This window comes from Ictidomys tridecemlineatus, chromosome 1, assembly GCF_052094955.1.
Source record: "Ictidomys tridecemlineatus isolate mIctTri1 chromosome 1, mIctTri1.hap1, whole genome shotgun sequence".
Taxonomy (NCBI): Eukaryota; Metazoa; Chordata; class Mammalia; order Rodentia; family Sciuridae; genus Ictidomys; species Ictidomys tridecemlineatus.
Window position 1 is genome coordinate 150,414,932 of NC_135477.1, and position 69,433 is coordinate 150,484,364.

At 46.7% G+C, this 69,433-nt stretch overlaps 3 protein-coding genes, 2 long non-coding RNA genes and 1 pseudogene across 7 annotated transcripts in view; 4 read left to right on the top strand and 2 right to left on the bottom strand.

Annotated features, from left to right (window-relative positions):
- Positions 1–389: 389 nt before the first annotated feature.
- On the bottom strand, positions 390–15,938 carry Rgs14 (regulator of G protein signaling 14). 2 transcript variants are annotated; one of them, XM_078049137.1, is made up of 15 exons: positions 15,912–15,938; positions 15,562–15,787; positions 7,276–7,454; positions 6,831–6,923; positions 6,595–6,738; positions 6,035–6,178; positions 5,793–5,904; positions 5,246–5,358; positions 4,583–4,786; positions 2,276–2,352; positions 1,910–2,036; positions 1,741–1,822; positions 1,587–1,633; positions 1,391–1,505; positions 390–1,117 (listed from the first exon to the last, which is right to left on the bottom strand). In XM_078049137.1, the coding sequence occupies exons 1-15, from the start codon at positions 15,921–15,923 to the stop codon at positions 915–917; spliced, it is 1,878 nt and encodes a 625-aa protein (XP_077905263.1). In that variant the 5' UTR covers positions 15,924–15,938; the 3' UTR covers positions 390–914. The 2 variants fall into 2 exon arrangements, with proteins under 2 accessions (XP_077905263.1, XP_040128671.1); XM_040272737.2 differs by lacking the exon at positions 15,912–15,938 and adding an exon at positions 7,644–7,665 and having other exon boundaries at positions 15,562–15,752.
- LOC101966055 (transmembrane protein 126A pseudogene) lies at positions 10,044–10,547 on the top strand (annotated as a pseudogene).
- Positions 15,939–20,199: 4,261 nt separating the features above from the next.
- Positions 20,200–21,465, bottom strand: LOC120885309 (uncharacterized). 2 transcript variants are annotated; one of them, XR_005727830.2, is made up of 3 exons: positions 21,330–21,465; positions 20,713–20,794; positions 20,200–20,385 (listed from the first exon to the last, which is right to left on the bottom strand). It is a non-coding gene; the product is annotated as an uncharacterized LOC120885309 (long non-coding RNA). The 2 variants fall into 2 exon arrangements; XR_013438709.1 differs by lacking the exon at positions 21,330–21,465 and having other exon boundaries at positions 20,713–20,851.
- On the top strand, positions 20,791–39,925 carry Lman2 (lectin, mannose binding 2). The gene is made up of 8 exons (XM_005333170.5): positions 20,791–21,186; positions 21,358–21,476; positions 32,273–32,390; positions 32,935–33,014; positions 33,197–33,358; positions 33,473–33,587; positions 36,782–36,901; positions 39,246–39,925. Exons 1-8 carry the CDS (start codon positions 20,991–20,993, stop codon positions 39,404–39,406), a joined length of 1,071 nt encoding a protein of 356 aa, XP_005333227.1. The 5' UTR covers positions 20,791–20,990; the 3' UTR covers positions 39,407–39,925.
- Positions 39,926–49,933: 10,008 nt separating this feature from the next.
- On the top strand, positions 49,934–53,858 carry LOC144377701 (uncharacterized). The gene is made up of 3 exons (XR_013438711.1): positions 49,934–50,206; positions 50,661–50,739; positions 53,681–53,858. It is a non-coding gene; the product is annotated as an uncharacterized LOC144377701 (long non-coding RNA).
- Positions 53,859–65,740: 11,882 nt separating this feature from the next.
- The window catches only part of Mxd3 (MAX dimerization protein 3), a 4,650-nt gene continuing 957 nt past the window's right edge, over positions 65,741–69,433 (top strand). The window contains exons 1-4 of the mRNA XM_005333169.5: positions 65,741–66,292; positions 66,550–66,655; positions 67,239–67,268; positions 67,397–67,511. Coding sequence (XP_005333226.1) covers positions 66,223–66,292; positions 66,550–66,655; positions 67,239–67,268; positions 67,397–67,511 — 321 coding nt within the window. The 5' untranslated portion in view covers positions 65,741–66,222. The remainder of the gene's footprint in view (positions 66,293–66,549; positions 66,656–67,238; positions 67,269–67,396; positions 67,512–69,433) is intronic.

Sequence of the window (69,433 nt, forward strand, 5' to 3'; positions counted from 1 at the left end):
AGACAGGCCTTTGATGCACTTAAGGGAGCCCCCAGGTGCGTGCGTAGAAATACATTGTGTCCCAAATTGAAGCAGAGAACAGCAACCAGAATGACATATTCAGATCCACAGAGACCATGGAACAGCTGGATGATAGTCGAATCACAGCTGTGAAGGGAGGGATCTCTCTTTTATTTCTCTCTCTCTCACACACACACATGCACCCCCACCCCCATATTATTTGCAGTCAGGAAGAGAGATTCTGAAAACAGGAAGTCAGGAGGTACATCCTGAGTCCCCAAGAACTTCCTGGCACTGACCTTGGTAACAGAGGCATTGTGGTTAGTTGGGGGTGGTGGTGGGGTGTGTGTGCATAAGGCAGACTGGCACACAAGGAACACACCTCATGGTAGAATAATAATAATTATTATTATAATAACAATATCATACATCCAGGACAAACCCAGCTGCCCCAAGCCAACTGCAAAATCCATATGTACAGTAGAGTCTATGCAGGTGGAGGAAGGGGCTGCCCACCTGCACCCCCAGGCCTCACTTATACCAACTCCCTAAGAAGGGGCCAGCCCCTCCTTTTTCCCACTGCTGAAACTTGGCACAGGCTGGGGAGGCTGGCACTGCCAACGCCATCCCTCTGTGTTGGGCACAACCACACCAAGGGGCCATACCCACCTCCCCCCCAGTGACCTGGCTGCAAAAGATGGTTGAATGAGCCTGTGAGAGACCAGGTAATGGCAGCTGTGGGTATGGCTCCTCTGAGTCTCCTTTCTACCCACTCCTGGCTCTTCTTGCTTGGGCCTGCCCATAGCAGGAAGAGGCCAGGGACACCCATGGCACAGACAGGGCATGCAAAGCGGACTCATAACATGCTTGGCCCGCCAGGCGCCATGCAGCCAGCCTGGACTCTTACACAGGTGTCAGAGGGCTGGGTGGACAGTAGAGTCTGAGGGCCCCTCCTTGGGCTGGACAGATGATTCAGTTTGTGGTGGGGCCTTCTGGGAGCTGGGCCCTTGAACAGGCAGCTGCAGAAATTCTGGAAGCACTAGGTCTTCTTTTCGAAGAAGGCCCCTCTGGTCATGGGCCCCACTGCTCTGCACCCGGTTCAGCAGCTCCACCAGGCCTGGGAGCAGCCACAGTCAGCAGGCCCTCTTTCACAGAGCTGCTTATGTGAACCCACCTCAGTCCTGCTGTCTCACTGTGGCCACAGTCTCCCTAATCAGCACCAATGGCCCTGCTGGTCCCAACTCCTAGGCCCCCAGCCCTCCTGCTTCAACCTCAGTGGTACTCAGTCCCCTGTCTTAGCTCAGTCCTCTCTGATGCCACCCTTAATAGTCCCTAGCCCTACTTCTCTAGTCCCTCTGGTCTCCAGGTTCCTCCATTCCCCCCAAAGTACCTTCAATATCACAAGTTTGCCGTTTCCCAGTGGAACTACTAGGTGCCTCTGCCAGTGAACTGGGGGACGTTGGAGAGGGATGAGAAGCCTTTTCCTGGGCTCTAGGAGGACATCCCTACAAAAATGTGAGGTCAGAGCCACAACTTGGGAGACAAAAAGTAGCAGATGGAAGATGGCACCCTGGGTGTTTGCTCACCTGGCTGTGGCAGGGGGATGTGTTTCGGGTTTCACGGATCTTTCCACCTGTGACAGTGAGAGCCACTGTTGGAGTTTGCATCTCTACTAGACCCTCTTCCTTCTAGGCCGGAGCCATACCAGTTGATCAAGCCCCAGGGCCTTGGTCCCCTTACCTGGAGGAGCATCCAAAACCAGTCTCTGGGCCGCCACTGAGCTCACTAGCTTCCCCAGATCCATTGGCTGCTTCTCTCCTGCCTGTGGGGAGAGGTCAGCAGCTCCAGGGACAGGAAACTCGCTCCCCACAGTACTGCCCCCGCCCGGGTCACAGGCCCCACTGCTCACCCGGTGCAGTTCCACCTGTTCTAGGCTCAGGCCGTGCTTTGCCAGGATGGGGAGCAGCGCCTCCTCCAGCCGCTTGGTGGGCTTGGCTGAGATTCGCACCACGCGCTCTAGTGCTGCCAGCTCAAGCCTGCACAGGACCCTTGGCTGCAGAGGGCCGGGCAGCCAAACCCTCTCTCCCGTAGCCCTCCCGAAACTGGCCTCTTTGAATGGTCAGGGTAAAACTGGCTTGGGGTGGGGCTTTAGACAAGGGTGGGGCTTCTATCACAAGGGGGCGGAGCCCAAGAGAAGTCAGGGAGACCAATAGACCAGAACCAGGCTTGAAACGATGTTAGGACCAGAGACCTGGCCTGGGGGCTGGACACTCACTCGAAAGTGATCCTGTTCTCCAGCCGCACTTCCTGGTCCGCCAGCACAGTGCAATCCTGATCCAGGACGAGGGCCTTCTGCAGATGCCAGTCAGGTTCTAAGGGTCCCTCCCCCAACCCTGAGCCATCCCGGGGGGGTCTTGGGGAACCACCTTTATTTCCTCCTCTGACCTCACTGTGGCTCCCCAACGATAAGAGAGAAGGGCCCATAGGTAACAGAACTATATGGAGGCAGATGGAGTAACTTGGACAGGCTGGAGCTGGAGACTGATAAGGTCAAGGCCAAGGAGAAGAGTGGCAAGTATTCTGGAGGATGCTCAGAAAGGTTATGGGAAACAGGGATGCTGTGGACATTAAATAATAACCGAGATGCTTTGGTAAGAGGTAGACAGGTCCTGGATCACTAGTCTGCCCTTACTAGGGCAGGACAGGATCTGTCCCTTGGACAGCTGCCCCCTTGTCATGCAAAAGTCAACCAGAACAGCAGGATACCTTTCATCCCTCACCACACACCTTTGGTTAGCTTTGTCCCCTTTTAAACACTTGTTTGCTTGTCTCCATTCCCTCCTTACTAAGGGCATTTCTTGGGCTGGGGATAAAGCTCAGTTGTAGAGTGATAGCCTAGCATGTGTGGGGCCCTGAGTTTGATCCCTAGTATCACAAAACAAAAATATTAAGGATGGTTCTTGCCTCCTCACAAACAAACAAACAAACAAAAACCCCCTATCTCACAAAACTGCTATGAGACCAAAGATGTAAAGCATCTGGCACAGTGCCCAGCACACAGTAGGTACATAAATAGTAACTCTAGTGATTACCACACCCAGAGGCCTCACTGCCTATGCCAGCCCAGGGGTGGGGAGTGTGGGAGGGAGGGGGACAGCCTCTCCCAGACAGTAGGCCTGTGCTGTGTGGCAGGGACAGGTGGAGTGTGGGTGGCAAAGTTATATTTAGCTGGCATGAAAACCCATCTGGGCTACTGGCAGCTGCTCTGGTGGACTGAGATCAGAGTGGGCAGAGTGCCTCCTACTGTTGCCCTCAGAGCCCTGCACTCCAGGTTCCTGAAGGTGCCTGCAAGAATCGACCTCCAGACCTTTACTTAAGCTCTTTCATCTGCCTGGAAGGTCGTCCCTCACAGCTATCAGGCAAACTCTTCCCCATCCTCATCAATTGCTGCCTCTTCCATGAAGCCTCCCAGACCCTGGCCAGAAATACCAACTTGCCCCCAAGAGACTCCTTCTGGAGGTTTGATTCCTCCTCCTAGTCATCTCTGACCTGGCTCACCCCCCCGCCTGTGAGCCTGGAGGGCAGAACCTGGGTTTGGTCCCTCAGCTCCTCTACCTTACCAGGGCTTTTGGGACTTGGCTACTAGGTAAATTGATTGTCCCCTGGAATGCAGCATTGTTCCTTCTCCTCCCTCACTGGATATATATATATTTTTTTGCTTTTGTTTTGTTTTTGGTTCCAGGCAGGGATTGGATCCCCTGGCATTTGACCACTGAACCACATCCGAAGCGCTTTATTGTAATTTATTTAGAGACAGGGTCTCATTGAGTTGCTTAGGGCCTTGCTTTTGCTGAGGCTGGCTTTGAACTTGAGATCCTCCTGCCTTAGCTTCCGGAGCTGCTGGGATTACAGGCATGTACTACCAAGCCAAACCTGGGTGGTTTTGTTTAAAGCAAATTTTCCCCTAGGCTCCTCTTTAAAGCTTAATGCTAATTTGCACTTAAAGGAAAGTTGTTCAGGGCTGGGGTTGTGGCTCAGCGGTAGACTGCATGCCTAGCACGTGTGAGGCCCTGGGTTCGATCCTCAGCACCACATAAAAATGAGTAAGTAAAATAAAGGTATTGTGTCCAACCATAACTAAAAAATTAATATTCAAAAAAGAAGGAAAGTTGTTCAGAGGTTAGGTGCAATTGGATGCCCCAAGTGGCAGAGGAGGTGAGGCTTCTCCCCAACTGGCAATTTCAGAGGTGGGCCTGTGTGAATGACAGTCTGAATGGTGGGAGTCAAGCCAGGGGATCTCAGATCTAGCAGTGACTTCTCCGGGCTTTACCTCCCTGACCCATCACAGTAGTTGGAACCAGGATGGCATGGAGGGAAATAGGCTTTTTGTGGAACATGGGTGGATGTTCAAGTTTAAGTGAAATATTGGTACTGGGGTCAATTTGGAGTTGGCATGGGATAGGTAGGGTTGTGGTACAGGATGAAGTTAGAAAGAGCGTGGTGATAGGGAATGGGGTTAGAATTAGGGTTTGGTTTAGTGAATTGGGAATTGAGTTGGGGTCAGGCCAGATCAGGTTCACACCTGCTCGTTGCCCACCAGGTAGACCTTGATGTCAGGTAGAGAGAGGCCTCGTTTCTCACAGATGCCTGCCAGCATGTCGCGGATAGTGAGGCCAGGTCGGGCCAAGGTCAAGGATGCTGTGCCATCAGGCAGGTACACACAGCAGTACTTCCCTGGCCGGCTTTCACTGTCTCCCTCGGTGCTCCCAAGGCTCTTCCGGTGGCTCTGATTGTGGGCAGGAATTGGGGAAAGTTGTTTGTACACATGCAAGTTATGCAGACACAGAGACAGGTAAGCTCACCAGGGCATACACACAAGCCAGGACACACCTGGAGGCAGCTAAGAGGCATCCTCCTAAAGGAACAGAGGCATGCACACCCAAGCTTGTGGGCACTCAAAGACAGGTACACCCATTAACACAAATATATGCTGTGTTCACCTGGGCACCCACACATGCACACACATCTGCCAGCTGAGGATATGCACCCATGACAAGAATGGGGACCATGAAGACCTCTCCCGTGAGGACAGGGAGAAATGAAGGAGGAGGAGGGATTAGCTTTGCAGGGCAAGTCAGGAATGGAAGTGGGAACATTAACTGGGAACGACAGGAATCACATAAAGGACCTCTGCATAATGGTGCTAACCTGTACCGCACTCCACTTCCCCCAGCAGTCAACTTACCTCAGATTTGCTGCTGACAAAGGCAAGGAAGCCGAGGTCCAGACTGGCGGAGGAATTGAGGGAGCCCTGAGACTCTCGGCGTAAGGCTGAGTTTGCGACTCCTCCAGATAGCTCTAGGGGAATTGGAGCGATAAGCTGGAATAGCAGCCCTTCCCTTCATCCATTCCTCTGCTGAAGCCGCTTCCCCACTTGAGGACCTTGTTTGGAGCTATCTTGCAGGGGCCCAATGTGGTGTGGGTCGCTGGAATTATTGCTATGAAGGTCTCCCTAACTTCTGGGGATTAGTATGGGAACAAACCACCCGGGGAAAGAGGTGGTCTCAGGGACCTGCATCTCTTTCTTTTTCTTTTCTTTCCTTTTCTTTTTCTTTCTCCTTCCTTCCTTCCTTCCTTCCTTCCTCTTTTCTTTTCTTTTTTTTTTTAATTGTTATTTTGTTTCTTTGTTTCTGACTTACTGATTGTTAGTGGGCCAAGAAGGAGGAAGAGGACATTCCCAAAACTTGCCCAAACTCCCCCACCCCTTCTCTAGGACCCGCTCCTGCTCTCACCTTTACGGAAAGACTTGCGGAGCGGGCGGCCACCAGGACCCTCAGCTAGTGGCAGGTGCCCCAGCTCCTCCACGCCCAAAGGCAGCGACTTCCCAGGTTTCAATTTCGGCTTCTGCGGGTACAGGGAAGGCCCCAGCGCGCATCCAATTCACGGGCTCACACGCGCAGATCTGCTCTCAGCGGTGTTCCCTCTTGAAGAGAGTCCGCTGGGAACCCAGCCTCCCACCGCCCCTCATCCTCACCTTCCTCGTGGTGTCTGGGCTGCCGAGGCGCGAGGAGCCAGGGTCTCGCAGGGGGCGCCCCTCCGCCTCGGCCAGGAGGCACTCGCGGTATAGCGGAGATTTGACAAAGCGGGCGTAGCTGTCGAACTTCATCAAGTTGAAGATCTACCAGACAAACGTGCCGAAAGTAAGCACGGGGCTGGGTAGGTGGGTCTCCACGCCCCTCCTGGTCCCAGGTCCCGCTCTCAGGCAGGCTTCGCCCCCAACCGAGGAACAGAGGTATGCACACCCAAGCTTCTGGGCACTCAGACAGGTACACCCATTAACTCTTCCCAGCTTCTCAGTTCCAGAAGTCCACCTCCAGGGTCTGCCCCCCCCCCAACTCAGGTAGGCTCCGCCCTCAGCCGGTCCTTGGGTACCACTCGCAGACCCCTGCTTTTGGCTCTAGCTCCGCATCCAAGTTTGCCCCCTCCACACCGCGGCTTAGGCTCCTCCCCTGCATCTGACCTCGCCCCTCCCCATTTGTCTCCTTCCAAGGCCACGCCCTCTCAGCGCAGGCCGCGCCCCTTGACACCGCTCACCTGAAGCTGCTGTGCCCGAAACATATCCGGCCGGGGTTGGGCCAGCACCTCCTCGCCGAGCCAGGCCTGCCGGTCGATATTCACGGGACTCAATGCCTGGCTGGATAGAAACTCCTGGTAGATGTTGCGGGCTTCCTGGGCTAGCTGGGGGAGGAGGACAGGGGAAGAAGTTCAGGGGACAAGGCCCAGATCCGGGCCCCACCCCTCTGACCCAGCTCCCTTTTCCCCCAGCCCACCTGCTGGGTGTCGCTGGCTGGGATCTGCTGGAAGCGCTCGCAGGCCTTCCAGAAAGTCACGTTTTCCGCGCTGAACTCCTTCTTCAGGAACTCCTGGGAGGAGGAGAAAGGGGGAGGCAGTCAGGCACAGACTGGGAGATGTTGTTCAAAGTGACTAGGACAGACACAGGGCCAAGAGACCAGCCAGACAGATAGGGCCAGACAGACAGATGGCTGCAGATCCGGAGGCACACCGAGAAAATAAGAAGCAGAGATGAAAACAGAATTCCCAGCTGGGAGAGGAGGGAGGGTGCCAAAGAAAGGCTAGATGGTGGAGAGGAGAGAGAGGAGCCCCACTCTAACCAACCTAAAGTTCCATCCATGCCCTCTCCCACGATTCCTGCCCCTCCTCCTGCAGAAGCATCTGCCATCTGCCCTTCCCATCTCACCCCATCCCAGAACTTACCGTGAAGTAAGCCAGGCCCAGTGGGTCTTGCAGCAGCCGCTCGAAGGATAGGGCCCAGCTGGCCACAGGCTGCTCCTCAGTGGGGAAGGGGCTGCTGGGGCCACTGGGGAGGCTGTGGATGCTGAGGGAGCTGCCTCTGCCCTCACCCTGTCCCTGGGACCCCGCTGTGCTGCTCAGCTCTGCAGAGGGATAGACAAGTTGGGGTAAGGCCGGCTTCCTTCCCTGGTCCCAGGCCCCACCCCACCTCCAGGTAGGCATCTACTCAAGAGATACCTTCTTGGAAAAACCTCAAGTGGCAGAGTATCCCCACTCACTTCCACCTCCCTCCCCTCTGCCCCCTAGCCAGGTCTCCACAGTCTGTCACTTACCTCCATCTGAGACAGCCTGAACCTAGAAGAGACCCAAGGTAGAAAATCAGAGCAGAGCCCAATGAGGAATTCCAAGGGACAGTTCCGACCTCCTGGGAGATAGAACTGCGTTTTCCGCTACCTGGAGAGTCGTGCTGGGTGTCTCCAGCCAGTCACTGCTTGGTCAGGGTTTTGCTCAGTCTGCCCAGGTTTATTTTCCATCATGCGCCAAACACTGTATGCTGGGACTTATGCCAGTTAACTCTTGGTGGCCCCTGGTTCTATCTTCTCCCAGCCCTTGATGGATGAGCCCAAGTGTGCATAGCAACTTTAATCCTGTCTCTGCCACTTACTAGCTGTGTGACTTTGGGTGAATCAATTCACTTGTTGACCTCTATCTGTAAATAAGGGATGATGCTAAGAATAGTAACTTCCTTCCTGGGGCTGTTGTGAGCATCTGAATCAGTTTAATATATTTATGGCATATAGAACCACTAGTGGCAAGCACATGAAAGGCTTTATCAATACTTGCTGTTGTCTTGGAGGAAGGAGAGGTCTCTCTAGTCAATGATCTGTTATTACAACTGTTTCCTCTTGAGGTGCAGGGTCTACCACAGGTCCCATCCCACCTTGGGCAAGGCATGGGGTGCTATTTCTATAGATTAGAACATTGGATCTTAAACTTTAGCATAGAATGTCCAGGAGGTACCCGCTGTCAGAAGTTCAGTAGATCCAGGGTGGGGGCCTGAGGCTCTCCATTTCTAATTAGCTCCCGGATAATGCTAATGCCACTGGGTCACACTATAGCTAGCACTGCTGTACAGGCCAACTCCACCATCCCCCACAACACACATGAACTGACATCTCTGGGAATCCTAATCATTAGTGAAACAAAAAAATCTTCCTCTCAAAACTGTTAAGTTTCTTTTTTATATATAAATATTTATTTATTTATTTTTAGGTGTAGATGGACACAACACAATGCCTTTCATTTTTATGCGGTGCTGAGGATTGAACCCGGGTCCCGTCCGTGCTAGGCAAGCGCTCTACTGCTTAGCCACAATCCCAGCCCCACTGTTGAGTTTCTTTAGGTTCCTTTCCTACCTTCCTATCAGCTCCCTGGATTCCTCGTGATCTCCTATCCATATAGCGTGACCTCTACCCTTCTCTAGCTCTGTCCTGGCTCTTTGGCCACCCCAGCCTTCTCCCAGATCTCCAGCTCCAACCATATGTAGCTAACTTCCTGCTAACATTTCTACCAAGTGAGCCATTCAAACTCAGCCAATCCAAATGGAAGCCCCCCTGCTTCCACCAAAACAAAGTACTGAATCAGCTTCCCTACATTCCCTGTCTTTCTTTCCATCACCTGAGTCATCCCTAATTCCTCCCTCCTTCTCACCTCCTACATTTTTATTAGGACCTGTCACAAGAGCTTCCATCACCTATTTCTTATTTCCATTCCCATTGGAAACAGGCCTGGGGACATTTCCCCCAGGAAGTCTCCCCTGCCCTGTTTCCTTTATTGCTGGCTTCCACCACAATAACACCCAGGTCACTGAGTAGCCATCTGTAAGCCAAATCTTATTATTATACTGTTCCCAGAACTTTCTTTCTTTCTAAGTTTAAAGGATTTTTTCACACTTAAAAATTGAGAGATTTTATGTACAAACCCAACTTTCTGTCTTCTCTTAAGACCGTGATGTGCCAAGTGTTCCGAGTTTCTTCCCAGCACAGCAACTCTGACTGGCACTGAACTGCCACCATCTTCCCTAGAAGGAACTCACAGCACTCAGAGGCTTTTGGGCCAGTGTGATACATCTACATTGCTTTGAAAGCAATGGAAGGTAGACATTGCCCCAGTCAGCCTGAATTCAAATGTATGCTCTGTAACCTTGTTAAAAATAATAAATTGGGCTGGGGATGTGGCTCAAGTGGTGGTGCGCTCGCCTGGGCATGCGCGGGGCACTGGGTTCGATCCTCAGCACCACATAAATTAAAATAAAGATGTTGTGTCCACCGAAAACTGAAAAATAAATATTAAAATAATAATAATAATAATAATAATAAACCTCTGTGTGCCTTATTTTCTTCCTCTTTAAAAATGGGGTGACTTTAAAGGGTTGTTTCCATTTAATAAGTTAAATAGACATAAAGAGCTCAACAGATTATCTGGAAGGTAATAAATGTTCAAAGAACATTATAATTATTGTTGATGCCTGATGCTGCCCTTTTCTAGTTTTATGACTTTGAACTCCTCCCTGAGCCCCTTCTCCCATCTTATGCTTGGAGTAAGAAGTTGCTGGTGTCAGCCAAAGATGGCTGCACTGGGAGGAACAGAGTAAAGGTGGTAGCTTAAGCCCCAGCGAGTTAGAGGAAGAACTGTAAAAGCACCTGCTGTTGGAGGACAGCAACGGGGTTAAGATGGAAAACCATAAACCACATGATTCTCCCAAGGGAAACTCAAGTTTTGATATCATAGCCAGCAAAATTGAACAACTACCAGAAGCAGAAAGGAATCTACCTGAACATGGATCTCCAAATGTTGGACTTAATGCTGCTGCCTGTGGCTAATAGCAAGACAGACTTTTTTGACGGGACTTACATGGAACACAGGCCTGAATAGCGGCTGGTTTACCAATGGCAGTGCTCCCAGTTTTGGCAGGGAATGCATCTTTCAAAGGTTTTGTGATTTGAATTGTGAAACCTGTACCGTGACTTGGGGTTTGTTTTTTAGGAGGTCTGTACCCTGTTTTCCTGGCTATACCTGTAAATGGTGGCCCAGCAGCCAGGTATCAATCAGCCTTGCTACCAGAGAAAGGAAACACCTTAATTTACTGGATTAAAACTTCTAAGCCTGTCTTCAGAAAGATGTTATTTCCCATTTTACTTCAGACTATGTTTGCAGCATACCTTGATTCTAGATAAAGGCCCTTCAGTACCTGAACTTCACCTAGAAATCCACTGATTTTAGCAAATGTGCATTTAAAAATGAAATTGTAAAGAGTAAAAAAAAAAAAAAAGAAAGAAAATGGCAGAGTAATGCAAAAAATAATAAAAAAAAAAAGAAAGAAAGAAAGAAAGAAAAAAAGAAAAGAAGTTGCTGAGCAGGAGACAAAGTTTGCACAGAGCGTGGGACTCGCTCCTGGGCACACCACGCCCTGCAACCCTCCCCAGCCCCGCCCTCGCGTACCCTGCCTCTCCACTCCCCCAGGTGACCCGCATCATCAGAGTCATCTCCCGCAAAGAATGTCAGTGCTACCTACAGTTGGGGGAGAAAGCTCTAACTCCTGGGGACGGAAGGCAGGTGACAGCAGGGACACGTGGAAGCGCTTGCCCACCCCACTGCAAGGTCTCTTTCCAGCCTGCTTTTTGCCTTTCTGGCCGCTTCAACATCCCGCACCTGCCTTCTCTCTTCCTTCCCAGGGAGGCCGCCCTCCCCCAGTCCTCCTGGAGTCATCGCCCTCCCACTCCACTCCACCAGGGCTGCCTGGTCTTGCGCTTCTCGACACCCCCAGCCTCTATCCTGCTCCCCAACTTCTCAGCCTCTCCTTTGCGAGGAGCCCTCTCCTTTGCAAGGGCCAGGAATCACAGACTCAGCAAAAGGGGCAAAAGGTGTGAGTCCAGAGCAGCCCACGCTCCCTGGGTTCAGCTCTCAGAGGTTTCATTTCTACATTAAATTCAATAGATGGTCTGTGCCCTTAAGCGGAGCTCTCCAGGCCCCGCCCCTCCCCATGGTCCCATTCTGGGACCCGGCCCACCCTGACCCTCCTAAGTCTTGCAACAGGTGCCAAGGTACAGTTAAAACCCTACCTGGGCCTGACTAAGAACCCTCCAGCCTCCCTGTTTCCCTCCCCCTCACCTCCACCCTACACTTGATGAAACTTTTCTATTTTCTCCACACCCCTACCCACTCCTGCTTCCTACTTTGCTGTTTTCTCTGTCTGAGTAGCTGCTTCTCCACACGCCCCCAAATGTTCCTAGATCCCTGCCCATTGACCTCAGTCATCATTAAATACCAGTTCCTCAGAACTGACCTTCTGGCCTGGCCTTGGGCCCCTGTCCCCAGGTGTGGGTCTCTCTTCCCTGTGCATCTGATAGCTCCTGGGGGGTGGGCCTGGTTAAGGAGAGGGAACCCATCTGAACCCTCCTCTCCAAAGACACCCTCTTTGACAGAGTCCCAAGCAGCCCTTAGGGCTGTGGCCCAGGCATTTCCTTCATCCCACTTCATGCCAGTCACTGGAAGCCCCAGCATCCGCCTCTGCCCCCTGAAGTTCTTCATATGGAGCCCCTTTTGCCTCACTAGCTGTTGACAGCACAGTTGGGACTGAGCAGGTATAGGGACAGAAATCTAGAGCTGGGATGGAGTAGGGACAGAGTTCAATTCCAGCTTTGCCATGGCAGGGCAAGTACCAAGTAACTTCTCTTGCCTAACCCTCAGTTTCCTCCTGGGTAGCAGGGGGCTTGGCATTCCCAACTTCCCCAGGCTGCTGTGAAGGTTAAATGAGGCCCTGGATGTGAAATCAACAGGTGTGTTTTGGTAAAGTCGCATCCCGTGGCAAAGTGGGGTGCAAATTCCTCCAGGCCAGTGCTTTGAGCTGCACAGGCTAGTAGGCCTGGGGAAGTCTTGTTGAGCAGGGCTGGACTCCCTCACCGCTCACTGGCCTCTGCCTGCTGGAGGAGAAGTGGTGAGTGAATGGAAGAAAAGGGGAAGACAGGGTGAGGAAGGGTGTGGTGACCAGTGACACCCTTGACCACAGTTGGGCTGCAGTTTGCCGTACTTTGATCTTAGGAAGCAGGCCTCAGGGACCGGATGGCACCTGAGGGATACTAAAGTGAGGATGAGGTTCCAAATTTCCTGAGCTCCAACTGTGTGACAGGCACCCTTTGGCAGTTCACACCTGTGTTCTCACTCCATTCATGTAAGAATGTGTAAATTTATCTCTGCAGCAGGTATTGTTGCCCCCATTTTAAAGATGAGGAAACTGAGGACCAAAGAAATCAGAGGTGGGAAGAGGCAGAGCTGATATTAGATCCCAAGTTGTCTACCTCTGGAACCTGAGTTCTTTCCTACACTGCTTCCCTCTGTGAACAGGGGTGCTGGGAGGCTCAGGAGGGGTAAAGGCCCGTGGTTCCTCTTGACCTATGTATGACCTGTGAAGGGGTCAGATCTAAAAGGGAGGGTGATTTACTGACATCTTCTGTCCTAGACACCTCTACCATGGTCTCATTTCATCCTTGAGAAAACGGATGCTCTGAGAGTCTTTCTGGGGATGTCTACACACAACCCTGGTTGCCTGTTCCCTTTGTCCTAAGCCAGCCCTGTTAGCTGACCCCCAGCATTGGCCCCTCTCTACGGCCATCCTGCACTGGAGCACTTGTCCTTAGGCTGGACACCAGGAACACAGAAAGAGATGCATGAGATTTATGAGGTAAAATCTCCTTGGCAGGAGGGGAACGCTAACCAGGTCCCCCTGATGTGACAGAATGTGATAACTCCCCCTCGCCAGGCTTCACCTGAAGCCTCCCCTTGGTCCATGTCCATCTATGCCCACTCTGTTTGCCCGCATGCAGGCTTCTCTCTATGCCATTTCTCCTTCTGGCTTTGGGGACCATCTTCTCTCTGGCATGAAGTTAGTGGAGAAGTTCAGTTCTTCCTGCCAGGTCCCCCTCAGCCTTTCCCTATCCCTGACCTGCAGCTCGAACGCAAAGCTGAATTTTATTTCAGTATTGATTTACCCATGTCTTGGTGCCTTGCCAGACTGAGAGATGTTTGGGGCAGAACAAGGGCCCTTGGCTCCAGTCTTAAGTGCCTCGCAGAAGGGGCAGCGCACAGCAGACCCCGAGGAAGGTTGAGTGAGCAAGAGTTCCCAAATGAAGTGGCAGCTGGGGTGCATGGAGATATTCCTGGGAGGGGGCTAAGAGCCATCTCTAAGTGACAGTTTCATTGCAACTCCCTGACAAGCTGAGTGACAGAAAGACAAGGCTGAGAGCTGAAGCTGCATCAGCAGGGGATGACGAAGGATGGGGGTGGCGGCAGGCAGAGGGGAGGATCTGAGCCAGGCAATGTTGAGGGGACGGGTCCAGATCTGACCCTTCTACTCGACAGTTGACCTGGGCACATTTTTCATTCCTCTGAGCTTCCCTTGGGATGTAACTTTTGGAGGGAACCAGACGCCTGGCCAACAGGTGCCTCTCCATCCCCATCCCTGCCCAGTTGCCCATGCCTGTCCACCCCTCCCTCCCCCAGGCAAGCACAGCCTCAAAAAGCTGCCCAGTGGCCAGCCAGCAGCCAATCTGTGACCCTGGGGATTCCAAGAGCTGACAGAGGGAGTTCAGGAAGGATGAAGGTACCCTGTGTGTGACAGCCTCTACAAAGAGCCAGGATATTGACTGGACTGGGGACAGAGCTTGGGGACACCTCCCTATTCTGAATGACTTTTGGGTAGAGCAGCCATGCATGGCACTGGAGGGACAGAGGCTGGGTCTATCCTTGGGCCCCGCGTGCTGCCCTGCAGTTCTGGGCACTGTTCCAAAACATCAATCCAGCTGCCCTTCTGAGCTGGGCCTGGGACTGCTGCTCTGTGGTTTTGTAGCCTGGACACTGGGGGAAGGTTGAGCAAACCATCATGCCCCTGGGCTAGAAGTGCAAGGCCCCATGGTCCTTGAACTCTCACAAAGTTTGGGTGGTGGTAAAGATAGTGAAGTGCAGTCGAGCTAGCTTTGGAGGATTTTTCTGTCTCCCACCCAGCTAGCCTGGAGATAAACAAAAAAGGGATGCAGGAAGGAGAGATGGAGACAGATCTTAGAAACTGGAGGCAGGGGTGGAGCTTGGGAGGTGGTTCAGCTTGTTGATGAGGCAGGAGAGCCTTGAAGAGGGGCTAAAAATGTAGGGAGCATTGGATTGACATTTGCCCTGCTCTTGCAATGGATCAAGGACCTCATGTTCATCATTCTACTTAGTCATATCAACAAGACTGTGATACATTTCAGGCTCCTCATTTTACAGATAAGGAAACTGAGGGTCAGAGAGGACCTCTGCCAGTAAGGGGCAACAGAGCTAAAACTGAAACCCAGGTCATTCCAGATCTACTGAATTTGTCCTATTGTACTAAACTAGGGTCCAGTTTGGGGGTGCTGCACACTATCTGGCCTTCCTGGAGTTGTTGGGGGTAGGACTCTTTTAAGTTAGCCAGAATCAGGGGAGAAAAGGAGGTTCAAAGCAGCCTGCCCCCTCTGCTGAATGAATGAAAAGAGCCAGAACCTTTGAAGGCAATTCTGATGGGGTGAGCAGCTTGATAGAGGGTATAAGGGATGGGGCAGCTGCAGCCAGAGGCATCCTAATCCTCAGCTACCCCCACCCTTCCTGAAAGCCCCAGAACAGGACAGGCAGAAGCTGTCCAACCTGGCCTGACCTTGCAGACCCATCCGAGGCTGCCCCAAGAAAATTAGTTTGGGAAGAAAGCTTTCAGAGCAGGGGAAGTTGGAGAGCAGTGACCCAGTAGGGGCTGCCCCTAACCTGACCTTGGGTACCTGGGCATGGAGTGAGGAGGGGAGGGCAGGGACTGAGTGAGAAGTGGGGGCCACGGCAGAGGTGGGCAGTGGCCAGGGGCATGTCAGGTCTCTCTGCTAGCCTGAGGTGCAAGCTGCTCCTGGTGGGGCCACACCAGTAGCAGGTAAGGGAGCAGCACCCTGACCTGCATGCTGGACCAGAAGCCTTTGCCCACCCTGCCTTGGTCTCACACCAGGCTCCTAGCAGGGCCATCTAGAAGGGTCCCGGAGCAAGGGCACCAGGTCCACTGCCTGCAACTGTTTGTCCCAGCTTCGCCCACCTGCTGGTAGCCCATGGACTCTTACTTGGCCCTGTTGGGTGTGCCTCCTGGGCTCCACCCTGGGTGTGCCCACCCCCTCCTTGTGGCCCTGGCCCATAGCCGGCACTCACCATGCGCCCGTTGGGGACGCCCAGGTGCTTGGGCTTCCCTGGCATGCCGCTGCTGATCACAGGTCCCTGCTGCGGGGGCCGCCCACCATGGGGACTGTGGGCAGTGCCGGCCAGAGCTTGCACAGTGGCAGGCAGGCGTCAGAGAGAGCCCGGCTCTGTTCCTCCGGGCCCTCACATCCTGAAACACCAGCTCACTACCTCTTTTTTTCTGCCACAGGAAGTGTCTCTATAGAAACCAAACCACAGAGAGAAGCAAGGTCTAAGAGAGCGAACGCCTCTTCCTACACACACACACACACACACACACACACACACACACGTTCATGCACACACACACATTGCCAACACACCCTTGGCAGCATCCTACACAGGCACCAATACACAGCAGAGGCCTCCCAGTCCGGAACCCAAGGAGGAGCCCCGCCTGGTCTGGCTCAGCCCTGGGAGCTCCAAGATTCTGTGTGAGCACACAGAGTGCATGGTCACACATTTGGCACCTGTGTACCTGGCATGGGTTCCTGTGGACATGCTTACATGTGCCCTGGGTCCTGCATATCCACATGTGTACTTTGCTCAGCACACCCGTATATCATACCTACTGTGTGCCAGCAGTGTGCATGCACAGTATCCCTGCCCCGCTATGTGCACATGCAGATTTACCACTCCTCATTTCAGACACTTACAGGCTCTCATCTCATGCATGAGCCCAGTTGCGCAGACAGTAGACATCTTGTGTTCATGGTCATGCACACACAGACCACACAGGTGTACATATTATAAACACTTGGGCTTTCCCTAATAAATGACACCTGGGTGTTCAGTCATAGACACTCACTGTTCCTTGGATAGGCACATGGGACAGGCATTCCTGCATACAGGCCCATATATCACCAGTGACATATGTAACCAGGTATGTGCATCTCACCTACCTGGGTAAGAGAACAGAGCAGGTACATCTATGCTGAAGGCCATGTGCATTCATTTTCATTCGCATAGAAATCCTGTCTTGGTTGTAGGACTGTCTCATCTTAGGTTTCTGTAAGAAAAATACCATGGGCTGTGTGGCTTAAACAACAAACACTCATTTCTCACAATGCTGGAGGTTGGGATGGTCAAGATGCTGGCAGATCTGGTGTCTGATGAAGTCCCCTTTCCTGGTTTGCAGATGGCTGTCTTTTTGTTACGTCCTCAAGTGAAAGAACAGAGAAAAGGAAGCACGTTCTCTGCCGTCTCTTTTCACAGGGGTGCTAACACCATCATAAGAGATTCCTACTCACAGCTTAGTTACCTCGCAAGCCCTCATTTCCAACATCTCCAAATACCACTGCACTAGAGGTTATTGTTTTAACATATGAATATTGCAGGGGTGGGGAGACACAAACATTCAGTTCACAGCAAGTACTGGTGGCTGAAGGTGACCCCTACCCTCAGCCCTGACCCAGCCCCAGATAGATTCAGGTGCTTTAACCAGAGTCCTCAGTTTGCCTCCTACTTATACATGCATGTCCCCATTACTTGGACTTATATTTTACTCTAAGTGTGAGCTTACTTAGAGACCTCAAGTCACTTACCACTCTGGTTTGGGATATTTCTTTTATAGAGACAAGGCACATTCCCTGCTCCATAATCTATCTCTGCCCCACTGTCCCCTTCTAGGGCTGTCACCTGAACTCTGCTGTGACAGAAACTGAGTCACTTCTCACTACACATTCATGTCCTGTTCCTCCCTGGCACATGGCTAATCTCAACTTCCCAGGACCCCTTATAGGTACTTGTGACCATGTGACCAATTCCCACCAATTAAGGGAATGGAATGATATGTGCCATTTCTGGGCCAGGCTTTGAAGAAGTAGGTGTGTGCCCTCCATTCTCTTTCTCTTTTAACTGGGTGTATATAGACAATGAGGCTCTAGGGGATTGGGGAGTCAGAAGGAAGAAGTGATGTCTGTGCACTAGCTCATGAAGGATGCCATCCATCGACCTGGAATATCAGCTCTGGACAGCTATGACAGCTCTCCAGAAACAAACTTCCTTGACCATTGTACACATTAGGGTATGTTTGTTATAGCAACTAGCGTGACCCTAGTTAATACACTAGATTCTTTCCAAACATCTTGCTTCAGTTCATCCAGTCAGAGGGATTCAGTCAGACTTGGTTTGTGTAGGGGGTTGCTTTCAGACATAGGTCATTGTCAATGGTGGGTATTTTCCAAAGATGATTTTATTTACTCATTCATTCATTCATTCATTCATGTAGTACTGGGGATAGAACCAGGGCCTCATGCACGCTAGGCAAGTGCTCTATAACTGAGCCACAACCTCAGCTCAAGGGTGGTCTTCTCAATGGTGGTACCTATGAGGGGGTTTAGGATGTATGCCATAAATGAAGCCTGCCTATTTGCTGTGCTATAGATCCAAGCCTAAGCTCATAGGGTGTTTTATAGTTTATAGTGTCTTTTGACCAGAACTTCAATTGATCTTCACAACCATTTTGTGAGTAGTGTTCATTATTCCTATTTTATAGAACAGGAAACTGAGGCTCAGAGAGAAGTGAGTTGACCAAGACTGTATATATTATGTTAGAGACTTGCTAAATGGCAAATGCACCCTGGGTGCTGGGACCTGGGCTTGAACCTTCCACCAGCCCACGAGCAAATAGTTCATCTTCCTCCTGTCAAAGGCCCAGTCACAAGGATTTCCAATTAAGTTTGTCCATTCCTGCTGCTGCTGAAATGCCTCTCTCCAACCCTCCAACAGGGATGCCAGTTCTAACTCTGCCCACAGGGGCCCCAGCTAACCCTGGGATTTCTTATCTCTTAGCCCTCATCTAGTTTTCTCCACTCCATGGAATACTTTCACCCCACAGAACACTGACCTCAACTTCCCTCGCTCTGGTTTCCCATAGCAGAACAGTTACTAGAACCTAGTTTCTGATGGGACTTTTGATCCTTCTTCACTGTGGAGGCATCCTTGGCTTAGGTCTTACCCTTATTTGGTCATAATGAATTCAGTTTTCCTAACAGATCCAGTCTCTTCTCACTCCCACTAGAGAAATGCACACATCAGTCACTGCTGTACTTAAAACCATCTCATTGAGTTCTGCAAAATGGCTCCTTTGTGGGGAAATGAAGACTCTTTGAATTTTAGTCTCAGCCACTCCCCGTCTTCAGTCACATTCTTCCTATCTGTTCCAAATTGTTGTATTCCTAATGCTTCCAGGCACCCATCTTCCTTGACTTTGTATCTCATGTTGTCTCCACTGAGAATTCCATTTCCCTCCCTGGTAAATTCCTACTCATTCTTCATGACCCAATTCCAGGTTCTGGAACAAATAGTCATTCTTTCACCAATTAACCACCTCTTATGTGCACTAATCTAGATGCTGGGATTCAGTAGTGACTGTAGTTGACAAAAATCCCAGCCCTGATGGGAGTTCAGTGGAATGTACATGTCCTTGTTTGCACAGGTAGAGGTTAATCTCCAGAAGTGTAGACCCATTGGGAGAGGAGGCAGAAGACTTTTGCTGTACATATGTTTGTGATTTTTGTCCCTCCTTCTCTCTCTATATATGTATATATACAGATACATATATACGGCTGCCTCTGTATCTGCAGGATCCACATTCACCAAACCAACTGTGGATGGGAAATATTAGGGAAAATTTTCGAATCTGTACTGAGTATATACAGACTTTTCTTGTCATTATTCTCTAAATAATGCAATGTAACAACTATTTTCATTTCATTTACATTGTATTAGATATAAGTAACCTAAAGATGATTTAAAGAATATAAGAGAGAATGTGCATAGGTGCTTTACCACTGAGCTACATCCCCAGCCTTTTTATTTTTGGAGCCAGAGTCTCACTAAGTTGCTTAGGACCCTGCTAAGTTGCTGAAGGTAGCCTCAAACTTGTGATCTGCCTGCCTCAGCCTCTCAAGTCACTGGAATTATAGGCCTTTGCTAACACACACAGCCTCTATGCCATTTTATATAAGAGACTCAAGCATCCTCAGATTTTGATACTGGGAGGGTTCCCTGGAGCCAGCCCCCCTTAGGATACCCTGTGGTGTATATCAAGCACACCATAATAATGTATTGCTTTAATACAAAATAATAATTTAAAATGTATGACTCAGAGCTGGGCATGGGGGTGCATGACTATAATCCCAGCTACTTGGGAGTTGAAACAGAATTGAAAGTTCAAGGTTAGCCTTAATTTTTTTTTTTTTTTTTTTTTTTTTTTAAGGAATAGGATGTAGCTCAGTGGTAGAGTGCTCCTTGGTCCAATTCCCATTACCAGAAAAATAAAACAAATGACCCAGAAAAGAGGTCTCAGTACTAAACACTGAATAAGTTCATTCATTTAAGAGGGCAGGTTCTTAAAATAAAGGAGCGACCAAACAACATCACATCCTGTTTCTATAACAGGAATCATTAATTGAGACAATTGATGTACATCAGTGGCCAGCGGGAGGCTAGGTTGGAAGAGGGCTGCCTTTGTAGAGGCAGTCCTCATCAGCCCCAGTTTTCAGTCCTCTTGCAGGAATGTGGGTCTAAATTTTCCAATTTTTTTTTTCTTGAAAAAGTGGCAATCGGGATTTTCGATGTGAATTTAAGTACTCTGACTTAAAAATATTGGTAATTAAATCATTTATTGAACTGGTTTCAATCTCTTATCCACAGCCATTTTTGCCGAACTTTTCATGGATGCTTCTTCCAAGACAGGGCACCGTCCTGGTTTGGATTCAGACAGGTTCCAACCATCACTAGGGTCCCAGGCCAAGACCTGGGTCTGCTCCTCCTGCTTCAATCCGACTGGACCTGCGGAGTTGGGGACAGTGGAGGCCCTCAAATAGTGGGGAATTTTACGTCCCCAAACGCCTCGAACTAGCTGGGGCGGAGGCTACTCAGTGAGTCGAAGTCATCAAGCCTGCTACTTCAATTTAGAGGTCACCGCCCCCACCTCAAATTGGGAAAGATCTTTTTAGAGACCAGACCCGAAGCCAGAGGAGAAGGGCGTTGTAGTCCTGCGCATCCAGTCCGCGCAAGCAGCGGATAAAAACTACAAGTTCCACGGTGCTCCGCTCGGAGGACGGCGCTCGCATTTCCCGCGGTTCAGACCATTGCTCTGCTCATTGGCTTACATACCTAACGTGCTGCTCTGTGATTGGCTGAAACTCTGTGGCGCCTAAGAATCCATTGCTGAGCCCGGCTGGCAGGTGCCTGGAACCTACAAGGTGATGGAACGACCCTCAACCAGGACAGGGGGCTGCCCGTCTAGTAAAGCTGCCACCCCCTCGGCTGAGAGGCTTTGTTTTTTAACTCCCCGGTGACATTAGAGTTGGAGGGTTTCCGGCCGGAGGCCATTAGATAGGACATCCGGAAGGCGGAAGTCCTAGGGCGGAAGTGGCCGAGAGGAAAGGAGAATGGCGGAGGAGGGCTGGTTTTGGCGCTGGGGCTGGGGCCGGCGGTGCCCAGGGAGACCTGGGCTTCCTGGCCCCGGCCCTGGCCCCGTTACCCTTCTACATCTTCTTCTGTTGCTGGCGTCAGTGGCTGCGGATATAACCGACGGCAACAGTGAACACCTCAAGCGGGAGCATTCGCTTATCAAGCCCTACCAAGGTGAGGCCCGGGAAGGAATTGAGTGAAGGGTGAGGGCAAGGCTGAGCTGGGTTGGGGGAGGGCGTGCCCTTTCTCTCGAGGAGAGCAGCTCTGTGGGTTTCCTGCCCTTCTCAATACCAGTCCTGGCATGGCCTCTCACGCACCTGTTTATGTCCGTCACTCTGCCTACAGGCGTTGGTTCCAGCTCCATGCCTCTCTGGGACTTCCAAGGCAGCACAATGCTTACGAGTCAGTACGTGCGTCTGACCCCCGATGAGCGCAGCAAAGAGGGCTCTATTTGGAACCATCAGGTGAGTGGTTCCCAAGAGGCGAGACATACCGTTCAAGCCACTGCTCCTTGCCACTCCAAGAAGCCAAGACCTGAGCTTCGTTTATAGGCGTGCCCTGCTCCTCCCTCGCTCATTTCTTCTCCATCTTGGTTACACTCACTAATAATAAATAATGGATATTGAGTAGGTATGTGTCAGGAGCTGTGCTTGACACTTCACACTTTTCTTATCTAATTTCTTCAAAAGCCATGCCCAGTAAGAGATGTAATCTCCATTTTACTGACTAAAAAAATAAGTCTTAAAGTTGAAAGTGCTCATAGTCAGAAAATGGTGGAACTGTCAGATTGTCTGAATTTATCCCCTTCTATCGTGGGAAGAATGAAACAACCTGGATCATTATTGGGTATTTAGCTGTGTGTTAGGCACTGACCTTGTCATACCTGATTGCATTTAATTCTCAAGCAGGCTGTTTGAAATAGATGGTTTGCATGTCTTTATGCATAGATAATGCAGCCAATAAATGGCAGAAACCGCATTTAAATTGTTATGTTTGTTCTCTGAGCCCAGGAGTACACTTGGTACACATGATCCCCTTTCTTCTGGACAGTGGATGAATCTCTCTGACATTCTTAAAGGCCTAGACCCTTTCCCCAGTACTTGGCTAAGGGTCTTGTTATCATTAGAGGGCTCTATTTGGAACCACCAGGTGACTGGTTCTCAAGAGGGGAGACATACCTACCGTTCAAGCCACTACTTGAGGAGGAGGGAGGATCTGGATTTGTGGGCAGTTTTAATTTCTGTGACCTTTATCCTGGAGGTCAGGGAGGCTGAGGTGTCACTGGCATGTCATATATGAGCAGTGGCTAAGATCAGCATAGACTCTACATTGAGTAAGTTTAAGTTGGGGAAAAGGGAGTAATTTTGAGCTGGGTATCAGCTTGGGAAGCAACCTGCTCCTGCCCTAGCCTGCCTGATCCAACCCTTCCTACAACCCACACTGTTGGCCAGAGTCCTAGTTTTCTTTGTCACCCTGCTCTTTTGTCCTGATTGACTTTCTCATTGCGTTCTGGGAGCCCACACTGTCCTTGTGTTGCTTCATCTGCCTGTCCTCTCATTGCCTCTTCTCTTCCTGTTCCATGCCACTAAATTGCTATTGGAAGCATCTGGGGTTACTTTCTTCAGTTTTTGTTCTGATCCTCAGAGCCTGGAGTCTCCTTCGAAGGATAACTGTGCATTATATCTGTACAGTCTGGCTCCTGGTGCCTGGCATCTCCAATCATTCTCTATTGATTTTGTTCCAGCCTCTGGCTGCCTTCATGCCTCAGGACCTTTGCACTTATCGTTCCCCTGTCTGGGACACTGCCTCCTGGTTCTTCTTGCCAGCTTGATTTCTTTTCATCTGTTAAGTCTCAGTTCAAGTGCCACCCACTCAGAGTACTTCATTAACCACCTTATCTCCCCCAAATAACATTTTGTCTTATTATTCTGTTTCAGGGCTTGCAGATTTTCAGATTTTTTTTTTTTTTTTAAATGATGCTGAGGATCAGACCCAGGGTCTTACTCATGCCAGACAAGCACTCTGCCACTGTTACACCTCTAGCCTGGTTAATATTTAAAAATGATAATGTAGCCTTATGTTTTTTTATAGAAATGAATTCTACATAGCATTAAGTTTTTTTTTTTTTTTTTAAGTGAGGTACAAATAGCACTAGAACTAATAGAAATTAGGTTTAGCCACAAAAGAATGTACACATCCAAAATAGTGGCTTAAATTACGGTGTAGGTAGCTGATGGTTGGCATTATCAATGGTTTGGAGATATTACAGGACTGAGCATTCTGCACTTACCTCTTTTTTCTTCCCAGTTGTAGATGGACACATTTCTATTAATTAGTTAATTAATTAAATATGTGGTGCTGAGGATCGAACCCAGTGCCTCACATGTGCTAGGCAGGTGCTGTACCACTGAGCTACAACCCCAGCCCTGCACTTATGTTTAATTAAATTTTCAGTCAAATATTACCTTGCCTTTCTTCCCTCCTTTTCCCATTCAGGTCCAGGGAAATTTCCTGTTAGGCCCTTCTGATATTCCATGAATGTTTGGGATGATTCCCAAATTTCCTGAACGAAATTGCTTAGAATTTTGTGTTCAGTATTTTCTCATTGTCACCTTCACGCTCCATCTGGGAAAGGTACTAAATTAGCATACACTCCCTGAACTGCCTTCTGAACTATGGTGTGGCTCAGAGATGACTAGAACTCCAAGTGCTTGTTATCTGGAACACAGGATATGGGGACGCTAAAGAGGTTGCCCAGGCGCCATCCTGAGGAATTCTTGTGTGGAGGCTACAGCAGTGGCCTTTAAACTTTTATTTTTCCCCTCTGACATCCCAATCTGAAATTATATGTCCCCTTTAAAATTTGTTATTAAAAAATTGTCTTATGTTGAAATATTTTCAGTGTAGCTGTAGTGGTATCGCTCAGTGCTTGCCTAGAAGCCCTGGATTTGGATCCCACCACCGCCCCCTCTTCCCCCCAAAAGCAAAGGATGTAGTTTCCAGTAAAACTATTCAGTACTCTTAAATATTTAATGGTATCTAAATATTGCTTCCTGGATATCCACTTTTCTTTTAAGCAATATAAATAAACTTATATTGTACTTCAGTCTGTTTAAATTGAACTTGTATTTTCATGTCATTCCTCACACAGGACTTTATCTTCATACAATATATTTACTACTTGAAAATCCCTTATTCCTTAACCTATCATAGTTCTTTGCAGCTTCATAATAAGTGTTGTGATTTAAACTTTTTAACTTTGTCAGGATTTAATATTTAGGTTTTAATATTTTCTTTGGGATTATTGGTTCATAACTGATCAAAATAGTGCAGTACAGAATTTTTTATTTTTATTTTATCATGGAGTCTCACTGTGTTGCCCAGGCTGACCTCAAATTCCTGGGCTGAAGGATTCTACTGGCCTAGCCTCCAGAGTATCTGGGCCTGCAAGTGTGCACCACCATGCCTGGATACATTACACAAATTTTGAATATCTATTATACAAAAGTGGTAATTTATTGAAATGCATCTCAGTGAGATGTTGTCTCCCTAGCCTCACCATATGGACAAGATACTAGAGGCAAAATGATACGGGCTTCAGTGTCACATCTGCTTTTTATTTTTTAATGTGAATTCTGAGAAATTGTTCACTTAAATTGTAGATGGAGTTGGAGTATTGGTATAACAGGACCACTCAATATTTTGAACTTCCTTTAGTTTTTAAACCCAAATCATGTTGTGAGTGATCTTCTATCAGAATTATTAATGATGTATCATCTGAATATTAGATTATATTAGCCTTCTACCTTGTTCCAAGCAAAGATGAGGAAACTGCCTGACTATAAAATGATCTATTCCTGCCAGGTGATTCTGGTTTCATTAAAATTTATTATTAAAAAATTGTTTTATGTTGAAATATTTTCATTAAAATTTCTGAGCTTTCAGCTGGGTGAAAGAAATGGGCTACATTGTGGCGTATGCCTACAGTCCTAGAAACTTGAAAGGCTAAGGCAGGAGAATTGCAAAATCAAAGCCAGCCTCAGCAACTTAGTGAGACCCTGCCTCTAAATAAAAAATGAAAAGGCTGGGGGTGTGGCTCAAGTGGTTAAGTACCCTTGGGTTCAATTCCTGGTACCAAAAAAAAAAAAAATTCTGATCTCTTCAGGTGGCTGCTGTGTAGTCATGGTTGAGAACTATGCCCCCAAAGCAGCTTCTAAATCTGTACCTTACCTCCTTCAAATTCTTCAGAGGCTTATGTTGTTTATATCACATTCATATATTATATATATAATATATATTTTTCATATGTTGTCCTTATATATCTATATGTATATCATATATATATAAATTTTCCTCCTTCGCTGTAGTTTGTTTTTCAAATATTTATTTTTTAGTTATAGGTGGACACATGTCTTTATTTTGCTTTATGTGGTGCTGAGGATCGAACTCAGTGCCCCATGCATGCGAGACAAGCACTCTACCACTGAACTACAACCCCAGCCCCTGTAGTTTTTAATCTGGGGTTTATGGAGACTTTCTAAGGCTTGCATAGTCTTGTCAGAATCAGTTTCCAGGTTCTCCGCTTCCATATATGAGTTTACCTGAAGCTGACCTTCTTGCCAGCATACCTGGAACAGGAATATAGATTTTCCTTTCCCTCTTCCCTTTCTCAGTTTGCTCTTTTATTCCAGTGCACACCTCACACCAAGCTGGGCTCTTTCTTTAGTACTAGGCCCAGATCATTGAAATGTGGTAACTAGATTGACTTTTGTATATGTGTGATATGATTTAATTTTTTTCCAAATAAATGAGGGTTATTTTGGTAATTTTTAAAATTTTCAAATTATTGATATCTGGTGTAATTGCATTGCAGTCAAGAATTTCAGTCCCTTGAAAGTCTATTAAGACTTGAGCATGGTCCCTCAAGTAGTTAGAGTTTTGGGAAATGTTTTGTGCATGCTTGCAAAGAATGTGGATTCTCTACTTACAGAATGTAGCATGTGGTTTAGGTCCTGTAAATCACATTTGCTGATTGAGTTCAAATCTTTTATATCCTTCTTGACATTTTATCAGTTCATTTTTACCAGTTACTAAGGGAGGTTTTAAAAAAGTTGCGGAGTACTGTGATAGATTAACAAATAAGAGATTTTCAAGCAATGAATATATTATATTAAAATTCTGTATAGGGAATGTCATGAAAATACAAATTCCTTGTATTAATATTCTATTAGCAATGATTCTGTCAGTTTCTGTTGTATATATTTTGAGACCAAATTAGGCATATATATAGAAACAAATTTTTTCTATCTTTGATTAAATAATATCTTTATCATTAAGAGTCCCCTTTTAGGGTTGTGGCTCAGTGGTAGAGCACTCTCGCCTAGCATGTGCAAGGCACTGGGTTCGATCCTCAGCACCACATAAAAATAAGTAAAAAAAGGTATTTTGTCCAACTATGACTAATATATATATGGGGGGGAGGGAGGGAGGGGGATCTCCTTTTAAAGTTTGTTGTCCAGTTTTTAATCCTTCTATATCTGGTTTATTTAATTTACCATAATTTTTCAAGTTTCCTTTGTATTTTAGTATGCATTTTTTCTTGTGGCTGAGTAATATTTCTATGTATGTGAACCACATTTTGTTAATCCATTCATCTGTTGATGGACACTGGATTGTTCCCTCTTTTTGACTCTTGTGAATACTGCTGTGAATATTGATGAACTGACATCTGAGTCCCTCTTCTGGGTTCTTTTGGGTATAAACATAAGAAATAGAATTAGGAGCTGGATATATAGCTCAGTTGGTAGAGTGCTTGCCTCACATCCGTAATGCCCTGGGTTCAATCCCCAGCACCACAAAATAAATAAATAAATACATAAATACATAAATAAATACATAAAAGAAGTAGAAATAACAGGTTGTATGGTAATTCTGTTTTTACCTTTTTAAAAAATCCTGGGTATTGAACCCAGGGATAATTTACCACTAAGCTACATCGCCAGCCCTATTTAAAATTTTTAAATTTTGAAACGGTCTCACTGAGTTGCTGAGGGTCTTGATGAATTGTTCAGGATGATCTCAAACTTGTCTGTGGTCCTCCTGCCTCACCTTACCCAAGTTGTTGGGATTACAGGCATGCACTACTATATCTGGCTAACTCTTAAATTTAGATATTTGATCATATTTGATCATTTAGTTACTTTAAATTTTTTTTTATTTTTAGTTTTAGATGACATAATACCTTTATTTAATTTTTAAGTTTAACCTTTAATTTTGAATTAGTTGTAGATTCATACACCATTGTAAGAAATAGTATAGAAAGGTCCTAGTGGCCCTTATGTTTTGTTTTTTAATCTAATATTTAGTTCATTTACATATAATTACCTGCACACTTGAATTTGATCTCCTGTCTATTTACCTTTCTTTTTTTCCCCCATTTTATATATATATATATATATATATATATATATATATATATATATATTTTTAGTCATAGGTGGACATAATACCTTTATTTTGTTTGTTTGTTTTTATGTGTTGCTGAGAATCCAACCCAGTGCCTCACACATGCGAGGCAAGCACTCTAACTCTGAGTCTCAGCCACAAACCCAGCCCCTCCCCATTTTTTTAAACTGGTGCATTGTAGTTATACATAATGTTGGGATTTTTTGTTACATATTTATACATGCACATAAAATAACAATATAATTTGGCTGTTACAGTTTACCTTCTATTTGTTTTACTTGAACACTGTTCATTATTCTCCCTAGTCTTGATTTCCTTAGGATTAATTTTTATTGTTCTAATTTTTTTTGTTAGCTTGAAAGTTATATGTTCTTTTTGCAATTTTATAGTAGTTATTATAAGTTTAAAATATATGTCCATGTTTACCAAAGACTTAGGATAATGTGTACTTTAACCACCTTCTTGAATAATGCAAGGTTCTTAAGATACTTTAAACTCTCTTTACCCTATTGCTGACATTTATTTTAATGCTTTCTGTTTTAAATTGTTTTACTCAAATATTTATGTAGATTTTTTACCTTCATATTTTTTCTTTGTTGTTCTTCATTCCTGAACTCTTACATTTTGATCATTTTCCATCTTCACAAAGAATGAAAGGTAATAGTTGTGTCCACTGATAATGAATTCTTTTAATTTGTTTTTGTTTTGTCTGAAAATGTCTTAATTTTCCTTTCATTCTTTTAGTTGTAGATGAACACAATACCTTTATTTATTTATTTATTTTTATGTGGTGCTGAGGATTGAACCCAAGGCCTCTCACATGCTAGGCGAGCAATCTACCACTGAGCTACAACCCCAGCCCCCTCCCTCCGTTTAAAAATTTTTTTTTCTCTTCTCTCTCACTCTTTCTCTGTGTGTGTGTGTGTTTGTGTAGGTATGGAGTGTTAATCTGTTGTCTGTTACTATAATGAAATAACCTGGGGCTGGATAATTTTCATAAAGAAAAATAGGTTTATTTAGTTTGATGTTCAAGAGCCTGCAAGTCCAGATAGCATGATGCTGATGCTGGCTACATCAACTCATAACAAATAGCATCACTGATGGAGTACCTATGAAAGGACAAGATGACGTGCAGAGACATGAAGAAGCCAGTAATAACCTACCAAGGACCAACTTAAAGATCCTACCACCTCTTAATGATCACCATACTGAAGACCAAGTGCTAATACATGGGTCTTTGGGAGATACAGTCAAATGTTATCCAAAACATAGCATATGGTTTTCTTTCATCTCCTTTGGTTTATAGATGTGTGTGTGTGTGTGTGTGTGTGTGTGTGTGTGTGTGTGTGTGTGTGTGTGCGCGCGCGCACTTGCATGTGTGAGGTATTGGGTTTGATTCTTAGCACCGTATAAAAATAAATAAAGGTTCATCCACAACTAAAACACACACACACACACACATACACACATATATATATAATATATATGTATTACGTAATGTATATAAATCTTTTTTATAATTGTAGATGGACGGCATGCCTTTATTTAATTAATTTATTTTTTTATGTGGTGCTGAGGACCGAACCCAGTGCCTCACACATGCTAGGCTAGTGCTCTGTCACTGAGTTATAGCCCCAGCCCTCATTCTGGATATTTTTATTAAATGGCCTCGAGTTCACAAATTCTCTCTTTAACTATTTATTTGGGTACCAGGGATTAGCCACATCCTCAGCCCTATTTTGTATTTTACTTAGACCACAGGGTCTCACTGAGTTGCTTAGGCCCTTGCTTTTGCTAAGGCTGGCTTTGAACTCTCAATCTTTCTGCTTCAGCCTTCAAAGCAACTGGGATTATAGGCATGTGCCACTGCACCTGGCCTCCCTTTAACTATTTTAAATCTGTTATTAAACTCACCCATTATGTTATTGTATTGTTTTTTTTAGTTGTAGATGAACACAATACCTTTATTTTATTTATTTTTATGTGGTGCTGAGAATGAAACCCAGTGCCTCACATGCTAGGCAAGCGCTCCACCACTGAGCCACAACCCAGTCCCATATCTGGACTTCTTGTTGGCTTATTTTCTTTTTCTTTCTCTGGTTTTTATTTGATCTCATCTCTTTGTATACCAGTTATTTATGATCCTATAACAGATATTGCACTTGTATAATTGTTGAAAAATTTGAGGCCAGAGTCACCTTAGTCTAATTTTTGGGATGGAGAGGATTCAAAGCTGAGCTGAATCCCCAAGGGCCTTTCTACTGTACTCTTACTTTTGGGTTTCAGTCTTTGTGCAAACCCAACTCGAAGCAAGGCCTCCATAGTCTTCAGCAAGCGGTGGACTCAGATTCCTTGTCCCCTGTCCTTGAGAGCTAGTTCTCATCACCTCTCAGTATCCCCTTCACATTCTGCTGATGTTTCCAAACTAGTGAACTGTCCCAAACAAGAGAGGATCTGAAGTTTTAAACTCATTGTGAGTTGCCATGTGGGTCCTGATTAGTTTCATGCTTTCAGAGACCAGATTGGATCTTATCATTTGGGTTCCTGGTACCCCAAGATAGAACATTGAATCTGGCAAATTGAAGAATGCACAAACTAGATTGCCTACACTGAGACAAACTTTTTTACTTTATTTTATTTATTCTTAGTTGTTGATGGACATTTATTTATTTATATGCAGTGCTGAGAATTGAACCCAGTTCCTCACACATGCTAGGCAAGCACTCTCCCACTGAGCTACAAACCCAGCCCTGTTATCTATCTGTTTATCTATCTATATTTATGGGTGCCAGGGATTGAACTCAGGGCGCTCAACCACTGAGCCACATCCCCAGCCCTATTTTGTATTTTATTTATTTATTTATTTTTAAAGAGAGAGAGAATTTTAACATTTATTTTTTAGTTATCGGCGGACACAACATCTTTGTTTGTATGTGGTATTGAGGAACGAACCCGGGCCGCACAAATGTCAGGCGAGCGCGCTACCACTTGAGCCACATCCCCAGCCCCCTGTATTTTATTTAGAGACAGGGTCTCACTGAGTTACTTAGCACCTTGCTGTTGCTGAGGCTGGCTTTGAACTTACAATTCTCCTGCCTCAGCCTCTCGAGATGCTGGGATTACAGGTGTACACCACTGTGCCCAGCCTGTTTTTTATTTTTGATTTGAGTTTTTTCTGGTTACAGAAGCAATATTCATTTGTATAATATTCAAAGATAGAAAGTAAACATTCCCTAGGGCTAGGATTGTGGCTCAGCAGTAGAGCGCTTGCTTAGCACCGGTGGGATCCAGGTTCAATCCTCAGCACCATATAAAAATAAAGGCATTGTGTTGTGTCCATCTATACCTTAAAAAAAAAATATATATATATATATATATATATATATATATATAAGTAAACATTCCCCACAGTTCTCAGAATTACCTGTCATTAATGTCAGTTAATGCTTTACATTTTTTCTTAACCCCCACTCCCAAATGGGAGCAGATCATTGATGTTGTTTGCAGGAACTTTAGGCCTCGTGCATGCTTGGCAGGCACTCTACCACTGAGCTACATTCCCAGCCTCTTTTTTAGTATCATTGATATTATTAAGTGATAAGTACTACTGGGGTCTCCCTTGTTCTGTTAAAAAGCTGTAGCCAAATTGCCCCTAAGAAGACAGGACCATTTACATTTACAGTCACACCTGTTGCTTGAGAGTGTGTGTTTCTCTGCATCCTCATCTGCATTATATAATAATGTTTTTAATATCTGCCAATCTGATAGGTTAACCATATCTTTTTTTGGGTTTGCCTTTCTGACTGTTTTATTTGTTTTTTAAATCGTGTGCTTATATACACATCTCTGACTTCTGCAAAGTTTTTCCTGCTCATAGTAGTTGTTGACACCTTAGTTTTCATGAGCAGCTTCTTGGCAGGCTGTTCCCCTTGCTGTAGGCAGTGCTCAGCTCTGTTCTTGATGTCCATGACTGTCAGAAAGCATTTGCTTCTCATATGGTGGCTAAAAGGACCCAGAGCACCCCCCTAATCAGGCTTCAGCACTGATACTGGTACCTCATTTAAGCTGGGCCTGGTTGGCAGGTGTCCTGGCCAGGAGTTGGGCTTTGTGGTCAGTCAGACTTAGGTTCGAGTCCTTTGGGCACTCACTCGGCCTGATTTTCTTCACTTTGGAAGGTTGGTTAGAACAGAAGAGTTGGGGTGGGAGTGAGGGGGTGGCAGAAAGTAGCTGGTGTGATTTATGTTAAAGGCCTGAAAGCTGTAGGAAGTATAGAAGACAGCAGAAGTTTTGGGGTCAAATAGAGCTGGGTATGTATCAAGACTGTCTTCACATCTGTTGAGTATGAGTTGTTTTGCCCCAAAACACGTTTTTGTTTATTTAAAATACATACCTCAGATAGGGGTAATAACCCTTTTTCAAGATCCCAGGGCAGGAACAGTGGGAATGGAGGTGGAACACACTAGGGGATTTGGCTGGTGTTGAGGCCAGGATGAGAACAGGCCTGGCAAAGCAGAGGAGGGCCTCTGGCAGCCTTGGGATACTGCATGGCCTACCTCTTCTCATGTAGGGGCCCACCAATCCCTTCCCTTCCTGCTGAAAATGCTTGGGAGTCCAGGGTCAGTGACACTTGTGATCTTGCCACCTAGCTCTGTGCTTATGAGTAAGTACCAAGTCTTGATAGAGGCAAGAAGATAGTTCTATGAGGCAGTGTTTGTGCCAGGATTGCCTCTAACTTGTTCAAACATCCTGGGGATCTCTTGAGCAGTGCTGTCTGTCTCCCACCCCCCCCATCCAGCCTTGCTTCCTCAAAGACTGGGAGATGCATGTCCACTTCAAAGTCCATGGCACAGGGAAGAAGAATCTCCATGGAGATGGCATCGCCTTGTGGTACACCCGGGACCGCCTTGTACCAGGTAGGGCAGTGCTTGCTCAGGTGGCCCCACTGGGTCCTGGAGGGTGGGTGCCCCATGGCTGCTGGCCCACTAGGGAGGTCAGGGTGGGCAAGGCAGGAAGTTGCCTGGGTTTCTGGGGCCAAGGATCTTCTACCCTGCACTGCCCTTTAAGTGCTAGAATACGAAGGCCATCCAGCAGAGACTGTATATAGACCTCAAGGCTGTAAAGGTTTCCTGTGTGACCCTTTATAGAAAATGTGCTACCCTGGTTTGAGAGGGTCCTTTGTGGCTTCTCCCATTTTTCCTAGACCGGATAACCCTTTGACACCTCACAGCACATGGCCAGGGCTGTCCCCTAATAGTTCAGGCTCCAAACTTGAGTCCTCTCTGTTACACTTGAGTCCCTTCTTGCCCCCTACCTCAGCTTCATCCTTAGGAATTCCCTTGTCTCCTGCATGAATGACCAGAGTTGGGCTGTCCTGCCCCTTATACATATTGCCTTTGAGCTACCCATGGGGACATCTCCAGTTTTTCCCATTGTGTGAGTATCTCCTTATGATTCCAGGACCTGTGTTTGGAAGCAAAGACAACTTCCACGGCTTAGCCATCTTTCTGGACACATACCCCAATGATGAGACCACTGAGGTAGGGCCTTGTTCTCTCCTGTGGAGCAGGAAAGCAAGGACTAGACAGCTGGCTAGAAGGTGGGGACTGGGATTTCTCCCTGGTCCTGGCACAAAAGCAGCCTCCGGGGTTTGGGATGGTGGGCGTGCCTGCTTCCTCCTGAAGAAGGGATAGTAGCGAACTAACTGGTGTCTTGGTTCCAGCGTGTGTTCCCGTACATCTCAGTGATGGTGAACAATGGCTCCCTCTCCTATGACCATAGCAAAGATGGACGCTGGACTGAGCTGGCAGGTTGCACGGCCGATTTTCGCAACCGGGACCATGATACCTTCCTGGCTGTGCGCTATTCCCGGGGCCGTCTGACGGTGAGCAGGTGTGAGGGAGGAGGCTGGCTGGGTCTTTCTTTGCTGGTTCTCTAGAGGCTGGGGAAATGGCAAACTTGGGCCTGCAGGTGTATTTGACATGTTGGCTGGCCACAGGTGATGACTGACTTGGAGGACAAGAATGAGTGGAAAAATTGCATTGATATCACGGGAGTACGTCTACCCACCGGCTACTATTTTGGAGCCTCGGCGGGCACTGGAGACCTGTCTGGTGAGTGGTTTGAGTGAGAAGTCCACCATTCTTAGCCCAAGCCTTCCCTGGTCTGTTGGAACCTTTTGACATAGTTGATCACCTTTTGATTTCCACACTCACCATCTTCCTCCTCTTCCCACTGTCTATAAATGCTGGTGTACCCATGACTTAGTCTTTGAGCAGTCCATTAGCAGTCTTCCTTTATCTTTAGGAGATTGACTTTGAATCTAGACCCTGTATACTTGCAGATACTACTACATAAGCAGTAGCCAGTGTCCACTCAGCTGCCCATCTGAGCCCTAATATGCCCACTACTCAAGACCATACTTTGCCCAGCAAGATGTAAATGGCTCCTCTGACTTTCTAATTGCTCAGGCTGAAAAACCCTGATGTCATCCTGTACTTTTCTTTTTCCTCTCCATGCCACCTCCAGTGCACTGGTGAATTCACAGCAAGGCACCGTCCCAACCTACTCCTCCCCACCCCTGCAACCTCTGATTCAGGGCTTACTTCTTACTCAGCTTAAGGCGTTCCTTGAACACACCAGTGTCATCCTGCTTCTGGCCTTTTGACTTGCTGTCTGACCTTCATCTTCTTAGAGTCTAGCTTTAATGTCACCTACTTGGTGGGGCCTTCCCCAATTCCCTTACTAGAATTTGTACCTGCTCCTCCAGTCCCCAACACTCCTAGCTAACCTTTTTTCCTAGCATTTACTATCTTTGAGTCAGCCATATCATCTACTTTATTGTGCTCCCCACCCCAGACACACACCCCACCTCCCCATGAAGTCAGGGATATGTCTCGTTTGGCCTGCATTGGGTACTCAGTAAGCACAGGGACTCCTCTGGCCTGTATGGACTTTGCCAGGTCACCAGGTCCTGCTAACACTTAGTGGGACCCTTGGCTGTGACTCTCAGTCTTCTCCTGAGAGTGCTCAGAAGGCATTAAATCCAGGGCTAACTCCTGCTGACCAGAACTAGGATGTGATATGGATGACCTGACAAAAGAGTTTATTTATCTTCAGATAAACATTTTCAAGGCTGTAACCTGTTCACTGGCTGGAGACTCCCCCATCCCCACCCCAGGGAACCACATGGGTCCACTTAATTCCAATATGTCCTTTGTTTTGTTTTAAAGTTATGTTTTTGTTTTTTGTTTATTTTTTCTGGTACTGGAGATCAGACCCAGGGCCTTGTGTATGCTAGGCAAGCTCTCTACCACTAAACTACACTCCAAGCCCTTGGTCTTGCTAAGTTGCCTTTTTGCTGGCCTCAAATTTGCAGTCCTGTTGCCTCAGCCTCCCAGTTGGCTGGGATTATAGTCATATACCACCGTGCCTGCTGCTTTAGACTTTAATAATAGGGCGGTGCCAGTATAGACCCCCAAAATGAGAGATTGATCTAATAAGCACCCTGTTCCTGTCTTCCAGCTTTGGTAATTACTAACTTAGGACCAGTCTTGTTTTATTGATGACTCCACCATAACCTTTACCCCATCTTCTCCCCTGGGTTACCTGAAATTTTGTCTTATAGTGTTTCTGCATGGGTCTGCAGAGGTTTTGGGGTTTGTTTGTTTGTTTTGTGTGTGTGTGTGTGTGTGTGTGTGTATCTGGGGATCAAATCCAGGGTCTTGCACATGCTAGGCAAGTGCTCGGCCACTAAACTACATCCCCATCCATTTTTTTGAAATAGGATTCACTAAGTTGCCTAGGCTGACCTTGAACTTGTGATTCTCCTGCCTCAGCCTCCCAAGTAACTGGAATTGTAGGTCTATGTCACTGCACTCACTTTGCAGGTGGTTCTTGATGAGAACAGAACCAGATCTGTGGCAGATGGATGCTCTCCAAGGCTGTTTGGAGGAGCTCAGTAAAGAGTGGTGGAGATGGCCCCAAAAGTGGTAGTGTCTGGCCATTAGTTGGAGGGTTGTTGATATTTGGCATCCTGTGGGCAATCCTGGAATATAGTCTTTAGTAGGAAATTGTCTTTTCACTTTTTATACAACCAACACCCTGGGAATTTCAGAGTTGAGGGATTTCCCAAAAACTGCAAATGGGAAGGGGCAGAGCTCAGGTGGGAACTAGAGTCTGACTCCAAAACTACTCTCTTTCTTTGGCCATTTGCTGCCTCCAGGGACCGTGCATGCTTGACTATCAGATGCCACTCAGCCCTGCCTGACCAGTCTGCCAGGGCCTTGCTCTATATAGGTTCTTCCTTCTCATGGCTCCAGAGATTCTCCCTCTAAAAAAGGCCTTTTTTAGCTGGGTGCAGTGGTATATACCAGGAATCTCATCAAGTTGGGAGGCAGAGGCCGGAGGATCACAAGTTCAAGGTCAGTCACAGCAACTTAGCATGACCTTGTCTCAAGAAAAAAAAAAAAAAAAAGAAGGTGTATGTGTGTGTGTTGGGATGTTATTCAGTGGTAGAGAGCTCCTGGACTCAATACCCAGTACTGTACCCACCCCCCTAAATAAAAGGCCTTTCCTCAGATTGTAGCCTGTTGAGCTTACAATTAGTTAGGCAGGCTGGATGTCATATTGTGGCTCTGAGACTCAAGCCTCCACCCCCCGAAAATGGGAGAGCTGTTAGTGTTGAGTGGTGGTCCTTTCCTGCCCATGCTGGTTGGACCATGTCTTAGTCCTGAGTTTCCTCAGGTGCAGTTGCTAACTGTGTGTTAGGCTGAGCTCCTAGCTGGATGCTGACTTTCTCATTTGCATCCTTCACAGATCTCTGATAGGAGCATCTGTTGGCTGCCTGCCCTTGGGAGGATCAGGCTTCTTGGCCAGCCCTGATCTGGTCCCTGTTTTAAATACACACCCTCTGCCTCACATTGTGTCTTCCCTGTGATCTATGTGTGCTCATTTACTTGCCATGTGACCACACCCATGATGGAGATTATCACTCCTGTCTTACAGAAGAGGAAACTGAGCCTCAGAGAGGGCCTCAGGCCTGCAGTTTAGACCCATGTGATTTTGAATATAAAGCCCATGCTCTTTTCTGTCCATTTTTTGTGCTGGAGATTGAAACGAGGGCCTTGTACTTGCTGAACACACCCAGCCCCTGGAGGATTGAAGGTAGCTAGGAAGAAAAGAGGCCCAGCCATGGGGAGCAGCAGCACTCTCCATATCAGGAACATCAGCTTCTCTTTGAGGGGTCTGTGGGCCATGGCCCTGAGGCTGGCTCCATACCATCACAGGCTCATTTTTGATCCTGCAGACAATCATGACATCATCTCTATCAAGCTGTTCCAGCTGATGGTAGAGCACACACCTGATGAGGAAAACATCGACTGGACCAAGATAGAGCCTGGTGTCAACTTCCTCAAGTCACCTAAAGGTATGTGCACCCAGACTGTCCCTGCTAGGCCTCAGGTGAGTTTGGAGCTCTCAGCCCTTCTTGGTCCAGTTCTGGCTGTGTTCTGGGCTCTTGTATCAGACCTGTCCCTGATGAGTTTGCTCCTGGTCCTGCCTGGAGTTCCTAAGAGGCCAGAAGCTTGGGTCCAGTCAGCTCTGGTGAGTCTTTAAGGAAATGATTGAGGCAGGAAAGCCAGTCCATCTGTGAGGATATCCTCTACGCCATGTGGTTTCTATTGAGGCAGCAGCAGCCAATCAGGACACCCAGAGCACAGTGTCCGCTCCCTTCTGTGTTGGGGGCTAGGGATAATGGTCATTAAGTCAAGGGGGTGTGCTGGGAGTGGTGGCACACATCTGTAATCCCAGTGGCTTTGGAGGCTGAAGCAGGAAGATTTCGAGTTCAGAGCCAGCCTTAGCAACAGTGAGGCACTAAGCAACTCAGTGAGACCCTGTCTCTAAATAAAATACAAAATGGGACTGAGGATGTGGCTCAGTGTTCGAGAGCCCCTGAGTTCAATCCCCAGTTATCCTCCCCAACAACAACAACAAAAAAAAAGGTCAAGCGGCAATTTGCTGCCTGAAGGAAGTGTGTCAGCACTCTTGGCATGCCTGTTAGTCTGTGAACACTTTGGAGATTGAGTCTATGGCTAGCTGAAGGAGCTGAAACCCTCATGTTTCCTCAGCCAAAGGTAGGGCAAGATTTGAACTTGGGTTTTTGCAAAACTCCAAACCCTAGGTTCTTCTCATGGCACGAATTCTGCTTCATAGAGTGAATGTCATGGTTGGAGGAATAAGGTATATTTTTTGGAACAGGATCTCACTGAATTGCCTAGGCTGGCTTCAAACTTGTGATCTTCCTGCCTCAACCTCCCTAGTCATTGGGATTATAGGTGTCTACCACTACACCCCACCAACATCTCATTTTTTAAAGATTCACATTGTTTTAAATATTTTGGAGATGGAATAAATCCAGCTGTAGACCATCATTTGGTTAGAGGAAAATCATACTGGCTACTGAGTACTTTTCTCCCCAAGTGACCAGCAAAGCAGGGATTAACTTGTTTTTAGAAGTTGATGCACTTGTTCCTTTGGCAGCTGTTTCAAAGCTTCCTTCTGTGCCCAGCTGTATCAAGCAGGCCCTGCCCCTGGGGCTCAGTTAGCACCTGAGGCAGAGAAGGTGCCAGGGAGGACTGGGAGCCCCGAGGTTGAGGAGCTTGTCAGGAAAGCAACATCTCTCAGGCTCCCCTGCTTCAGTTCATTGTTGTCACTGTGCAGGGACAAAGAGGCTGGGGTCAGCAGGCCAGCCTGGGGTCAGGCTGTGCAGGGAGGAGGCTGTAGGTTGACTTGTAGCTGGCATTTGTCAAATGAGCAGCATAAACACAGCAGAAACTTGAGCCCAGTCCTGGTTGGAAAAGGCCTGTGCAGACCCCAGTGTCAAGTGGAGGGCCACAGTGTGGAGGCCAAACGGCAGACATAAGGCTCAGTCCTGATCCCAGTCCCTCCACTCATGGCCTGTAGTCACAGCCAAGTCCTCATCTTCTCTGTTTTTTTTTTTAATATTTATTTATTTTTTAGTTTTCGGTGGACACAAATCTTTATTTTATTTGTATGTGGTGCTGAGGATCGAACCCAGTACCTCGTGCATGCCAGACGAGCGCACTACTGCTTGAGCCATATCCCCAGCCCTCATCTTCTGTTTTGAAAAGGTGCCACCTTCCAAGGTGGTCAGAATCTGAGATCCCGCGTGTCACAGGAATCTTTATTTTATTTGTATGTGGTGCTGAGGATCGAACCCAGTACCTCGTGCATGCCAGACGAGCACACTACCGCTTGAGCCATATCCCCAGCCCTCATCTTCTGTTTTGAAAAGATGCCACCTTCCAAGGTGGTCAGAATCTGAGATCCCGCGTGTCACAGGGTGTGGCACCCAGTAGGGTCCATTGACAGTTGGCAGGCTGAAGAGTGGTGTGGCTAGAGAGGGTTGCAGCGTGTGGGTGGTAGCTCAGGACCTGTGAGCCAGCCGGGGAGGTCGCTGAGAGCTGTAGGTAGGGGCAGCCTTTGGTCAGAGCTGTTTCTCCCGATAGGGAGGGAGATTCTCATACTTTGACATGGGGGAGTTGGGGCTTGTCACATAGATTCCTGGGCCTCTCCTGGTACCTCCTTTTCAGAGGGAGCCCAGGAGTCTCTGGTTTTCACTGAGGTCCCTTGTAGGGTGGGTGTGGTGGCCCTATGCTGGGCCTGCTGTGTGGTCCTGTGAGTCTCTTTTCCTGGAGCCGAGCCAGCAGCCCTGCCCCTTTGCCTTTTCACCCCCCTCTCTTCTTCCCTAGATAACGTGGACGACCCCACAGGGAACTTCCGCAGCGGGCCCCTGACAGGGTGGAGGGTATTCCTGCTGCTGCTGTGCGCGCTCCTGGGCATCATCGTCTGTGCCGTGGTGGGTGCTGTGGTGTTCCAGAAGCGCCAGGAGCGGAACAAGCGTTTCTACTGAGCGCCTGGTGTGGCAGGAAGAAGCTGATGTTGGCCCAGGCACTAATGTGAACTGTTTTTTTTACTCGGATTGTAAAAGAAAATAAGACGACCTTATTTCTTAACTGTTTCAAAGAAATGATTAAAAGTATTTTCGTACATTTTGCTTCTTGCCCAGCAGGGACAGGTGGCAGGCCCAGGATTGGGATGTAGCAACTCCACAGCTGGAGATGAGCCTCTTGCCCTGGGGTGGCATCTCAGGAGTAGGGACCTCTGTACCTGGGGCGGAGCTGAGGCCCTACAGGTGGCCGTTGTACACTGGAGGGCCCCCCAGACCACATTGGGGTGGCTCCTGAGGACCCAGAGCAGTGGTGTTGTCCTAAGGTGTGTGTTGTGTGTGGTGGCAGACAAGGCCCAGGTGGGAAACATGAGCCTTCCTGTTCTCTGCGCTTCTCAAGGCAGACTCAGGTGATGCTGGAGGAGCTGCTCGTGGGGCCCAGAGTGTGACTATTTGCTAAATAAAGTGGAATAGCCAACCTCAGCCGTGTGACGCCCTCAGGGGCTTGCTTTTCTTTTTCTTCTGATAACTTCCAACTGGCCACTGCATTGCAGCTTTCAGCCTTTGCCATCTCCCTGTGCTTCAGGGCCCCATGAAAGAATGGGTTAGGGAAGACTTGGGGTCCTATGCAGAGGGTGTGACCTCAGCCCAGGCTCAAGGCTAGGCCAAGACAGTGGTAGGAGGGTACAGTGACAATCTAGGGGGTTTGGGTTGACCTGGAGGATCAGGAGGACAGGTTGAGGACAGCAGTCATATTCCTTTGGTTTCCTTAAGGGAACAAAGATGATAACAGTGGAAGGAAGCCAACTGCTGAAGGGAGAGCATCACCATGTGTCAGCTTTCAGGTCACCTCCACCCAGGTCACAGCCTGCTGCAGTGCGTCCCTGCCCAGTCCAAATCTGACCCCAGAGAGACCTTGCTAGTTCTCTCTCTTCTTCATCTCTTTCCCACACAGTTCTGTAACATTTGGGTCTTCAGTCTCACAAAACAAAAACCCTGTCTTCCTGTCACAGTCTGGCGTAGTTAACATTGTCAAGTAGGTTCTTACTGCAAAAAATACAGATAGTAAAGAAGCCAATGAACCCATTCTCCAGAGCAGAGAATTAACTAGAGCCATGTCCTTGCCGTTTCCTGAGTGGTAAACTCCTATTTCCACAGGGTAGGTGTTCAGAGATGGCTCACAGTGACTGGGAGATTCCACTTCATTTCCTTCGCAGGTTTAGGAGCCTCATCACAAAGCCTTAATTAAGAATAGTAGTCATGATCCCCAGAATTAAAATATTTTATTGAGCACTTTTCTCCAAACAAGTTTCTTTACTTGAAAAAGTAGCAAACATCAAGTGCTTACTAGATATCATTCTAAGTGCATGATGTCTATTAATTAATTCATTTCACTCCACGACACTATGTGGTCACTGGAAATGCATCAGATCAGGCAGCGGGTGTGTCCACTCTGATGCATCCGGGTGGACATTTCCATGATATAGACCTGAGGTTTGGAACTTCCTAGCTACTACAACTACATCATTAGCACCATCCTCACTGTGCTTGATTTTAAATTTTTGGTTCTGCTATTCCTGAAATTTTAGGCAAATTGGTACTATATGGTACTCGGCTTTTAGAACCACCTGGAGCCTGGCTCATTCTCCAATTCTGGCTCAGAAAGTCCTGGAATGAGACAGAGACAAGGTTAAAAACACATTTGGGTGGTTCTAGAGTGTCTAGTCTCAGCCACCAGCAGGTGTTTGGTGATTTGAGAGCAGATATGAAAGTAGTGCTAGTCTGCTAGGTGGGCACACTTCCACTGGAGCATAGCTTTGTTTGTATCTGTGAAGTTAATTGTTGCAAAATTCATATCTAAAGTTTGTTCTTAGAAAGTTTGACGTGTTCTCACATACATCTGCATTTTCACACCGAGTAGTGTGATGCTATGTGCTTTAAAAAATCAAATTATTTTATTATACACAAGGTAAAGATCCATGTATTTGCTGTGCAACATGAGAATAGAGGGCCAGCACACTTGGACCCCTCTTTGTTTCCTCCTCTGAGAACTGGTTGCTACTATGTTTCTAAAAATGTTACCATGATAATGTATCTTTAAATACATTGTATTGTTTTGCATTTTTTAAAAAACTCTTTAAGTGGCAAATGGATATATGCCTCAACTTCTAAAACTCAGTGGTGCTGGTGAACCTTGGGTCACACATAGCTCCAAATGCAGCTGCATCACTGTCCTGTGTGGTATGGATGGATCCAGTTTCTCCCTTCTGCAATCAATAAACATAAGTGGTTTCCAGGTTTTTGCTTTTAAACACAATGTTGCTTCAAATGTTCTTGAATGTTTCCTCCTCCATAAGTATACAAGAATTGCTAGTTGTAGTTCCTGTACATTTTCAGTTTAACTAGACAGGCCACATTGCTCTCCAAAATGGGTTGTGTCCTTTCTCTTCCTGCTGAGATGGGTGACAGCTGAGATGCCCTCTGCTGACCTCTTAGCTTTTGATGTCAGTTTTCAGTTTTTGGCAGTCTTGGGGAGGCTTTTTGGTCATGTGTATTTCCTCTGTGTGGTGCTTTAATTTTGACACCTTTTTTCTTTTTGACCCCCTTTGATACATAGGAATTCTCTGGTTATGATCCTCTCTCTGGTAATAAGCTTTGCAGAAATACATTTCTGGTATGCTTGGCTTTTTGCTTTTCTAATGATGTCATTTGATGTATAGTCTGCTTTTGGTTGTTTAGGATTCCTAATCTTTCTCCCAAAACTGTTTTTCCCAAAAGTTAAATTTTGCTTTTCAAACTTAACCATTTACTTGGAATTCATTTTTGTGTATGGTGTGAGGCAGGGATTCCATTTTCCCCACTGACTTCAGCCACTTGTCCCAGCATTTATTGATTGACTAATCCTTCCCTAACACTTATAGCAGACACTCAGCTGGCTCCCAGAGCACGCACTTCTAACACCATCCCTCACTCTCCTCTTGTTTGGTGGCGAGAAGGCTAAGTATTCAGCTGACTTCCAGCTATGGTGGCCATGTGAATGCTGTGGCTAATGACAAGCTGGTGGAAGTCTCCTGAGGAGAGTCTCAGATTGCTTTTGTTTAAAAGAAAAAAAGAAGAAACTGGTGTGGCTGGGTATGGTGGTCTGTTCCAAAATCCCAGCAGCTTGGGAGGCTGAGACAGGAGGATCAAGAGTTCAAAACCAGCCTCAGCAATGGTGAGGTGCTAAGCAACTCAATGAGACCTTGTCTCTAAATCAAATACAAAAAAAGAGCTGGGGAAGTGGCTCAGTAGCCAAGTGCCCCTGAGTTCAATCCCTGGTACAAAAAAAAAAAAAAAAAAAAGCAGCTGGTGTGGCCATTTGTCCCAATCATCTTCTTGCCTGTAATGCGGAGGAGACCCCTGAGGGTGCCTATAACCATGAGGGCAGAGGTGAAGCATGTGGAGCTGGTAGACAGTGGGTTCTTGATTTGGTTGAGATGCTGCCCCAGCCCTAGACTGCCAACTGCTGGGTTTTTATGTGAAAAAAATTTTTAAAAATAAATTCCTATTTGTTCAAACTACTGTGAGTTATGTTTTCTGTTATTTGTGGCTAAAAACAGCCCTGTTTCTGTCTCCCTGTGCATATGTTGTTTTCTGACACATGGGTTTTCTCTGGACTGTGGCTGATAATACACATGCCTGTTCTGTGTCACTGTTTTAGGCACTGGGAATACTACAGAGAACAAAAGGGACAAACAATTTTTCCCCCATAGAGCTTATAGTCTACTGGAAAAATCAGGTGATATAAGCAAAATATAGAGTATATTAGAGAATGCTTGTATTTGTGTCTTGGGAATGTGATAACAAGTACTACCAACTCAGTAGGAGGACCCAGTCTGGAAAAAAGCATACCACTCTTAAGTCCAAACACAGGGGTTTGAATGTAAGACATTGGTCGTAGAGTGCTTGCCTGCCATGTCTAAAAGCCTGGGTTCAAGCCCAGCACCACATTAGAAAATTGGTTGCAGAGGTGTAGGAAGGAAAAAGGGCCACTGAAATAGCACAGAAACGCAATATAGGAAGCAGGTACGTTCCAGAGGGGAGCAAGCAAGGGTAGACTAGAACGTGGAGTGTGCCCCATGGGTATATTTCTGATGTATATTTTCAGGTAGGTAGGTTTACCTGGCAGGGACTTGGACTTCCAAAGGAGGCCCAGTGCCCAGGTGGCTCAGGGGCTTGGCCTGTCAGGAGGGAGCTGGTTCAGCTGGTGCTTCAGCTGTCAGGGGTTCCTGCTGCTGCGAGTGCAGAACCTGGAGGTACTGTAGGTATCTGGCTGCCCCTGCTTCTTGGGAAGTAAGGTCCTCCCTATCTCCATCTAGCACTTCCCATTGGGAGAACCCAGGAGGAAGCAGCTGTCTAAAGAGCCTGAGAAATGTAGTTCTCCGAGTTCCAGATCTTCCAGCACCAGAGTGTGAAAAGATGGGCTTAGGCCCAGAGACAGTGGGCATGTAATCTGTGGGCCCCACACGTGCACCTTCAGGCTGCCGGGCACATGGGCACCTGGCGCAGGGAGCACCACAGTCCCTGGCCTGCTGCTGCAGATGTTTACCAGGGGAGAAATCCATTGACGTGTGCACGTTGTTTTGTGTTTTCTTTTACTCACCTAATCCCAACTCATATGAGTGGGAAATCAGAATCAGAGGGAGATTCTATTGCTTAAAAACATTAAATGGTTAGGTCAGCAAATTGAGGTGAAATGTCAGAAAGAATTTTAAGAGGGACTGGATTTCGCAGAGAGAGCTGCGTTAGGAGGGAGCGAGGTAAGCCCTACAATGAGTTGTGTGCAGTTAGGAGGTAAAGATGACTGACAAAAATAGGTGGCTTTGGGTCATGTGCTCATGTCATGGCACATCTTCATGTTCTACTTCATGTTCAGCTGATCTACTCCTTAGGCAGCACTGCTGGGTAGAAAACCCCAGAAATCTGGAATCCTGAATCAGGATTCTCTTCAGTTTACAGGGACCATCATAAGGAGCCTGCACTCACCATCCTCTTGCAGGGTGGGATGGTAAATCAAAAAGAAATTGTTTCGAATTTTGGTTCCAAATTTCTATTGAAATTTTAAAAATATGCAGTTACAGGGGCTGGGAGTTTAGCTTGGTGGTAGAGTGTGCACTTTGCATGCACAAGGCCCTGGATTCAATCCCCTGAACCAAAAATTAAAAAAAAAAAAGCAGGGGCTGGGAATGTGGCTCAAGTGGTAGTGCGCTCGCCTGGCATGCGTGCGGCCTGGGTTCGATCCTCAGCACCACATACAAACAAAGATGTTGTGTCCGCCGAAAACTAAAAAATAAATATTAAAAAATTCTCTCTTTAAAAAAATAAATAAATAAATAAAAAGCAGTTACTTGTTTTCTTGGTCTCTTTCTTCTCTGATTTTTGTATCCAGTGTCTTCCTTTTGCGTTTTTTGGTAAACAGATATTCTCTGACTTATGATGGGGTTATGTCCCAGTAAACCTACCTACCTGAAAATATACATCAGAAATGCATTTAATGTGCCTTAGCTGCCAAACATCCTATTTTAGGCAACACGGAGTGGTACTGGTTGTTTCCCCTCCTGATCATAGGACTGGGAGCTGGGATTTATGCTGTTACCTAGCATTGTGAGAGAGGGTTGGACCGCTTATTTCGAGCCTAGGAAGAAATTCAAATTCTTTATTTTTTTGTGGTGCTGGGGATTGAACCCAGGGCCTTATGCATGTGAGGCAAGCACTCTACCAACTGAACTATATCCCCAGTCTGAGAGATTCAAATTCAAAATTTAAAGTCTGGTTTCTATCAAATGCACATTATTTTCATACCATTGTAAAGTAAGGAAACTATGGTAGTCATCTCCCAAAGTTCTATGTGTTGAAGACTTGGTTCCTAGCCTGTGGTGCTATGGAAGTGGTGGGACCTATCAATCAGAGGTTGGGCGAAGTGGGCAGTTAGGTCACTGGGCATGTGTCCTTGAAGGAACTATTGGGACCCGTGATCCCTTCTCTCTCTCAGCTTTCCAGCCATCCTAAGGTGAGCACACCTCCTCCACTGTGGACTCCCCACCATGAGGTACCAAAGCAGCCGGGCCAACTGACCAGAGAGAAATCCATGAGCCAAAATCAACTTTTCCTACTTACCTCGGGATCTTGTCACAGTGATAAAAAGTTGACTAACTTGGGAGTTATTCTGAACTCACCTGTCCTGAAAATATGTTATCTGGCTTTTATAATATGTGTTTACTATTGCTAACTAAAAATCCGATGTCATCAGATTGTTGTTTCTTTGGGGTAAATCTTTTTATTTATGGAAATTTTGAGATTAGTTGTCTTTGGTGATGTGAAACATCAAGATGTATCCAGGTTTAAATCTTTTTTCTTGTTTTTCCTCCCTGCCATTTGGGGACCCTCTTTCAGTTTCAGCTAGGGCAGTTTTTATTCTGTTATTATTATTTCCTTTTTTGATGACCTACACCCAAGTTTTTTAATGCTTCTCCAAGGAAAGCAGGTGTCAGTTCCTGCCCCCTGTCCTCGTGGCTGGCAGGTGGTGATTGCTTCTTGGTGGTCTGTGGCACAAGTGACACTCTGCAGCTTCTAGCGCTGGGTAGTAAAGGCCAGGCACTTCTTCTGAGTCCCCATAACCCCCGTGGCCTTGAGCCCCTGGTAGGGCTGCGCTTGTCCATCTGACCCTGTTTTCCAGCCATCTAGGCTCAGGCACCAGATGTGTGAGGGAAGGAACCATCTGGTCCCCGTTTCCACGGTTAATGCCTTCCAGTAGAAGCCCCCTGCAGTACGCAACAGGCAGAGGAGACTACCCATCGTGCCACCTAAGTCCCTGAAATTCCCAACATGCAGAATCCATGAGCATGAAAAGGAAAGTATCACTGTTTTCCACTGTGGACCTCTGGGTGGCTTTGTGTGGCCGTGGACAAAGGAACCATATACATCCCTGCCCTTCTTCACCATCTCCTGGTTCTCCCCTGTATTTCTGTTGGAGTCTGTTTTTCAACCACCATGTGACCCTAAGAACAAAACCACAGATGGCCCAGGCCAAGAAAACAGGCATCTCACCCTGTACATGAGAGTCTTCCACCAACACCTCATACTGACTTTACAGTCAAGAGCCATGTCCTTTGATTGGGGGCCTATCTGTCCTTTTCAGACCTTGTGGGACTCTATAAGCCCTCTTCTATTAACTGACCCTTCATGACATGACAGCCACTCACCTCTTCCCACCTCTTTCTGTGCCAGCAGGCAGGGAAGGGCAGCCCCTGCACAAGGCAGGACGAAAGACTTGCTGTAGTCAGGATAAATGCATCTAAAATGTTCAGGATAAATGTTCTCAAACTCAATGTGCAGGTAATTACCAGAGAAACTCCTCAGGGTGTTGGGTGCCAAAATTCTAACCGTTTCTTTTTCTTTCTTTCTTTCTTTCTTTCTTTCTTTCTTTCTTTCTTTCTTTTTTATTTTTTTTATATCTAGGGGCACTTAACCACTGAGCCACATCCCCAGCCCTTTTTTTTTTTTTTTTTTTTTTTTTTAGAGAGAGTGAGAGAGGAGAGAGAGAGGAAGAGAGAGAGAGAGAATTTTTAATATTTATTTTTTAGTTCTCGGCAGACACAACATCTTTGTTGGTATGTGGTGCTGAGGATCGAACCCGGCCGCACGCATGCCAGGCGAGCGCGCTACCGCTTGAGCCACATCCCCAGCCCCCCAGCCCTTTTTAATATTTTATTTAGAGTCAGGGTCTCACTAGGTTGCTTAGGGGCCTTGCTAAGTCGCCAGGGCTGGCTTTGAACCCATGATCCTCTTGCCTCAGCCTCTTGAGCTACTGGGATTACAGACATGTGCCACTATACCTGGCCAAAATTCTTATCTTTGAGAAACCTGAGTGTTCCCCTTTCCAGTCTTGGGAAGGTTGGATGCAAACCTCCAGATGACTGGACCAAGTCAGGCCACATTTCTCATAGTGGAGCCTGAGAGCTGCCAAGTGAACTAAGCAAAATTGCTGGGTGTGAAATATGAAATCTGTGTTTCTCATTAAAGTAATTCCTGTACATGCGCCGAGGGTGGAGTCCTGCTGGGTCAGACACTGTGTGTGGGAGAGGACTCTGGTGGCACATACAAACCCACTACAGCTCATATTTAAACACCTACAATAATAATAAAGTGATTCCATGAAAATATTGTCTTATCTGTTCTGGAATGAAATTGGGGAGATTTCAATACAGTTGACCCTCGGTATCCTGGGTTCAACCTCTGTGGATTCAACCAACCGTAGATCATGTTCCGGGTAGTTAGGCCTACTATGGTTGCATCTACATCAAGACACTTGGAGATTTTTTTCCTGGTCATTATTTCCTAAACAATACAACTATTTACATCACTTTCACATTGTATTAGGTATTATAAGTCATCTAAAGATGATTGAAAGGATGTGGGTGGTGTGTGTATGTTTTATACAAATGCTACACCATTGATAAGGGCTTCGAGCATCTAAGGGGTGAAGGTGGTCATCATCTTAAACACAAAGTCCATCTGGGAGTGGTCAGATAACAAACAAGAGCCCCAGACATTCAGCTCTTGAGCAGAGCTCCATTTCAGGATTAGCCCAGGAAGCAAGGTCACATAAGCCCCAAAGAATGCTTTTTAGTGGCTCATCCCTGATAACACGCCAAAGTCAAATTAGAACCATCTTCAGAAAATTCCCATTCTCAGGACAGAATCCAGCTAGAACGATTCTCATACTCTGTTTCAATACCCAGACTGAAAGTTCTTTTGGTTTCTAAAATAAGAACCAAAATTAGCCTACCTATTTTTCTTTAGCAGGTTTTAAAGTTCCAGAGTTGTGGATCAGAGCTAAATTTTAAAGTCAGCCCTATATTTTTTTAAATTATTTTTTTAGTAGACTTGAGCTATCTGATTCAGGAGACCTGCTTGTAGAAATTTAAACTTGAACTGGAATCCCATTTACTTGGGAGGCTGAGGTAGGAGGATTGCAAGTTCAAGACCAGCCTGAGCAATTTAGCAAGACCGTGTCCCAAAATAATAAAATAAAAAGAGCTGGGAACATAGCTCAGTGGTAGAGTGCCCCTGGGTACAATCCCCAGTACTGAAAAGGAAAGGGGAGGGGAGGGGAGGGAAGGAGGGAAACAACCCTGGAATGCCAAAATAAGCATTTTTGGAATGCAGTCTAATTCTTTACATCCTTACAGGTAGAGCATCGCTAATCTGAAATGAAATCCAAAATGCCTCAGAATCTGAAGCTTTAAGTGCCAACATGATACTGTGGAAAATTCCACATCATGAAACTTTGCTTTATGCACAAATTACTAAAATATTATATAAAATTGCCATCCGTCTATGTGTAACGTGTATGTGAAGTGTGAAGAAATTCTGTGTTTAGACTTGGAACCCATCCACAAAATATCTCATTATTCATGTGAAAATAACCCAAAATCTAAAGAAATCTGAAGCCAAAACACTTCTGGTGCCAGGTACGGTGGGGCACAACTATAACTCCAGCAGCACAGAAGGCTGAGGCTGGAGGATCACGAGTTCAAAGCCAGCCTCAGCAACTTAACAAGGCCCTAAGCAACTCAGGGAGACCCTGTCTTTAAATAAAATATTAAAAAGGGCTGGGGATGTGGTTCAGTGGTTAATCGTCCCTGGGTTAAATTTCTGGTACCAAAACAAAACACTTCTGGTTCCAAGTATTTCAGATAAGAACTTAGCCAGTAGTTGAATTGCTTAGGTTTCTGTTTATACCTTTACATCACTTAAGAATGAATTTAATATCACCCAGAGTATGCACAGCAGTTAGTTTCCTTAAATACCCCAGCTCACCATTTCAGTAAGAAGGTATTTTCTTCCAACAGATCTGTTAGAATTATACTTTATAAATGTTTATGACTCTGAAAGAGAATGAGAATCTCTCAAGTAGGAATTTATCAGTACATTAAGAACTTAATTTTTCACCAGGGAAAGAAAAAACCTTGCTAAAAACAATTAAGCCTGAGGGTTAATTGAAATAATTTACAAGTAATATCAATTCTGTGCTTTTATTTAAAATATATCAATAATATATACAATAATTGAAATATCAAATATACCAAAGACCCATAAAAACAAAATTGCAGCTTCACAATGATCTCCAGGTCTATTCTCCAGGGAAATAATTTTCCTTTCTTTTCTTCTAGTAGTTATTTTTGTATTTCTAGATTATATGCCTGTGTCACTTTTTCTTAATATCAAATTTGCAACATCATATATTTATTTGTTTGGTGGCGGTTGTTTTTTATTACTATATTTATTATTACTATAATTTATTAATAAATTATAATATATAATTTATTATTAAATTATAATATATAATTTATTATTGCTATATTTCCTGGGATGGCCAAGAACTTGGGCTCAAGTGATCCTTACCTCACTTCAAACACAGTAGTAACTTAAGATGGAGCATTTATTCAACATCAAAGCTAAAACTATAGCTCCAAGAAAGAATATGAAAAAAAAATATTTGTGACTATGGGAAAGGCAATGATTTCTTGAGATGTAAAGCATCAGCTATTAAAAAATTGATAAATTGGACATCATCAAATGAATTCTTCTACTCTTCCACTTTTCCAAACAGATTACGAATGTGAAAAGCCAAAAGGGTGTGGTGGTGCAGGACTGTCATCCAGCAAACTCAGGAGGCTGAGGCAGGAGGATTGCAAGTTCAAAACCAGCCTGAGCAACTTAGTAAGACCCTGTCTCAAAATAAAATTTTAAAAAAACTGGGGCTGGGGTTGTGGCTCAGTGGTAGTGTTTGTCTAGCTCTTGTGAGGTGTTGGGTACGATCCTCAGCACCACATAAAAATAAACAAAATAAAGGAATGTGATCAACAACAACTAAAAAAAAAATTGAAAACTGAAGATGTAGGATATATGTCAGTGGAAGAACATTCATGGGTTCAATTCATGGTACCAAAAACAAAACAAATAAACAAATTAAAAAAAAAAAACATGAGAATCTGAAAAGCCAGATTGCAAGAGGTATCTGTCAAGAAACTTGACCTAGACAAATAAAGACTCTTAAAATTCAATATTTAGTGGAGTTATTTTAAACATAAATGGAGCTAATCTACATACATTGTATTAATTTTTTCGGACAGTGTTTTAATTTTTGTTATTGTTTGTTTGTTTGTTTTTTAAGATAGAGTCTCACTATGTTGCCCAGGCTGACCTCAAACTCTTGGGATCAAGTTATCCTCCTGCCTGAGCTGGAACTACAGGTGTGCACCATGTGCCTGGAGACTAATTGCTAGCTTTTTTTTTTTTTCTAAAGAGTGAGGGAGGAGAGAGAGAGAGAGAGAGAGAGAGAGAGAGAGAGAGAGAGAGAGAGAGAGAGAGAGAGAGAATTTTTAATATTTATTTCTTAGTTCTCAGCAGACACAACTTCTTTGTTGGTATGTGGTGCTGAGGATCGAACCCGGGCTGCACGCATGCCAGGCGAGCGCGCTACCGCCTTAGCCACATCCCCAGCCCTAATTGCTAGCTTTTTGTATTTACTAGATTGTGGATGTGGTAGACTAGATAATGGCTCCCAAGATCTGGGTAAAAATGAATTCAGCAAAGTAGCAGGATATAAAATTAACACCCATAAATCAATTGTATTCGTATACACTGATGATGAATCAGCTGAAAGAGAAAGTAGGAAAACTATCCCATTACAACAGCCTCAGAAAAAAATACTTGGGAATCAGCCGGGCATGGTGGTGCAGGCCTGCAATCCCAGCAGCTGGGGAGGCTGAGGCAGGAAGATCGCAAGTTCAAACCAGTCTCAGCAAAAGTGAGCTAATCAACTCAGTGAGACCCTGTCTCTAAATGAAATACAAAATAGGGCTGGGAATGTGGGTCAGTGGTTGAGTGCCCCTGAGTTCAATCCCTGGTACAAAACAAAACAAACAAACAAAAAATGTTGGGCATCAATCTAACAAAAGAGGTGAAAGATCGCTACAAGGAAAACTACTGAACACTAAAGAAAGAAATTGAAGAAGACCTTAGAAGGTGGAAAAATATCTCTCATTCTTAGATAGGCAGAATGGTCTTAATACCAAAAGTGCTATACAGATTTAATGCAATTCCTATTAAAATTCCAATGACATTCTTCATAGAAATAGAAAAAACAATTATGAAATTTATTTTTAAAAATAAGAGGAGCAGAATAGACAACATAATCCTTATTGAGAAAAGTGAAGCAGGAGGCATCACAATACCAGACCTTAAATTATACTATAGATCTACAGTAACAAAAACAGCATGGTATTTATTGGCACCAAAACAGATATGAAGACCAGTGGAACAGAATCTAAGACACACAGACAAATCCACATAAGTACAGTTATCTCATTCAGACAAAGTTGCCATAAACATACATTGAAGAAAAGATAGCCTGGCTGGGGTTGTGGCTCAAGTGGTAGAGCGCTCGCCTAGCACCTGTGAGGCACTGGGTTCGATCCTCAGCACCACATAGAAATAAAATAAAGATATTGTGTCCACCTAAAACTAAAAAATAAATATTAAAGAAAAGATAGACTCTTCAACAAATGGTGCTGGGAAAACTGGAAATCCATATTTAGTGAAACGAAATTAGGCCTCTGTCTCTCACCCTGCACAAAACTCAACTTAAACTGAATCAAAGACCTAGGAATTAGACCAGAGACCCTGCACCTACTAGAAGAAAATGTAGACCCAACTCTCCAACATGTCAGCTTAGGAAGTGACTTCCTTACCAAGACTCCTCAAGTGCAAGAAGTAAGATCAAGAATCAATCAATGGGATGCACCAAACTAAAAGCTTCTTTACAGCAAAGGAAACAACCAAAAGTATGAAGAGAGCCTACAGGATGGGAGAAAATCTTTGCCACCTGCACCTCAGAAAGAGCATTATTCTCCAGGATCTATAAAGAACTCAAAAACCTTAATACCAAAAACAAACAAACAAATAAAAAACCCAATCAATAAATGAGCAAAGGAACTGGACAGACACTACACAGAAGAAGAAATATGATTGGTTAACAAATATATGAAAAAATGTTCAACATCTTTAACAATTAGAGGAATGCAAATTAAAACTTCACTGAGCAGGCGCAGTGATGCACGCCCGTAATTGTGCAGAGGCTGAGACAGGAGGATTAGTGAGTTCAAAGCCAGCCTCAGCAATTTATTGAGACCTTAAGCAACTCAGTGAGAACCTGTCTGTAAATAAAATATCAAAAAGGGCTGGGGATGTGGCTCAGTGGTTAAGCACCCATGGGTTCAATCCTTGGTACCAAACAAAACAGAACAAAAACAAAACCAAAAAAAAAAAAAAAACTACACTGATATTTGAGATTTCATCTCACTTCAGTCAGAATGACAATTATCAACATTATAAGTAACAATGTTGACGAGGATGTGGGGAAATTGTACACTCATACATTGCTGGTAGGACTGCAAATTGGTGCAACCACTCTGGAAAGCAGTGTGGAGAGTCCTCAGGAAACTTGGAAACACCATTTGACCCAACTATCCCACTCTTCAGTATATATCCAAAGGACTTACAGTCAGCAAACTATGGTGACTCAGCCTCTTCAATGTTAAAGCAGCTCAAATCACAATAGCTAAGCTATGGAACCAACCTAGATGGCCTTCAACAGAGGGATGGATAAATAAAATATGGGGGCTGGGGATGTGGCTCAGTAGTTAAATGCCCCTGGGTTCAATTCCTGGTACCAAAAAGGGAGAGCGGGGAGGGAAAGGGAAAGAAAGAAAATATGGTATATATACACAACACAAGGGAATATTACTCAACCATAAAAAAGAATAAACATTGCTGGTAAATGAATGAATCTGGAGACTGTTATGCTAAGTGAAATAAGCATAACAATCTGGGAAAAAAAGAACAATAGTTGAATGTATTCTCTGATATGTGGCTGCTAGCACAAAACGAGGCGGGGGAGGGAAGAATAGAAGTTTAGTAGATTAGACAAAGAGAGTGGGACAGGAATAGGAAAGACAGTGGAGGGGCTGGGGATGTGGCTCAAGCGGTAACGCGCTCGCCTGGCATGCGTGCAGCCCAGGTTCGATCCTCAGCACCACATACCAACAAAGATGTTGTGTCTGCCGAGAACTAAAAAATAAATATTAAAAATTCTCTCTCTCTCTCTCTCTCTCTCTTTAAAAAAAAAAAAAGGAAAGACAGTGGAATGAACTGGGCATAACTTTCCTGTATGTGAACACACCAGAGTGAATCTCCACATCATGTACAACCCACAAGACTGGGACCCTATTAAGAATAAGGTATAGTCCGTATTTGTATAAACACACCAGAATATACCGTGTAGTCGTGTGTATCTAAAAAGAACAAATAAAAAAAAGTTAATTTGATGAAGTCCATTTCAATCAATTTTTTTTTTTTTTTAGCTCTGGTTGTTATATCTAAGAATGCTTTGCTTAACCAGGTTCCCAAAGGATTACCCCTATATTTTTTTCCTAAAATTTTTATAGTTTTAAGTCCTTCACTCAGGCAGATGATCCATTTTGAGTTATTATTTTGTGTATGATGTGAGGAAGGGTTCCAGCTTTTTTTTTTTTTTTTTTTTTTTTTTGTGGTACTGGGGATTGAACCCAGGACCTTGTGCATGGGAGGCAAGAACTCTACCAACTAAGCTATGTCCCCAGCCCTCCCTTCATTCTTTTGCTTGTGTATATCCAACTGTGGAGAGACTGTCCTTTTTTGTTTTTGAGATGGGGGGGGGGATCTCACTATGTTGCCCTGGCTGGTCTTGAATTTCTGGCTCAAAAGATTCTTCCACCTCAGTAGTTGAAACCACAGGTATGATACCACTGCACCCAGCAGAAAGACTATTCCTTTGCCACTGAATTTTCTTGGTAACCCTGTTAAAGATCAACTGATAGTTCTTCAATTTTTTTTTTTTTTTTTTGATGGTGCTGGGAATTGAACCCAGGGCCTCGCACATGTTAGGCGAGTGCTCTACCATGGAGCTACATCTCCAGCGCTTTAATCCTTGAATGTATAATTGCAGTAGACACACTCGGCAACAGGAAGAACACTCACGTAGGTTCTCTGGCCCCTTTGGAAGGGAAGAGTGAATGGAAGTTTCAGGCCACGACCACTCCAGACCAGAATGGTAGAACATTGCGACATTGCATTGGGGACACCTGAAATGAAATCAGTCCATTTGTGAGACGCATGGAAAAGTTCTTCACTGAACTGTCATGGCCAAGTCGCACTGTCTGTATTGGCCATGGAGGACTGTAAAGTACATCTACTATCTTTGCCCAGACTGAGGTTGCTAACTCTGACAACTTGGCAAAAGAAAAACGTCATCATAGAACAGGACTTTGGAGGAGTTACCTGATGGGGATGGAACCAGGGCCTCACACATATTAGGAAGCACTCTTCCACTGAGCTACATCAACAGCCTTGTATTTTATTCTTTTTTTTTTTTTTTTTTTTTTTGGTACCAGGGATTGAACTTGGGAGCTGTTGCCCACTGAGCTATATTCCCAGCCCCTTTCTGTATTTTATTTAGAAACAGGGTCTCAATGAGTTGCTTAGTGCTTTGCCATTGCTGAGGCTGGCTTTGAACTCTTGATCCTCCTGCCTCAACCTCCCAAGCAGCTGGGATTACAGGTGTGCGCCACTGTGTGTGGTTTATTGTATTGTATTTTTTCATTTATTTTAAAATCAAAATAAAAACCTTCAGTCTTTTCTATCTTCCCCCCTCATTTTATTTTACTTTGAGACAGGGTCTTGCTAAGAGCCTAGATTGGCCTGGAAATTGTGATCCTCCTGCCTTAGCCTCCTGAGTAGCTGAGTAGTAATAGTAACACCACACCCAGCAATCCAATCTTATGCCTTTTTAGGTTGTAGATGGACACAATACCTGTATTTTATTTATTTTTATGATGTGCTGAGGATTGAATCCGGGGCTTCACATGTGCTAGGCAAATGTTCTATACCACTGAGCTACAACCCCAGCCCCCAATCTTTTTCCTTTTAAGTCTCTGACAATCCAACCCATTTGCCCTGGGTCTGTGTACACCTAGTCTTCTGGCACTGCTCAGTCTCAGCAAATGTGCTGCTCATGGGATTTCTCTTCACCACTGCCCTTCAGGGTCACCCTCACTGAGGCTATAGTGTCACAGCTGGGCACTGGGGTGGAAACAGCACAGCACACAGACCCATCCGTAAACCAGGCTCAATTTTTTTTTCTTTCTCAGTCACAACTCTCAACAGGATGTAGGAATGGATTGCAGGAGACAAAGTACTGCAACAGGAACTGGAAGGGAGAGAATCGGAGACACCTCCTTGTACCCGTAGGAGTCCGGTCCCTAATGCGTGTGACTTTATGGATGAGGAAAGCAAAACCCAGTTTGTCATGGAAAATTCAGGCTGAAGTCACCTGAGGTCCCGTGGGTAGGTCTCCTGATTCTACCCAGGCCCAGTAGCAAGTCAGAAACTCTTTCTAAAAAAAGAGTAAGAAAGGACTGGGCTGGGCTCAGCAGTAGCGCACTTGCCTGGCATGTGTGAGGCACTGGGATCGATTCTCAGCACCACCCATAAATAAATAAAGGTCTATCAACAACTAAAAAAAAAAATATTTAAAAAATAAGAGTAAGAAGCCAGGCATGCCTGAAATCCCAGGGGCCTCGGGAGGCAGAGGCAGGAGGACTGCGAGTTCAAAGCCAGCCTCAGCTACTTAGCAAGGCCCTAAGTGATTCTGCGAGACTAGATGTTTCTTTCCTTTCCTCTTTTTCCCCCCAAATTTCTGTTTTCATTATTTGTTATTATTTATTTAAACTTTAGGTTTTCATTTCCCAAAAGAAGAGAATGGAAGGGAGGTTTTATCCCATGGGCAGAGTCTCTGGGACTCCCTCCTTCTATTCCGTCTTTTCCTTGAAGATCCTCCGAGATCCTCCACTGCGGGACAGATGGATGCATCCCACTGCAGGTCTGACAGCGTCCAGGAGAGAAACATCCCAACGCGCTGGCATTTTCAAATGGAGTTCCCAAGTGTTGAGCGCCCAACCTACCTTCAGGTTTCGGACAAGTAACTCCTCCAAAGTCCTGCTCTACGATGAGCGCTGCGATGTTTTTCTTTTGCCAAGTTGTCAGAGTTAGCAACCTCAGTCTGTGCAAAGATAGTAGATGTACTTTACAGTCCGCCATGGCCCATACAGACAGTGCGAGTTGGCCATGACAGAAAACCAGGCCGACTCTTCAGTGAAGAACTTTTCCATGCGTCTCACAAGTGGACTGACTTCCTGAAGCTCACCTTTGCTCTGATCTCAATTCTGTCCAGGAAGAGCTCTTTGGCACAAGCTCAGCGACAGTAGAGCAGGCCCCTTGTCCTGCAGTCCAGCATAACTGCTCTGTCCCCAGTGGACGCAGAGAACCTGTAGCCACTCAGGCCATGCGTGCTGGCTACAGAAGGCTCTTTTCCTCCTTTTTATTGAACATTGAGCCCCTGGTCTCAGAAGTGGGGCCTCCTACTCCTGACTGGTTCAGGGGACAAATTTCAGTAACAGTATAGAGACATCAGCAAAGGAGTTTGCAACCTGAACAACTACATTCGCCAAGTGCCAGCTTCCCCTTAAAAGGATGCCCTCACATTGATCCCAACTTTGACACATAAGCAGGTGTCTGAGTGGAGCACTGCCACACTCCACGGAAGAGGCTGAATTTTTTTTTTTTTTAAACTGGGGATTTAACTCAAGGTGCTTTACCACTGAGCTACATCCCCAGCTCTTTTTATTTCTTTGTTTTGGGACAGGGTCTCACTAAGTTGCTTAGGGCCTTGCTAAGTTGCTAAGGCTGACCTTGAGCTTGCTATCTTCCTGCCTCAGCCTCTTGAGGGGCTGGGATTACAGGCAGGCTGAAATTTTTGACTCAGCAAGATTCAGAAGAAAAAGGGGAAGTGGTTTATCAGGTGCCCCAGGAGATATAATGTCTCAGACACCGAACACTCTCATATAAATGACTTAGTTGGCCCCACTACTTGTTGGTGCTTCCTGATCAGTAGGTTAGACTCCTCCATGGTCCTAGGAGGGCAGTCACTCCTTGTCCCTTTCAGAAGGACCTTGTCAAGAAATTGATGTAGCTGGGCATGGTGGCACATGCCTATAATCCCAGTGGCTGGGGAGGCTGAGGCATGAGGATTGTGAGTTCAAGGTGAGCCTCATCAACTTAGCAAGGCCCCAAGCAACTCAGCGAGACCCTGTCTCTAAATAAAATATAATAAAGGGTTGGGGTTGTGGGTCAGTGTTTAAGCATCCTTGGGTTCAATCCCTGGTACCGAGAGAGAGAGAGAGAGAGAGAGAGAGAGAGAGAGAGAGAGAGAGAAAAGAAACCGATGTAGACAATCACCTATACATTCTCAGGTGCTCTGTCCTGGCCCCTGTCCACCAAGGTGGAGGAAGATGTCAAGTGCTCCAGGTGCTCAGTCCCAAACACTCAACGCTGATCATTATAGAGCAGCTCTGGGTGGGGGTGGCTCAGATTTTCAAGCTGTAATCTATATGTTGGGAATCCATAGCAACACCTGGTGACAACAACACAATACAGCAGCCATTAAGGGTCAGGGACCCTAACAGTCGGTGGTGCCTTCCCAGGCTATGGCTGCAAACCTGCAGGGACCCTTACAGCCCAGTTGGCCAAGAGCAGCTCAAGGCTGTATCACCTCCATCTGGAGTCAACCCAAGTGGTTGACTGGCTCACAGTGCCAGTTACTCTAAGGGTCCCTCGGATTTGTTTCCATCGGACATGCTGGGACACCAGACATAAAAATGGCCCTCCTGGAGGAAGTTTCTACTTGGTTCACTGTGGTGTGACAACATGGCCAACATGCAGCAGCACCAGGATTGGCCAGAAGGCAGGAGGGGGAAAGGGTGGGCGAGAGATTTTTCTGTGGTTTTCTCAGGAAGGAATCGGTGGGGCAGGGTGGGCAGGTTTAGGATGACCTAGTTTGAATAGTTTCAGTGGGCTGTGTGGGGTAGGGGGCCCCCAGTTTTCTGGTCTCTGGCCCTGGAGAGATCAGGGCAGGGAATAGAGTGGAAGGGCCCCAACAAAGTCCACGGTTAGAACTACAGGCCCTGGACTCCTTGCTTTGGATATGAACAGCAGGCCCTCAGGTGAGTCATTTCTACTGTAGGAACTGGACGACAGGCTGGGACAGGATGAACCTCCGATTCCTGGAGGACCATGGCTTCCCCATGGCAGGGGAGTGTAGCTGTGCCATCCTCAGTTACTGAGGCAGAAGTTCGTAGTGGATTTTATAAATGATACAACCTCCAAGGGGCCCACCCAGCAGCGCAGACATCTTTCAGTGGCTCTTAAGAAATGGGATGTACAGAGCAGACGCTGAGGGGCTCAAAACTGAGGTTCAACACAAGCACTCCTGGAAGATAGGGGGGCTGACGGGAGGCAGGATTGAAGGCCCCAAACACGTCTGCCTTGTTCTCCCCGTTTTGGAGGAATTAAAAAGCTTGGAGGCAAATTAAAAATTTTATATGCTCGGAAAAAGTTGATTTGAAATCTCCTGGAGCACTGGTCCCATAATGTCATTAAGATAATGACCACTGGGCTGGGGATGTGGCTCAAGTGGTAGCGCGCTCGCCTGGCATGCGTGCGGCCCAGGTTCGATCCTCAGCACCACATACCAACGAAGATGTTGTGTCCGCCGAGAACTGAAAAGTAAATGTTAAAAATTCTCTCTCTCGGGCTGGGGATGTGGCTCAAGCGGTAGGGCGCTCGTCTGGCATGCGTGCGGCCCGGCTTCGATCCTCAGCTCCACATACCAACAAAGATGTTGTGTCCGCCGAGAACTAAAAAAAATAAATATTAAAAAAAAAATTCTCTCTATCTCTCTCTCACTCTCTCTTAAAAAAAAAAAAAAAAAAAAAAAAGATAATGACCACTGCCGGGCATGGTAGTGCACACCTGTCATGATGGTCCATACCTGTCATCCCAGCGGCTCGGGAGGCTGAGGCAGGAAGATTGTGAGTTCAAAGCCAGCCTCAGCAACTTATGGAGGCCCTAAGCAATCATGGCCATGTCTCTAAATAAAATACAAAAAGGGCTGGGCCTGTGGCTCAGTGGTTAAGTGCCCCTGGGTTCAATTCCATTACTAAAAATAATAATAATGACTACTCCTCCTGGAGACCCAAGGCCATATGGGCATGAGAAAATAAAATGATCAGGGACTACAGAAGAGACTTTTCTGGGATTCCTTGATATTGGACTCCCACACACAGTGATTCCATAACCTATCTGTGAAGTCCTAACGGGAGTGAGAGATCAGAGAATCCAGGAATGCAGTAGCTGATGGAATGGAAATTGGAAAGCCTGACAGACTATGTACAGTGGTTGCATGTTTTTTACCTGGAGGTATTCTGGAGACAGATGTGGGTTGGCCTGGGGAAATCTCCCCTAGCTAACCTGGAAAAATAAAAGGCATATAAATCTGCCTATCATCTGCCAACATTGATTGAACACATTGGATGGGAGTCAGTAAGATTGCTCAAGCTCATGCAGGTCACTAATTTGCTTTTCAAGAACGCTGTGTGAGGCTGGCGATTAGATGAGCTCAGTGGCAGAGTGCCTGCCTGGCATGAAATAAACCCTGGATTTATTCCCCAGGAACTGCAAAAAAAAACAGACAAAAGCTGGGCATGGTGGCGCACACCTTAATTCCAGTGGCTCAGGAGGTTGAAGCAGGAGGATTGCAAGTTAGAGGCCAGCATCAGCAACTTAGCCAGGCCCCAAGCAACTTAGTGAGATCCTGTCTTTAAATAAAATATTAAAAGGGCTGGGGATGGGCTGGGGCTGTAGCTCAGTGGTAGAGCACTTGCCTAGCACCTGGGAGGTATTGGGTTTGATCCTCAGCACCACATAAAAATAAATAAAGGTGGTGTATCCATCTACAACCAAATATATATTTAAAACAAAAGGGTTGTGGTGGTGGTGCTGCTGGAGTTGTAGCTCAGTGATATAGCACCCTGGGTTAAATCTCCAGTACAAAATGGGGAAAAGGAAAAAAAAAAAAAAAAAAAAGCCCTGTGTGGAGTACAGGTAAAAGCCTGTGAGTGTCACCTAGTGGCAATTTGTGGGATTTTTAGACTAAAACATAGTCATTGGAGAGACAAAGTGATTTTAGAGACAAAGTGATTTTGAGATTGCCACTATGACTTAAAGAAATCTGAAAGACCCGTTATGTCTCAGATGATGTTAGAAAATGCTCAGATGAAGGTGGCGCCTGCCTGGATGAGTCCATAATAAAATGGAAACAGTTTACCCAGAAAGATGCCCAGGGAGAGCAAGGAGGCAGGCCTGAGGTCTTTTTCCCTGGGGCTGCCTTTGGAATCACCTGAGAAGTTTCTGGATTCTGTGGCCATTTGGTCCACTTGGGAAGTGCCCTATGAAAAACTTTTATTGAACAACAAGGAGCCTCTTGGCTCATGGATGGATGTTTCAGGGTGAGGGGACAGTTTTCTCTCTGGAAGGCTGCCACTCTCACTCAGGAAAGCAGAAATAAACTGACCTGGGAAGCATCACTGCATGCTGCTTGCCTCATGTTTGGGTTTCCACCAACTCAGGACAGTGGAAAAAAGGATCTATTTTGGGGATGCCTGAGTGGAGCATTGGCTCCATGGAAATCGCTATAGGAATCTGGGGGTACATCAAAAGAGGTCTTGCAGACGCCACAGAAGAACCACATTCCAGAATTGGAAGGTGTTCAGAACCAGGGAGTGGATGTTCCACAGAACTCACATAGGGCCCATTAAAGGAGCGGTGTGGGTGCTACAGCAATGCAGACGGGGACTGTGTCTGCATTGACGTTCTTCTTACACTCTCTGAAGCACAGCATGTCAGTAGGAACTGTGTCTGCAACAAGAGAGGCAGTCTGTAGGTGGCTGTGGGCAGGCTCTGGGGGAAGACCCTGCACACAGCTGGCAAGTCAGACCAATGCCTTGGCCCCAGAGGCTCTGGCAAGAATAGACAGTCCCTGTGCACCAGGCTTGGCTTACCCCCGGAAGATGCCAGTGTTAAGGGCTCAGAACGGAAGATACTGAACCACTAGGTCAAGTTTCTTCAGACCCAGGAACATATTCTACAGCCCATGATGTCCAACCATGGGTGCAGAGGTATCCTCGGAATAACGGTTTGATGAAGAACTGGAGTAGGTGATGGAAACACCTATTTTAGTCAGATAAGGGGAGCTGAAGCCCTGAAGGACTGGTTATATGGCTTCATGAATGTGTGCTCACACTCAACACGAAGGGGTTCCGGAGGCTCCCTGATGGATTCCTCAGCTTTTCTGGAGGATCTAGGAAAGAAGGAATGGGAATAATGCTGGCATGATGATACTTTTTTTTTTTCTTTTTCTTTTTCTGACATATTGCCTCACCTTCTTTTGTCTTATCTGATTCAGGGGACAGGGGAACAGTGTTGCAACCGCAGGTGCCAGAAGTAATGATGATCCCTAAGTATAAGAGTGCACACCTTTAACCCTTTATGTCAGAATCTCTGAGGGCCTGATGGTTGGGTCTTCACCCCATCTGCCAAAATTGGGTCAATAGTGAGTGCATGTGTTGGTTGCCTTGTGATGAAGACAGCCTGCTAGCTGTGTCCCTGGAGACTTTACCCTATTCAAACAGGATGGACTGAGGGGGGAGGTACTTGCTAGATGAGCATTACTACCAGCAACCTGGGCCAGACAGTGGCTGAACTAGTATCCCTTCCAAAGGTGGAAAAGTGTGGGTACAAATGAAGAGGAGGAATAGAAGTTGAGGGTAAAGGAAATGGATTACACAATAAGAGAAATTCAGTATTACAATAACACCTTGAAAGATGCTTAGAGCAAGAGATGATGTTGTCTCGTAGCTCTGACCAGATACTTGAGTGAATCCATGTGTTGGTAAGACCACTCCTATTTTGGGGACATGAAACATATGAACAGAGGCCTGCAAGCCGGAGTGGCCTCACTTTGGGACACATTTTAGTTAGACAATATGATGATGGATTGGACTCACTTAATGACTGAGGGGACCCTGTAATGTGCCAGCACTTTTTGATTCTTATTTTTCAAGATACAACTACTGCCATACTGCAAGATGGTATAACACTGGCAGGTTATAACTCTGATATTGATAATTCAAAGTACTGGAAAATTGGGTTAGGGCCTCTTCTGTTTATTTTTATTTATTTTTTTTGTGGTGCTGGGGATCAAACCCAGAGCCTCACACCTGCTAGGCACGCACTCTACCACTGAGCTGCATCCCAAGCCTTTCTTGTATTTTGAGACAGGGTCTTCTAAATCGCCCAGACTAGCCTTGAACTTAGGATGCTCCTGCCCCAGCCTCTGGGTAGATGGGAGGTACCGTGCCCAGCAACCACTATTGTTTAAGAGGATGTACAGAAATAGGAAGGCCTGGCACTTTCTAGAAGTGACTTTTGAGCTCAGTTGGCAGAGGCAGGGAGATGGGCAAGGGCATAGCCTGTCCCATGGCATGGCAGGAGAAGTAGTTCCGCCAGCTTGAACTTTGTCCTGAGGGTTATGGGAAGCCATTACCAGACTTTCAACAGGGGCCTAGCCTGGGTAACTCCATGACTAAGGAATATTGCTGTTTGAGAAGAAGAGAGGATGAGTAATGTGGGAGAGACGGGGTAAGGCAGCTCAGGGAGAATGGGCAGGCCAGGCCCACAAGTTCCCTGCCCCCAAGCTACTCTCTGGAGGGACAGCAGGACAAGTCTCTGTATCCTGTTGGTAAGAGTGTGAGAGGATGGTAAAGGTGGAGCAGGCTGCCCTCTTCAGGGGGAACTGACTGGACCAAGAGCAGGAGGGGTCTCCTTCTTCCCTCCAGGCAACCCAGTAGTGTTGACTATGACAGGCAGGCAAGGCTGTGGGTGGGAAGACACAGGGCAGGGGACCTGAGTTTCCCACTGTTCTTGCTGCACTGTTGAGCGCCAGAGGTAGTACAGGATGCTAGGGATCTAGGACAGAGGTTCTAGGACTCCTGAGGGGCAGGAGCATAGGCCTCCTCTGTTGGTCCTGGGTCCAGAAGGCACAAGCTTTCTAGCATTTTCTCAAAGTGGACCAGAAGGGCATTGGAGGGCTTGCGGCAGGAGATCTGTTGGTCCAAGCCCCATCCCTGCCCCTGTCATTCTCCCAGGAAGGTATTGCTCCTGGCTGCTCTAGACCCATATTCATGGGAGGCCTGAGGCTAGGCTGACCTCAGTTTGCATGCTGTTCCCTAACTTGACTCTTCCCCAGGGCTTCTAGGATGAAGGCTGAAACTCTTCAACCTGTCCCTTTACAGCCTCTGCCTCGCTTCCCTTGCCTTTTTCTTTCCCTGAGTGTGCTGGGAACTTTCCTCTGAGAACCTCCTTGCCCCTTGCCCAGACTCCAAGTGGGGCCTCCTGGGTGCCAGATATCTGACTAGAAGTTTTGTAACTGCACCGTGGAGATGGTGTTTTTTTTGTTTTTATATTTTCAGTTATAGATGGACACAGCACCTTTATTTTATGTATTAACTTTTATGTGATGCTAAGGATCAAACCCAGTGCCTCACACGTGCTAGGCAAGTGCTCTATCACTGAGCCCCAGCCCCAGCCCCAGGATGGTGTCTTTAGTGAAATAAAACTGGTAACTCATTCACAAGCCTTATGACTGCTTTCTTCAGATATGACTGATTGCAGACACAGGTTTAAGGAACCCATCAACCCTCTCTGGGCACAATCAGCCTATCCAAGTGTTGGCCTGCGCCACATTCTTTGCTCTGTGTAGCCACACCGGCCTTGTCTCAGTCTGCCAACTGCCACATTCTTTTCAGCCTTTTGCACACGCTCTTCTGGTATTCTCTTTCATCCCTACTGTATACAGATAACACCTATTCTTTCATTTCTCCAGGAAAATCTTCTCTAACCTCCTGGATTAGGTCAAAAGTGCTCCATAGGCATGCCTCCAGCATTGTCTTTTCCTGAGAAGGCCTGTTTAAGTTGGAACCCTGCCTTTATGAGTAAATTGGTCTCTCTCCCTGTCAAGTCTATGAACTCTACAAAAGCCCACTGTTGTGTTCTCCCAACCACTGTGCCACCCCAGGACAGTGCCTGGTGTCATTTAACCACTCAGCAAATATTTGAGAGTGAATGGACCATGGATGTGTAGATGGATGGTCCCAGGCAGCAGTTCTTGACTTGAGCAATTGGAGATTCCTGGTAGTGATTCTAGAGAACCTCCAAGAAACTGAGGCTTGACTCACAGGTGCCTGTGTTTACCTAGGGATATGCCTTTTTGGAGTAATTACCCTCCTCCTTTTCTGTTTGCTCATGCTTCACAGTAATGCCCCACCCTGTTTAGAGCTGCTCTCACCTTCCTGTCCCATAGGTGTGGCTACACCTGAGCTGGTAGTGGCCTAAGAGGCACAGCAAAAACTCCAGAAGGTTAAAGTCACTTTCTAGAAGGGTTCATAAGCCCTGAGGATGCATATGCCTATATTCTCAGCCTATATTCCCAGATACTCAGGAGGCTGAGGCAGGAGAATGGCAAATTTGAGGTCAGCCTTGGCAATTTAGCAAGATCCAGGCGATGGATGGGGACATAGTTGAGGGCCGGTAGAGCGCTTGCCTATCACTTTCCAGACCACACTGAAGGGGTGGAGGAGGGCTCATGGACTCTGAGAAAGGCAACCAGAGAGGAAGAAGTGGTCTTAGAAAGCGGTGGCTGCTTCATACTTGGCACTGTATAGGCATTGGCTCTGATCCTCCACAACCTCTGTTGCAGGGCCTTCGTGTCACACAGAACCCAGGGTTCCCTAAAAAGCCAGACGGCATGTTTCCAGGATATGGCCTGGCTTGGGAAGCTTTCATCCTCCTGACTTTTCGTGGCAACATAGCTTCCCTGCAGTCGAGGTGGGGGAACCTGAAGATTATTCCTATTCGACACGATAGGAAGCTGAGGCCCCACCGGGCCCAGGGGGGCCAGACCGCAGGCAGGCGTAGGAACAGTTAACCAAGCACAGAGGCCGGGTTCGCCCCGCCTCCGCCAGCGCCTGCGCATCGCCGCCTTGTTGCTGCTCAACCCCGCCCCATCGCCTGGGTTTTCAAATTTGAAACCTGCTTCTTTTCCCGCCCGAACGTGTAAACCAGCAGCGGGAGAGGGCGGGGCCACGCGACAGCCAATCGTGTCTCAGAGGCTCTCCGGTCCCACCCAGAAGATGACAACAGCAAGACTAGGCCAGAAACAAGCGAATGGGCTAGCGGTTGCTGGCCGGCCCAGCCCCCGCGGCGCCCACGTGCAGCGCCAGAGCCCGGGCCTCCTGGGGAGCGATTGGCCCTGCAGCACCGTATTCTGTGTGAAGGCTCTCTACCTCCATGGGGCTGGTAATGCCAAGGAACCGCGGGGTCTCTGAGATAAGAGAACAAGACGCAGGACCCTGGCCCAGGGGTCCACCCAAGGACCAGGACTTGAGCCGGCGCCAACTCCTGCCCCGCGAGCGTCCCTGGCCATTTGTGGGCGGGCGGGTTCGCAGAGGGTGGGTGTTTTCCAAGGAGGCGGTCCCAATGACTGGGCGTTCCCAAGGGCGGGGCATCCTGGGGGCGGGGCCGAGCGCCTGTGTTTGTTGCCCTGTGTCAGTTACATTGTAACAAAAGTGGTGGGGCCGCAGCTCTGGCCAGCACCCTAGGCCCGCCCGCCATCAGCTGTAGCCGACATGGAACCTGTGTCTAGCAACATCCAGGTCCTGCTGCAAGCGGCTGAGTTCCTGGAGCGCCGTGAGAGAGGTGAGGAAGAACTCTGGGCTAGACTCCTGAAGGAGACCTCACTGACATGGGCCTGGACGACCTGGCATGCAACTTGAACGATGCACGGCAATTAGGGCAATAATCCACCCTCAACTCAGAGCTGAGTTCGCGGGCAGTCGGGTAGGGAAGGGTTGGGGAGATGGTCTCGGCGCCAGAAGCCCTTCCTTGACCCTGATGTGCCAGGGGCCCCTTCCAGTCCTAGCTTGACATGGGCGGGCTCTGCCTCTTTCTGGCAGAGGCAGAGCATGGCTACGCGTCCCTGTGCCCGCATCGCAGTCCGGGCCCCATCCACAGGAGGAGGAAGCAACACCCGCAAGCTCCCGGAGCTCTGGACAGTGGGCGGTAAGGAGGGTGCAGGCGTCGGGAGTGGTGTAGGGAGGGTGGATGGGCACTGTCCTTCTTCGGTCTTTCCTCTGCTCATTTTCTCGTTTGCATCTTATAGATTAGGTACCCCGATCCGGGAAGCATTCAAAGCTCTCCTGCCATCTGTCCCCTCCCCATACACCTTTTTGTGAATTCAAGGACTACTTCAGGACCTTTGATGTGACAGGAACTGTGAACAAGACAGTTCTGAGTCCTGTTTCCACTCACACACATCAAACCACTCTCTTCTCCACAGGCTTATTTCTTTACTGTTGTACTTCAACACTCTGCGTACACTGCTTCGTCCAGTTGGAATGCCTTTCCCTCCATTGCCCTGTGTGGGAAACTCTGTTTTGTGCTCAGTTCACCTGTCATCTCTGTCCAGGAAACCTTTCTTGCCAGGCTGGCAGGAGAGCCTCATTTGGACAACCACCCAAGGTCCCCACAAGAGGATTGACTGAGGCAGACATTTGTAGTAGATTTTTGAGTCACAGGGGGCCCTGAGCTAAGGGTGTGGGCTGTAGTTGACAGCCCCTCACCTCATCCTCCTTGGCATTGACAGGTCTGTGCACAACGAGCTGGAGAAGCGTAGGTGAGTCCCACCCCAGTCCTGACAGCACCAGGTCCCAGGAACCACCTCTGTCTGGTCTTGCCTTCCCTGCTGTCCTTCTGGCTGGTGAGGTGCGGCTGGCACTGCCCTCCAGACCCCTTCCCCCACAGGAGGGCCCAGCTGAAGCGATGCCTGGAGCAGCTGAAGCAGCAGATGCCCCTGGGGACTGACTGTGCCCGATACACCACATTGAACCTGCTGCGTAGAGCCAGGATGCACATTCAGGTAAGTGGAGGGGGGCACCCTGTGTCCCCAGGTGTGACATGGGAGGCCTGGGTGGAACTAGGGAAAAGGGCCAAACATAGTCCAACTATGAGACTGGGGACAGTTCTCTGTGCTTTTAGTTTTCTAATCTATTAAATGGGAAGGAAAACAAAAAATAGTTCAGAGGGTTGTTCTGAGGCTTCAGTGAATTCACCCTGTAAATGTTCGTTGTTGTTACAGCTATTACTACTTAGATCCCAGCCTGGAGACCTTGAGCAAGTCACTTGGCTTGTGTCTGGACTTCTGCTTCCTCCTCTGGTGGGGAGGGAATTGCTGTTGAAAAAATTTCTATGATAAATCATATGTAATGGTCCCTTACATTGCAGAGAGTTGGTTTCCACTCTCCCCTGTTCCTATCCTTCAAGACCTGCTGTTCATCTATCCAAATGCCACCCTATGAGGCATCCACTCCAGAATTCAGAAGGGAGAAGGGATTAAGGGAGCTAATCATTGGGCTTCCTAGGGCCCTTGCTACTGCCTGGGCTGAGCTGCCCGCCCCCTAGTGGACAGGAGTTAGTGTGCAGGTGCCAAGGCCCAAGCAGCCCCAGGGATGCCCATATTAGAAGCAGCCTTGGGAACATTAGAGGATTTTTCCTGTCCTAGCTCTTTTGACAGGCGAAGAGAAGGAGGCACAGCAAAGTTATGTGCTGAGGAAAGACAGATCCAGGCCCAGGCCCCCTCATTTGCATTCTTTCCTTCAACAGACATTTATTGAGCATTAGCTGTGCCAGGCCCTATTTTAGGCACTGGACACTATGGCAGACAGATCCAAGTGCCATCCAGCAAATAAATCCCAGATGTAAGAAGTATTTACACTGCCCCATAAGTGCCTGTTATCACCTTCACTGTGGCTGAGTAATACTTTGGTTGGCTAATGGGTCCCCGTTTATCACATGGTGCTTTCCTGGCCTAGTTTCTTGGTAGATGATATGTCCATGGGCAGGTCCTGGGAATCATCCCATCCTTGAAGCTTCATCACCCCTCTTCTGGACTAATTTATGCAAACCTCTTCACTGGCCTCCCTCTTTCCTATATGGCCTCTACCAGACTGTCTTTTTCTTTGCTTTAGAATGATCTTGGCCATACACAGATGTGCCCAGGCCCATCTCCAGCTGAAAACCTTGACAGGAATCCCAACAAAACAAAGCTTCAGTTCCTTATTTATTATGATTCTCAAGGCCCTCTCCAACCCAGGCCTTATCATGACTGCTTTTTTGGACTGGTCTCTCCCCGATCCCCCAAAGAAAAAGCCACACTTTCCATGCTTGCCAGGCTCCTCTGCCATGGTGCCTACCCCCAACTTTGGGTAGCTCCTACTTATCCTTCTATACCCTGTCCCTTATTGGGTTTTTGTTTTGTTTTGTTTTAGTTGCCAATGTGTTTTTCACTTTATTTGTTTATTCATATGTGGTGCTGAGGATCGACCCCAGGGCCTCACACATGCTAGGCAAGTGCTCTACCACTGAGCGATAGCCCCAGTCCATCTCCCCTTATTGTGAAATGACTAAATTCAGTCCTCTGCCCACCGAGGATTGGGTCCTTAGACTTCCAGATTCTGAACATTAGGGCTGACAAAACTCATGTAGGGATGAGGGGAGGAGGTTAATGCTGGAGCCTTAGGGCCCCAGGAGGATCCTGACCAGGAATTGCAAACTGATAGCCTTTGTTTAGTCTGAAGTTTTTTCATAATTTAAATTAGTTGGCAACATTTCAAAGGGCATCTGACATGAAAAATCTGGCTTTCCAGCTTCTTAAAGAAATGGGGAGATCTGGCAGTGCTGGGCCTGTTGCCATGTGGCAGCAATGGGCTGGAACCTGGAGGTGGCTGCCTCCTCGAGTGAATGTGCACTTGCCAGCCCACAAGTGTGTTTGGGATTAGCGCG

Excerpts from the sequence above, each read along its gene's own strand:
- Rgs14 (XM_078049137.1), bottom strand. Across the intron at positions 5,905-6,034 it reads GCCCAGACACCACGAGGAAG|AAGCCGAAATTGAAACCTGG; the intron begins GTGAGGATGAGG and ends CTGTACCCGCAG. Across the intron at positions 1,634-1,740 it reads GGTTTTGGATGCTCCTCCAG|GTGGAAAGATCCGTGAAACC; the intron begins GTAAGGGGACCA and ends TCACTGTCACAG.
- Lman2 (XM_005333170.5), top strand. The coding sequence starts at position 20,991 with ATGGCGGAGGAGGGCTGGTTTTGGCGCTGGGGCTGGGGCCGGCGGTGC. Across the intron at positions 33,359-33,472 it reads ATTCCCGGGGCCGTCTGACG|GTGATGACTGACTTGGAGGA; the intron begins GTGAGCAGGTGT and ends GGCTGGCCACAG. Across the intron at positions 36,902-39,245 it reads CTTCCTCAAGTCACCTAAAG|ATAACGTGGACGACCCCACA; the intron begins GTATGTGCACCC and ends CTTCTTCCCTAG.